The sequence below is a fragment of the Lethenteron reissneri genome, chromosome 65 (genome assembly GCF_015708825.2).
Source record: "Lethenteron reissneri isolate LAM-NWPU_2019-01 chromosome 65, ASM1570882v1, whole genome shotgun sequence".
NCBI classification, from domain to species: domain Eukaryota; kingdom Metazoa; phylum Chordata; class Hyperoartia; order Petromyzontiformes; family Petromyzontidae; genus Lethenteron; species Lethenteron reissneri.
The window spans coordinates 3,182,058-3,254,146 of NC_083843.1; the positions used below are offsets into that span (position 1 = coordinate 3,182,058).

The 72,089-nt window shown below is 51.8% G+C and overlaps 1 protein-coding gene across 1 annotated transcript; it reads right to left on the reverse strand.

Annotated features, from left to right (window-relative positions):
• Positions 1-40,563: 40,563 nt before the first annotated feature.
• LOC133359710 (E3 ubiquitin-protein ligase TRIM11-like) lies at positions 40,564-54,589 on the reverse strand. Its single transcript, XM_061578230.1, has 6 exons — positions 53,975-54,589; positions 46,892-46,987; positions 44,140-44,373; positions 43,992-44,014; positions 42,290-42,393; positions 40,564-41,111 (listed from the first exon to the last, which is right to left on the reverse strand). The coding sequence occupies exons 1-6, from the start codon at positions 54,530-54,532 to the stop codon at positions 40,564-40,566; spliced, it is 1,563 nt and encodes a 520-aa protein (XP_061434214.1). The 5' UTR covers positions 54,533-54,589.
• Between the last annotated feature and the right edge of the window lie 17,500 nt (positions 54,590-72,089).

Genomic DNA, 72,089 nt, shown 5'->3' on the forward strand with positions numbered 1-72,089 from the left:
AATATAACACTTACACGGCTTGAGCTTGAGATGGGCTGCTCGCAGTTGTTGGAACACCTCCCGTAACCTGGACCAGTGCTCAGACAGGGACCTACTGAACACTATCACGTAATCCAGGTAAATTAAATACTGTTCCCATTACAAGCCCCGCATCATCATCTCCATCAACCGCTGGAATGTGGCCGGCACGTTAGTGAGTCCGAACGGAAGCACTCGGAACTCGAACAGTCCCATCGGGGTGGTAAATGCGGTCTTTGGCCGATCCTCCTTTGCCATCTCCACCTGCCAGTACCCGGACGCTAGATCGAGGGTGGAAAAATACTGCGTCCCTGCGAGGCTGTCGAAGGTGTCATCGATGCTTGGGATGGGGAAGGCGTCGCCGAGGGTAACTGCGTTCAACTTTCGATAATCAACGCTAAACTGGGTGGACCCATCCTTTTTGTCACCAGTACCACCGGGGCAGACCAGGGGCCCACTGAGGGCTGGATTATATTATCGCGGAGCAAATCCACGACTGCTTCTTTAATCTGGGCCCGTTTGGGTGCACCCACTCGGTATGCGGGGAGTTTAATTTGGTCGGGCGGCGCCCGTGTCAATTTGGTGCTTAACGAGGTCTCTCCAGGCCCACATCTGAACCCGCGCAGCTGATCGGCCTCCCCCTTGGGTAAAGACAGTGGTATACAAACAGGACACAGAGGGTACATGTAGCGCATCAAGCAGGGGACCTCGGCTCTGGGAGTCAGGCCGACTTGCTAGGCCAGTTCCTGGTTGTCCTCAGGGCGGCAGTGGTCCTCAGCCCAGAGGGCAAACACTGAGCTGTTAGAGTGGCGAGCGTGCAGGGGGTGAACTGTGGCTTCCGCAGTGCACCATCGCAGCGCTGCTGGGGTACTGTGGGGGTTAAATACCCGCATAAACAGTCGGCCCCGTCCGCAATTACTAGCGTGGCCGACCCCACAACCCCGTACCGTGCCGCCAACTCCGGGTGAGGAGTCAGCATTACTTCACCCGATGGTCGGTGTGCGGGGTTGGTGGAGGGTGTTGCCACCGGCACCAGCATCTCCACGAGTGGGCCGACGGTGAAGGGCGACGCCAGGATAGCGGCCACGGGCTCAAAGCGGGGGCGACCCGGCTCTTGTCCCAGGAATGGATTCAGCTTCCCGCTGCTTTCCACGGTGGCGCATCGCTGGCGGGGCTGCACGTTAAGCCACAACTTTTCCAGGAAGTCGGTACCTGCAATACACTTATGGCATAACACGCTCGAGACATAGAACTCCTGGGTACACACCTGGTGTCCGAGATGGACCTCAAGGGTGACCCTCCCCAACAGTCCCATCCCAGCTTTGCTTGCAGTGTGCAGCGCGCGATCCGGGGCCTGCAGGCCACCCATGTCAACCCCGACCACGCTGCAGTGTGTGGCGCTCACGAGTGAGACCACCGCCCCCGTGTCCAGCAGAATCCGGGGACGCCGCCCGTTCACCTGCCTTTCCACCCGCGACGTGGCCCCCGTGATTCCTGGCACCAGCTCCCGCAGCCAGTTGCTCAAACTCACCGCGTTCTTGGGTGCTATTGCCGAAATCTGTGTGGGGGTCACTCGCTCGCCATTATCATTACAGTTTATTTGTGTTGGGACCACATCGATTGCACCACTCCGTGGTCCCTTCTCTAGGGAGGCCTTGGTGTCTAACCTTGGCGCTTGTCTAGCTCGGGCGATCTGGGGACAGTCTCTCATGTGATGCCCCCGTTGGTCGCATATATAGCATGCCTGGGGAAGGGTGGTGGCTCCATAGGAGGCCCCTTGCTCACTCCCCCTTCCCCTCCCAGTGCGTATTTGTTCGAGCTCTGCCTCTTATTGAGACACCTGCCCGGTTATCCCCCCTACCGTGGAGCGTAGCTCTCCCATCTCGGATTGGATTGTCTCAACTGTAGACTGCAGCTTGGTCATATTTCGGTTCGCCTCCCCGCGTACTCGGGTTACTTCCTCGCTAACTTGGGTTACCTCCCCGTGCAAATGGGTCACATGGCCGGCTATATCTCCGATGCCAGCCTGTATCCCGGCTACCCATCCCAGGGTGGTCTCATGGGGTCCTGGAGGCTCCCTTGCCTGCCCCCTTACCATCCTGGCGAGCTCTTCCTCCTCCTTTTACTCCACTGGACGAAGGCTCGCGATGGTGCGCTCCCGTCCTAGCCCTCGAAACTGCACACGCTCATTAGCGAGTCTCTCACATGCGCGTGCGCGCTCAACAAGGGCATTAATTGGGAGGCGAGCAGCTTACATCGGGCTGCCACCACGAGGTGCAAGCCAGATATCGCTGGACCTTCTCGGCGGCGAGGTCCTCAATGATTTCCGCAGCGTACCCCGGGCATGCACTCTGCGTTAGCGAGTGCACGTCCTCGGCGTAGTTGCGGAGGTTCTCGCCGAGCTCGCGGCGGCGCGCATTTCATCCTGCCATTGCCTCCTCACGGTCATACGCACAGAAGCGTTGGCCGAGGCAGTGCATTAGTTCTCCCCAATGCGCTTGCAGGTAGTGTTTCCACAAAGTCGGCTGCCTGCTCATCCAAATTAATATTTAGCTGCTGCAGCACTTGCGCGTCCGTCCAACCATTAATATCTTTTGCATACATGAGGTTGCGGGCAAACGATTTCCATGACGGTATCCCTCGCCCGGTGAATACGTATATTTCCTTAGCTTGAGGTGGGGCGCCTCTCTCCCTTGGAGGTGTGGGGGGTCGTACCACCTCTGACACCATTATGTGGGGGCTGATGCCCCCCTCCTCCTCTCCCCCCTCCTCCTCCGCCCCTTCTCGTCGGGCTGCTGCCGATCGGGTGATCGGCCTCCCCGCACCAACGTCCTCTTTGTGAAGCATGGCTAGTGGCTGGCTCCCCACCGCCTCGGGTTACCCACATACTCCCCCCGTACACCACCACTAATGCCGAGGTGGCTACTTGCACATGCGTGCCCGTGCTGGTGCACGCTGCTCACCACGCCTCGCGCTGAAAATGGCGCGGCTGCGGCATGGACGCGGGCGCAGTCAATTAGTTACTACGTCGTGCAGCCTCACACACACACACTCAAATTACACACCACGCCGACACCCTTAATGCGATCGTCGCTATGTAAACACACTGTGTAAAACGCGCTATGTAAACACGCACGCGAGCGCATGCACCGGGCACAACGACGATCGTATTGATGATAATATTCGGCCTTAATCCGCTGTGCAAACACGCACGGCGAGCGCAAGCACGCGGGCACAGACGCGGGGGCCCTTAATGAATTACTGCCCGCGTGCCTCCCACACACACTCTCGAATTACGCACCGCGCCGACACCCTCCCACACACACATAAATCACGCAGCATCGTTGCTCTGTGCTAAAGTTTTATTAATGGTGCGCCTGAAGAATAAACCCTGCGTGGCCCGGAGCAAAATTCTCAGCGAGCAGCGCCCAGTATATTCCTATTCAATCCCTAGGTGGACCCTTACGCTACTTCTCACCTCGCAGACGTACTCACGGTGTCTCATGGTCCCTGCCTGGGATCGAGCTGTAGCTGCACTCGCCAGTGTCCCTCGGATGCTCCGAGCGGCTGGGAGTCCGACCGGGTAGCTGGACGACTGGAGGAGAACTGCCCTAACGTTTTTCCCCTCCCTCCCTTTATCCCCTCCGAATTAAAAAAATCCAGGGTCACGTCCATTCCCTGCGCGGCCAATCAGGGCGCCTACCTTTCGATTTTCAACCGATGCCCTGCCCCTACCTGGCGTGTGGCTCTCCATTGCACCCTTATAAATTGTCTATGCGCCCGTCCTCCCTCCCGTACTCCGGTGGCGGTTTCGCTCCTTTTCTTTTTTTTAGTCAGTTCAGGAATTTTCCTCCCACCTGCTCTCGCGCGTTGCTGTTTAGCTCCTTTTCTTTTTTAGTCAGTTCAGGTTTTTCCCTCCCACCTGCTCTCACGCGTTGCTCGCTGGGAGCCCTGCTCCCCCAATGTCCTATTCCCCTGTGCTGAGTGTGCTCTCACTGCGGTTTGCTCGGTGAGCTCGTCGTGTACATACCATTTTAAGTTAATTCACGGGGCCACAGTGCAATTCAGCCTGGGGGTGGGGGGGGGGCAGCCAATCTCCTGGCACTGAGAAACCGTGGGACGTCCCCACGAGGGGCCCATCGGGTAAAAACCCAGGGTACCAGGTGTACGTTCGTTCGTGTGGGGGGTTGCGAGGGGATAGCAGCACTGGCAAAGTTGTTCCGTTGCTCTGGCACCACAACTTCTGTGTCTCTAGTCTGTGTGTCTCTGTGTAGTACTGTACACTACATATATACTTCTGTGTGTCTCTAGTCTGTGTGTCTCTGTGTGTAGTACTGTATATGCTTATGTGTGTCTCTAGTCTGCGTGTCTCTGTGTAATACTGTACACTATATGTATACTTCTGTGAGTCTGTATGAAGCCCTCTGTGTCCTGTCTGTATACCACTGTCCACGATTCTGTGAGTCTCGAGTGTGTGTCTCTGTGTGTAGTACTGTATATGCTTTTGTGTGTCTCTAGTCTGTGTGTCTCTGTGTAGTACTGTACACTATATGTATGCTTTTGTGTGTCTCTAGTTTGTGTGTCTCTGAGTAGTACTGTACACTATATATATGCTTCTGTGTCTCTGTATAAAGCCCTCTGTGTCCTGTCTGTACACGACCACTGTACACGGCCACCACCACCACCAGCAGCAGTGTTGGCAATGACCTGAACCGGCCCTGGGCCTCCCCTAGTTCGACTCAACATCAAATGCATCCTACCTGGTGCGGTGTGAAGTGAACAACTCTACTGGGCAGAGGCAAAGCACCCGGGTCACTGGAGTAAAGTGGACCACCGCGGGGTCCACTTTCTGCCCCCCCCTTCTCTCTCCCTCCCTGCAGCCGATCTCTCCAACGCAACCGCGGAGGTCTACTTTTCTCCAGTGACCCGGGTGCTGCCACGGGGTCCACTTTCTGCCCCGCCTCCGCCCCCCCCTTCTCTCTCCCCCCCTACTGCTGAGGCCAATATAACCTCGTGCCACGGCAGAACTCTCGCCTACTTCAGCAGTTTTTTCTTGCTGTGGTTGTCCCACCTGATCACGATCGCTTGTGTTGCGATCGAAACGTCGTGATCTATTATTTTTCTACCTACGTGATTTTACCGAAAGAACCAAAGAGTATGGATTCCTGAAGTCACGAAAGCTTCAAATCAAGATTTTGCGTAATCTGTTTGCATATAAGTCTCTCTGTATATGTACAGCCTCTGTGTCTAGTCATGTACATGATTCTGCGAGTCTGTGAGTCTCTGTGTAGGATGTGTATCTGTGTCTCTAGTCCATGTGTATCTCGGTGCAGTGTGTGTCTCTCTAGTCTTGGTATAGTAATGTATATGTTTATATGCGTTTCTAGAATGTGTTTGGGAGTAGGCTGTGTGTGTATACAAAGTGTATGGAGTAGACTCTGTGTATCGTGTGTATACAGTGTAGAGAGTAAGCTGCGTGTCTGTATAGACCGGGTGTTCAAGTGTAATATGCGGTGGATTTTGCACTGCAATACAACCGAGATGAAATTCTACTCTTTGGTTCTTTCGGTAAAGTCACGTACAGTAGGTATAAAATACGTGACTTTACCGAAAGAACCAAATTGTATGGATTCCTGCAGTCACGATAGCTTCAAATCAAGATTGAGATGAAATTAGTTCAAATCCCTTCGATGGCTCACATTCAAAGCAAGTAATATCTTAGTTTTAAATATTTTACAAATATTTAAACTGGTCCTGAACATCGCCGAGGTCAAATTAACCATAAAAACGACACCTGGTGCAGTGTGTAAGCATGAGTACTGGGAAGACCCAACACCTTGCAGTGTCCCTCACCGGCCTTCATAGGTCCTCTGCTTGCTTACAGCACTTGCCCCGCGCCTCGGTGGCTAGGAGATGTTAACTTCCTCACCTGGTATACAGGAGATCGTGGGTTTCATCCCAACCCTGACTTCTATTGTATATTTGTGGTTTATATGTTGCTTTCCCGTGGTCGCGTGGACTTTTTTCCGGGTCATATGATTTCCCCCCACATTTAGAATCAACATCATGCATTTACAGTATTTGTCTGGTAAGAATTTCCACGTGGTAAGCCACTTAGTTGTGATAACCAGGTCGCTTCTGAACAATAAGCTAATATCTCAGTGGGCTTTACCTGTTAAGATACAAAATATAGTTAAGTTTTATTTGTATTTTTTTCAAATTTATTTGTTTACTTTTCCAATATTTTGCACTCCTGTCATGTTTGTGTTTTGTGTTTGTTGTGTAACGTTCTGACCCCCGTGCCGCTACTGGACCATCTGTGACAAAAGAGCTTCATAGCTCATCGGATTCCTCCTACAGTATATATACAGATTCTGTTTTTGATGTACGGTTCAACTTCTTTCACACCGTACATAGCATACAGTGCTAATCGGAGGTGTGGGGAAAGGAACGTCCCTGTGACCCCTACAGACCAGGAGGTGAAGGACTTTTGATTCTATTTGTTTAGTGTGATACATCCTAGACTACGGCAATGGTGTGAAGGAGCAACGTCAGCAGCACGAGTTAACGTTGAGACTTCTCCACGTGGGGTCTCCTCGTGATGGGAGTGCCACGGTGTCCGTGTCTCTGCTGCGCAGGGCTGTGCTGCCACCCAGCGTGGGGAGTGGTGGCGCAGCGGTTAGCGGCGTGCTGTGCTACGAACCCGGGCCAACCGAGTTCGATTCCCGCTCACGGTCCTGGGCCTCCCCTAGGTCGACTCGGCCTCAAATATCTACCTGGTGTGGTGTGTAGTAAACATCGCCACTAGGGAGACATAGGCAGCCGGGCGTGGTGCTGGCTATCCACGCCCTCGTGTGGCACTGTGGTGGCCTTCCCAGGTGCTGCTACTTGCTAACAGCACTTTACCCAGGTCTGTTAAGGCTACACGGGGGATCTTTGTCGCTGGCTCTGCTAGTCAGGGATGTGCTATCATCGATTGATACAAAAATGATCAATCTACGTTTTTTTACCGCTTTAAATACAAACAGCTGATTAATACAGCGGCTGGTTGCTATGGACATGCACGCAATTCGGTTGCATTGGATGGAGACGTGCGTAGTGACCTCACTGCACACCAGTGACGTGGGCGTGGTGAGGGTGGTAGGGGAGCTCCTGGCCTTACCTCAATTGCGGCGCAATGTACGACTCCGAGGCAAGTTGCGTTTAGGGGCTCACGCCAAGTTTATTAAGGGCTTACGCCGAACAAAAACCCCCCTAGCCTATAACTCCTCAGGGGACAGGGTACTGTGATCCCTACAACCCCGGCTAACTCGGCTCTCCTCCCTGCCCCAGGCCGGGACTACCCCAACCTCGGCCGGTCGGGCGGAGTAGCCTCCCCTAGCCTCGTGTGAGGATCAACTACCCAAAGTCCCCACTCCTACCCTCGACGAACCCCGGTTACATCCCGGGTCCCCCTTTAAATACCCCCCGGGGGCATGACGTCACCGTTCCCAATAGTCCGCCTGATGTCACGTTCTGCGACTCCACTCTCTCCGAGGGCAAGCGTGACGTGACGTCACCCACTACTCCTCTACACCTCTACAACTTTATTTTTCTCACCATTTTTTCGGGATTTATTTTCACCAACAGGAACTGTCTTGCTTTTACACATTTGTGATCAGTTTGTTTGTTTATTTAGACTTCTTTTTTCTTTCTTTCTTCTTTTCTGTTGTTTTGCACTGTTCAGGGCGCGGCTGCGTTCTCTGCAGTGTATTTGTGTCTTTGTTTTCCACACAATCCCCCACTTTAATTTGATAGTTGATTTCATAATTAATATATTCTTTATTTTCATTTCGATTTTGAGTTACTCTGTTTCTCAAGCAACTTTTGAGTTTTGTGATTTTTTCGTGATATTGTTTTTTTTCGTCCCTTTGTCCGGTGTGCTTCCATGTGTAGTGACATAGAACGGTCACTACTGTGTCGGCCCGTACGAGGGCTGGGGACCCCAAGGGGGTGCCTGGGGGGTCACGTGGTGGAGGGATCCGGACCTTCCCAGAGGTGGGGGAAGTGAGGCGTGTCCTGGGAAGGGAGGCGTGGCCTGGAGAGAGCCAGCCACGCCTGGGCGGAGCCGGCCACGCCAAAGCAGATATAAGCGTGGTGTCAACGCAGAGCGAGGCTGTTGTAATGTACTCCGAAGTGAAGACATCATCGGTCGTCAAGTCCCGAGTCGTCGTCCTGGGCCAGGCAGGCCGTTGCCTGCCTGGTCCAGTCTGTGTCGCGTTCCAGAGTGTTAGTGAGTTGAGGAAGGTGGTCACCACCTCATGTACAGTGTTATATTACTTACCGTTTAATAAATAGTGTTGTCTCCAAGCTGCGTGTGTGTGCACCTAATTCGAACCTACTACATTTGGTGTCAGAAGTTGTGGAAATATAAATATTGCTAGGTGTTATCCTAGGGAAGTAAAATGGTCACACGAAAAACAAATACAAAACTCACCTGGACGCCTTCGTACGACGAGGATGGTGTGACGACCGTCCTTCGGACAGCCCCGGGGATGGCAGCCCCGGTGACAGAGAGAGAGAGATGGCGCTGCACGCGGAGCGGCGGGACTGGCATCGCACCGCTGCTTCGCCGCCATCGGGAACGGAGCGACGGAGCCGCGGGGAGAGGACACCGTCGTCTCTGCGGGGGCTGGCGGGGGAGGCCCGGGCATGCGGGCCACGCGATGGGGCCGCCAACTTGGCGGCTGGTCGGGGCGCGGTTCCCGCCAAAACGCCGCTCCCGCCAACTCGAGGGCTGGTCGGGGCGCGGTTCCCGCCAAAACGCCGCTCCTGCTGCCGAAATGCCTCTCCCGCCGACATCAACGCCTGCAGAGGTGGAGTTCCAGTCTTCTGCTCGAGCGTGAGAGGTGGATGGGTTCGCAAGAGCAGGCCGTGTTCACCATGAAAGATTCTTCGGGCCGTCCCAGTGCTCCACCTTGCCGCCCTCCGCTATTCACAGTTTGCCAGGCGAGTCGTGACATGACAAGCACCTGTGGGGGCCGTTGGCCCCCGGGGTCCCTCCCGCCTGCATCCCCTATTCCGTTTACGTTACCCCACCTCCCTATTACCCGCTACGGTTTCGCCGGCATTCGAACGCGACACCCCTACTATTACAGCCTCGCGCCGCGCTCCCACGCTGCGAGCATACGTGCGCACATCATCATCAATCAAACGCCGTGCTCGCAGTATAGCCCTGTGCGGCACGTTACCAATGCGCATCCGTATCCGACACGTAACGAACGTATGCGCACTCCCACACACAGCTCTGCGCGGCACTCACTCAACACTGACCACTCGCGTTAGGATTGCGCACCTGTATTATACACGTCGTGAACGTGCGCGCACACACATACAGCTCCACACGCGATACCCACTCTTGTGCCGCTCTGCGCCGCGCTGGCCGCTCACGTTATGATCGCGCACCTGGGGTACGCCGATTACGCACGCCGAGAGCTTACGCATACACCGTACCACACGCGTTCACACTTATAACACGAGATCACACGAGGCCACGATCAGCTATTAATGATTTATTGTCCGCTACCTGGAACTAGATGTTAAATCAGTGAGTCGACGAGGCTGGCCTACGCTGATACCTCTATACCTATTCCCGATTTATCTGCTATGATTCTAATTCACATTCTTACTCACTGTTCAGGGTCCACGGCGGTCCGCTGATCCTTGTGCTAACCGCGTGCCTCGGTGCGTCACACGGACGTCCGGGTCGCTGGCTGGAGCTGCGTCTGGTCGCCCGGCGCTGGAGTAAGAGAGCGATTTCCCCTCTGCGCCCCTTAATTTATCCTCCCTACCTCAAAGGGGATGCTGCGCTGAACAATGGGCTCGTGCACCTCGAGCCCGCGCACGGCGGTTCCGGGCGCTTTTGATCTGCTAATCAGTGAGCTGCGTTGGCGGCGTACATCCTAATTACTCCCTTACCCTTCCTAACAATGGGGCCTGCGCGCTCAAGCGTAATTATCCCAACCCTCCATGACTATGCGCAACAGCTCCTGCGGTCCTGCTATTCATGCTGTCCCGTCCCTCCCCTGCTTGCCCCATCGACCCGTGGGGGTGTGTGTGGGGGGACATGCGCCTCAACCGCGGTGGCCGAATGCCCCATGCCGCGACCACACCATATTAAGGCTGGTCGCAGCGCCGCGGCGCAACGTAGCACGGGGAAGGTCGTCCAATTCCCTGATCGCCGGAAACCGTGAGAGTTAACCCCGATAAGGGTTTCTCGGATAAAAACCGGTCGGCCAGGTGACCTCCCCTCGGAGCTCTATGGGGGGGGGGGGGGGGAATGCGTGCGGGTGTGTTCGTGTGAGGTGAGGTGAGGGGGACGCGGGGTTGGCTCCGTTGCTTGGTGGTGGCGAGGTCGGGGATTTGGGCGCCTGCCGAACGGCTTCGTGGCAGGGGCATCACATAGCCCCCCGAGATGCCAGTCCCCGTCCCGGGTTGACTGGAGCACCTCGCTTAGGCCGCGCCCACGAGGAAACGTTGCGGGGTCCGGGGGATCCGTCCGGACCTGGTGGCTGGCCTCGGGGCGGGTGGTTCCATCCTCTGTAGCTCCTGCGGCGGTCTCCTCCTCCACTCCAGCGGCTCTCCCCGTCCTCCGGCACCTGTGGGCTGGGGCACAAACTCAGCAGCGGAAGGGTTTAGTGGCCGTCGTCCGCGCCGTCTCCGGACTTGATCGGGGCGTCTCGGGGGTCCGGCGGGGCCCATGTAGTGTGCGAGGCCCCCCAACACGAGGGGTGCGGGTACTCCGGGATTTCGGGGCCTTCGGGTGACGGGGTTCTCTCTCGCCGGGGCCACTTTCCACGGTTTTAAGCGGCGGACATTGACCACCGTCTCTCGAGCCCTCTCCCCGCCATCAATTAGTACCGTCCAGGGGGAGATCTGTCGCACCACGGTCCAGGGTCCCCGCCAGTAGGTCGTCAGTTTCCCCACCTGCCCGGCCCCGACGCGAGGGGTGTGTAGCCACACCTTAGCGCCTGTCAGGAATAAGGGGGGTTCCATGCGGGGTCGGGTGCCCTGTTCCTGCCGCCGATGCGCGGCTTCCCCTTGCGGGTATGCTCGGCCTCGGGCTTCTCGTAGGGTCTCCAACAGGTGTTCCACGGGGCGGCTTCCCTCCTCCGGCTGGGGGGAAGGGACGCCGAATAGCAGATCTGCGGGTAAACGAGACTCACGGCCGAACATCATTAAAAACGGGGTTTGTCCCGTCGACGTGTGTACGGTGGTGGCGTAGGCGAAAAGGGCGTAGGGGAGGTGTTCATCCCAATCCTGTTGATTTGCGGCCGCCATACGTTTGAGTTTCCCCGCTAAGGTCTGATTCATGCGCTCCACCATACCGTTCGCCTGGGGGTGGTACGCTGTGGTTCGGTCCTTCTGGATTCCGAACTCTCGGCACAGTGCCTGGAACAACTCGGCCTCGAACTCGCTACCCTGGTCGGTGAGGACTCGTTCTGGGATCCCGTGCTTAAGTACGTAGTGTTCCACAAATGCCCGGGCCACCACCAAGGCCGTTTTATCAGGGATGGCCACTGCCACGGGGTAGCGGGTGAAATACTCTACTGCGACTAGGATATATCGGTTGCCTCGATGGGATCGCGGGAATGGCCCCTGTAGGTCAATCCCGACCAGCTGATTCGTGCGGCTGACGCGGAACGGCCTTAGGGGTACCTGGTATCGTGCCGGTTTCGGCCCGCACTGCTGACAGGCGCGGCAGCCCTGTACCCAGGCCGCCACGTCTTGTGCCAATTTGGGCCAGAGATACTGGCGACGCAGGGTCTCTCGAGTACGTCGTTCCCCATCGTGGCCCCCGAGTGGGTGGTCATGCACCAGCCGTAGCAGCTGGGGTCGCACCTGGGCAGGAACACAGATGCACCCCGGCTGGCCGGCCTCGGTTAACTCCCGTACCACTCCGTTCTGCACACACAACCGGGCATACAAACCGCTCCAGGGTCCTGGTAGGGCGCTCTTTTCCTCCCGCAGTGCCGCCTCCACTGCCGCCAGATCTGGATCTCGCTGCTGGGTCTGTCTCAGCTGCTCGTCGTTTAGGCCCGGGAAGGCGCAACCGACGTCCTCCTGGATCCGTCCGATCGGGTCCCGGGCTGCGGGTCCCGCGCTTGCCGGGCGGTCGACGGGATCCTCGGTGCCACCTGTGAGGGTCTCTGTGGCGCACACAGCACTCTCTCTCGCTGGGGGGGGGTCAGTGGCCGCGGCCTCTCGGGGGTCCGTTGCCTGCCGGCAGCGTCCCCCCGTGAAACACGGGCAGGCCTCCTCCGCCCTTGTCTCGGCGTACACCGTGGGCCGCCTCGACAAGGCGTCCGCGTTTGCATGCGTCCGGCCAGCCCGATACTCGATTTGCAGGTTGTACTCCTGCAACTGCGCCAACCAACGGGCCATCTGCCCCCGCGGCTCCTTGAATGTAAGAAGGAACTGAAGAGCATAATGGTCAGTGCGTACGCGACATCTCCTGCCGTACAAATACGGCCGGAACTGCTTACATGCGAAAATCACCGCGTACAATTCTTGGCGGGTCACGCAATAGTTCAGCTCGGCCCCACTCAGGGTCCGGCTGGCGTACGCGATGACTCGTTCCGTCCCATCCTGTACCTGTGACAACACCGCGCCCAGCCCACTGCTGCAGGCGTCGGTGTCCAAAATAAAATCGGTGGTAAAATCGGGGAAAGCGAGGGTGGGGGCGTGGGTGAGGTGGTCTTTGAGAGTGGTGAAGGCTGTCTGGCAGGCCCCCGTCCACTGATAGGGGTGCTTAGGGGAAGTGAGTTGGGTGAGGGGGCGTGCAATCTCGCTGAATCCCTTTACAAATCGACGATAATAGGTGGCGAGCCCCAAAAATGATCTGATCTCAGTCAGATTCCTTGGCCGTGGCCACTCCACTACGGCGCGTACCTTCTCCGGATCGGTGTGCACGCCTGCCTCGCTGACGCGATGCCCGAGTTACCCCACCTCGCGTTGTGCGATGTAACACTTACGTGGCTTGAGCTTGAGATGAGCCACTCGCAGTCGCTGGAACACCTCTCGAAGCCTGGACCAATGCTCAGACAAAGATCTACTGAACACTATCACATCGTCCAAGTAAATCAGGCACTGTTCCGATTGCAAGCCCCGCATCACCAACTCCATCAGCCGCTGGAACGTCGCAGGCGCATTGGTGAGTCCAAACGGGAGTACTCGAAACTCGAATAGCCCCATCGGGGTGGTGAATGCGGTTTTCGGCCGATCCTCCTCCGCCATCTCCACCTGCCAGTACCCGGACGCGAGATCGAGGGTGGAAAAATATCGCGCTCCGGCGAGGCTGTCGAAGGTGTCGTCGATGCGGGGTATGGGGAAGGCATCGCCGAGCGTGACTGCATTTAGTTTACTGTAATCGACGCAGAACCGGGTTGACCCATCCTTTTTCGTTACTAGTACCACTGGGGCTGACCAGGGGCTCGCCGAGGGCTGAATTATGTTATCGCGAAGCATGTCCCCAACCGCCTCTTTGATCTGGGTGCGTTCGGGTGCGCCCACTCGGTACGCAGGGAGTTTGATGGGTCGGGCTGCACCGGTGTCAATTTGGTGCTTAACAAGGTCGGTCCGACCCACGTCCGAGTCGTGTTCGCTGAACACGTCGGCATACTCCCGCAGTAACTCGCGCAGCCGATCGGCCTCTCCCTTAGGTAAGTCCGCCCATGGTACATGTAACGCGTCGAGCAGGGGAACGACCTCGGCTCGGGGAGTCGGGCCGACTAACCAGGCCAGGTCCTGCTCACCCTCAGGACGACCGGGGTCCTCAGCCCAGAGTGCGAACACCGAGTCGTTAGAGTGGCGTGCGTGCAGGGGGTGTACTGTGGCTATCGGGGTGCGCCGTCGCAGTATCGCTGGGGTATTGTGGGGGTTAAACATCCGCATAAACAATCAGTCCCCATCTGCGTTTACCAACGTGGCGGATCCCACAACCCCATACCGTTTTGCCAACTCCGGGTGAGGAGTTAGCATTACCTCCCCTGATGGTCGGAGCACGGGGTCGGTGGGGGATGTTGCCACCGGCACCAGCATCTCGGTGAGCGGGCCGATGGTGACTGCCGTCGCCAGGATAGCGGCCACAGTTGCAAAGCGGCGGCGCGTTGGTTCTCGTCCCAGGAACGGTATCCGCTCGCCGTTGCTCTCCATGGTGGCGCATCGCTGGCGGGGTTGCACGTTGAGTCCCAACCGTTCTAGGAGGTCGGTGCCTGCGATACACTCGTGACACAACGCACTCGACACGTAGAACTCCTGCGTGCACACCTGGCTGCCTATGCGGACCTCTAGGGTGGCTCTCCCCAGCAGCCCCATTCCGGCTCCGCTCGCAGTGTGCAGCGCGCGGTCCGGGGCCTGCAGGTGACGCACGTCGACCCCGATCGCGCTGCAGTGCGCTGCGCTCACGAGCGAGGCCACCACCCCCGTGTCCAGCAGGATTCGGGTACGCACTCCGTTTACCTCCCCTTCCACCAGCGACGTGGCCCCCGTGATCCCCGCCACGAGCTCCCGCAGCCAGTCGCCAGGAGTCACCGTTTCTGTGGGCGTTGTTGCTGGAACCTGTGTGGAGATCACTCGCTCGCCATTATTCTCACAGCTTGTTTGTGTCGGGGCTACGTCGATTTCACCCCCCGGTGGTCCCCTCTCTAGGGGGGCCTTAGTGTTTGACCTTAGCTCTTGTCTAGCTCGGGCGACCTGAGGACAGTCCCTCACTAGATGCCCTCGGCGATCGCACATATAACATGCCCGGGGAGGGGTGGCGGCTCCGTAGTGGGCTCTCTGCCCACTCCCTCCTCCCCCAGTGCGCTGCTGCTCATACTCTGCTTCTAGTCGCGCTATCCTTCCAGTTAGCCCTCCTACCGTGGAGTCTAGTTCCCCCATCTCGGATCGGATGGTCTCAACGGAGGATTGCAGTTTGGTCATATTTTTATTCGTTTCCTCGCGTACCTGGGTTACCCTCTCACCTACGTGGGTTACCTTACCGTCCATTCGGTCTACCCGGCCAGCAATATCTCCAATGCCGGTCTGTAACCCGGCTACCCACCCCGGGGTCGTCTCGCTGGGTCTCTGTGGCTCTCTTTCCCGGCCCCTTACCGTCCTCGCGAGCTCCTGTTCCTCCTCCTCGTCTTCCGAGAGCAGGCTCGCAATGGCGCGCTCTCGTCCCAGCCCCCGGAGCTGCGCGCGTTCGCTGTGAATTCTTTCACACTTACGTGCGCGCTCGACAAGGGCGTTAAAGGGAAGACGTGGGCAGCTCATGTCTGGCTGCCACCACGCCGTGCGAGACAGGTACCGCTGGATTTTCTCGGCTGCCAGTTCCTCAATAACATCAGATGCGTACCCCGGGCGTGCGATCTTTGTTAACTCGCGCACATCCTCGGCGTAATCACGTAAATCCTCGCCAGGTTGGCGACGGCGCACCTCTAAGGCCGATTTTGCTTCCTCCTCGTCACGCGTGCCAAAGCGCTGATCGAGTCGGCGCATCAGCTCCTCTAGCTGTGTCTGTGCGCTCGCGGGTAACGCTTCTACAAAATCGGCTGCCCGCCCATCAAGATTCAAATTAAGTTGACGTACTGCCTGCGCGTCCGTCCATCCATTAATTTCCTTGGCCCCTAAGAGATTGCGGGCGAATGCCTTCCACGTAGGGGCCCCCAGGCCGGTAAATATTAGTCTTAATTTAGCGTGAGGTAACGCGGGGGTCCATCCCACTTCTGACACCAATTTGTGGGGGCCGTTGGCCCCCGGGGTCCCTCCCGCCTGCATCCCCTATTCCGTTTACGTTACCCCACCTCCCTATTACCCGCTACGGTTTCGCCGGCATTCGAACGCGACACCCCTACTATTACAGCCTCGCGCCGCGCTCCCACGCTGCGAGCATACGTGCGCACATCATCATCAATCAAACGCCGTGCTCGCAGTATAGCCCTGTGCGGCACGTTACCAATGCGCATCCATATCCGACACGTAACGAACGTATGCGCACTCCCACACACAGCTCTGCGCGGCACTCACTCAACACTGACCACTCGCGTTAGGATCGCGCACCTGTATTATACACGTCGTGAACGTGCGCGCACACACATACAGCTCCACACGCGATACCCACTCTTGCGCCGCTCTGCGCCGCGCTGGCCGCTCACGTTATGATCGCGCACCTGGGGTACGCCGATTACGCACGCCGAGAGCTTACGCATACACCGTACCACACGCGTTCACACTTATAACACGAGATCACACGAGGCCACAATCAGCTATTAATGATTTATTATCTGCTACCTGGAACTAGATGTTAAATCAGTGAGTCGACGAGGCTGGCCTACGCTGATACCTCTATACCTATTCCCGATTTATCTGCTATGATTCTAATTCACCTTCTTACTCACTGTTCAGTGTCCACGGCGGTCCGCTGATCCTTGTGCTAACCGCGTGCCTCGGTGCATCACACGGACGTCCGGGTCGCTGGCTGGAGCTGCGTCTGGTCGCCCGGCGCTGGAGTAAGAGAGCGATTTCCCCTCTGCGCCCCTCTATTTATCCTCCCTACCTCAAAGGGGATGCTGCGCTGAACAATGGGCTCGTGCACCTCGAGCCCGCGCACGGCGGTTCTGGGCGCTTTTGATCTGCTAATCAGTGAGCTGCGTTGGCGGCGTACATCCTAATTACTCCCTTACCCTTCCTAACAATGGGGCCTGCGCGCTCAAGCGTAATTATCCCAACCCTCCATGACTATGCGCAACAGCTCCTGCGGTCCCGCTATTCATGCTGTCCCGTCCGTCCCCTGCTTGCCCCGTCGACCCGTGGGGGTGTGTGTGGGGGGACATGCGCCTCAACCGCGGTGGCCGAATGCCCCATGCCGCGACCACACCATATTAAGGCTGGTCGCAGCGCCGCGGCGCAACGTAGCACGGGGGAGGTCGTCCAATTCCCTGATCGCCGGAAACCGTGAGAGTTAACCCCGATAAGGGTTTCTCGGATAAAAACCGGTCGGCCAGGTGACCTCCCCTCGGAGCTCTATGGGGGGGGGGGGAAATGCGTGCGGGTGTGTTCGTGTGAGGTGAGGTGAGGGGGACGCGGGGTTGGCTCCGTTGCTTGGTGGTGGCGAGGTCGGGGATTTGGGCGCCTGCCGAACGGCTTTGTGGCGGCGGCATCACACACCCGGCCCTAAGAAAAATAATAATATTTTCACCCATCTTACGTGCGCCGGGTTGCGATCGCGTGTGTTTTTTTAACTCGCTGGTTTGCGGAGCGTGTTCGTCCGCTTGTGTGCGTGATAAATTGACGCGGCGTCCATGCGGGTGTCTGCTTGTAACAGTGTTGTTGTTAATTACGGCGTCGAGATCGATATCTTCAGGGTGTAGTTAATGATTAATTCGTTGTTGGGTGTCCCTAGCTCCGTTGATATCCTGTAGGTTGCCGTGTTAATGACTCGTGTTGTTACATCGTTTTGTTGCGAAATCGCCATTGTTATTGTGTATACTGTATGGAGTTTCGCTCGTGATTGTCACGTGTAACTGTCAGAAACTTTGATCGTCATTGTTGCCAAGGTACAGACCGTATGGAGCTTTGCTTGAAATTGTTAACAGTGTATGGACTGTTGGGTACTTGCTTGTAATTATTTACTATGTACGGATTGTCTGGAGTATTGATTGTGTGTGTTGCCATGCGGGGACTGGATGGAGCATTGCTCCATATGATTGACTGTACGAACTTCGTATACTGCATATACTGTATTAATCAATTCGGCGATTCTTGGGGGTTGTGTCTAGTTTTTTTGCTCTCAAAATTCGAATGCCCTGAGTCCCATGGTTAATGTTGAAGGGGATTTTGAAATGACAGGTTGAGTTTGTTTCAAACTCACTGGTTGGTTCCTGTCCGTTGTTGCACGGATGATGTTTTTTGTGCGGGAATGCCCCTTGTGTTCTACATGAATCGGGGGTGCGTTTCCGTTAATTGCCGTCAAATTGCGTTGCTCTCTCCACTCGGTTGGTACAGCTGCATGCTGCAATGCGAGTCTCGGAGATGATGTGTACGGATACGGGATGTGAGGTGTATTGTTGTGACCATTGAATATTCGGGATCGTCACAAATTGTGCGTACCTGTTCGGCATTGGATCAGTTCTGTGGGGGATCATAATTCAAATTGTATGTGGTGTGATGGTGTTAAATTGCGATGGTGACAAACTGCCAGGGATTTGGAATTTTGGTGCTGGCTGTCACTTATCTTGGGGCGCAGATCCTGACCAGGATGGCCCAGTGAGTGTTGCGTGTCTAACACGAACATTGTGGTCCCGTCATGCTATGGCTGACGGCTTGACCTGACAGCCCGGAGATTGAAACACTCCGTGGCATGTCTAGCCTAGTGAGCTGTGCGCTCACATGGCTCGGAGAGTGTGGTCCCGTCATGCAATGGCTGATGGCTTGACCTGACAGCCCGGAGATTGAAACACTCCGTGGCATGTCTAGCCTAGCGGGCTGTGCGCTCACATGGCTCAGAGAGTGTGGTCCCGTCATGCAATGGCTGACGGCTTGACCTGACAGCCCGGAGATTGAAACACTCCGTGGCATGTCTAGCCTAGTGGGCTGTGCGCTCACATGGCTCAGAGAGTGTGGTCCCGTCATGCTGTGTCTGACGGCTTGACCTGACAGCCCGGAGATCGAGACACTCTGTGGCTTGTCTTGGCTAGTGGGCTGTGCGCTCACATGGCTCAGGGAGTGTGGTCCCGTCATGCTATGGCTGACAGCTTGACCTGACGGCTCGGAGGTTGAGACCCTCCGAGTCGCGTTGAAACAGTGGGCTGGAGATTCGTAAGGTTCAGGTGGAGTTGTCCTGTTACGTTGGGACTGTATCCCTCAGTTGCTAGGGTGCATGTTGTGCAGTGAGTGAATGACGGGTCGTCTCAGCTCGGTCGGTACAGCTATATGCTGCGATGTGAGTCTTGGAGAGAGACTGGGTCGTCTCAGCTCGGTCGGTACAGCTATATGCTGCGATGCGAGTCTTGGAGAGAGACTGGGTCTCAGCTCGGTCGGTACAGCTATATGCTGCGATGCGAGTCTTGGAGAGAGACTGGGTTAAAATCCCCCCGATATGGCCGACGCGTGCTACTGGTTGTGACGCCGCGTTGGAAAGGCGGTGGGGTGGTAACATGGAAATTCCCTCCCCCCGATATGGCCGACGCGTGCTACTGGTTGTGACGCCACGTCGGAAAGGCGGGGGGGTGCTAACGGGTTACTGTCATGTCCGAAGAGCGGAGGCGAGTGTTCGTTGAGTGATGCCTCAGGAGGGTTTGGTTCTCGTCACAGGAGGCAGTATCTACCTGGCACCTTGGAGTCGCCGGTTATGCCGACCGGCTATGAACTGGGGGGGGGGAGTGGAGCATGCGTCAGCTACTCCTGCTCCTCCTGTTCTGACTCCTGGCGGGAGGGGCCGTGCCCTTTGGGCCGCTTCTGGTTCCCCAGGCCCGGCCACATGGACTCGTTGAAGACTGGCTGCTCTACATGCCTCTCAGGCTCCTTGCTCATTGCCTACGCCGTCGTTCCAATGGCCACACTCACATGTCAGTGCATGCGTGATTCTCACGGGGGGGGCTGTGCTGGAGCGTAAGTGGGTTAGCCAGTTTTCATGTATATTTGTTGTTAATTCCCCGTTTTCTATGCGGTTCCCTTTTACCCTCGTCGATTCTGTATATATTACGTGATTGTATTTCTTATCGGTCGCCGGTCATTTATTGATGTTGCTGGTTCGGAGGCACACCTTTTCGATGTTTCACAGTTGTGTTACAGCCGGGGACGGCTGTGTGTTTATACAGGGGGGGGTGATGTAGTGACATAGAACGGTCACTACTGTGTCGGCCCGTACGAGGGCTGGGGGCCCCAAGGGGGTGCCTGGGGAGTCACGTGGTAGAGAGATCCGGACCTTCCCAGAGGTGGGGGAAGTGAGGCGTGTCCTGGGAAGGGAGGCGTGGCCTGGAGAGAGCCAGCCACGCCTGGGCGGAGCCGGCCACGCCAAAGCAGATATAAGCGTGGTGTGAACGCAGAGCGAGGCTGTTGTACTGTACTCCGAAGTGAAGACATCATCGGTCGTCAAGTCCCGAGTCGTCGTCCTGGGCCAGGCAGGCCGTTGCCTGCCTGGTCCAGTCTGTGTCGCGTTCCAGAGTGTTAGTGAGTTGAGGAAGGTGGTCACCACCTCATGTACAGTGTTATATTACTTACCGTTTAATAAATAGTGTTGCCTCCAAGCTGCGTGTGTGTGCACCTAATTCGAACCTACTACACATGTGTTAAACACTGGTGTTAGCACTGTACCACACGAGTCGGTGTGAGTGCAGTGCATCTCCTTTAGACCCCCCTTGTTTTGTGCTTTGAGCGTGTTTACGTTATTTTATTTTTGTTGTGCTTATTCTACATTTTCAGTTTTTTTTATCTTTTTGTAAAATACCAACGACTTTAAATAATTTTACCCTCTCTCCAGGGGAGCGTTGAGTGAACAGCAATAATAGTAATTAAGAGAAGGTGGTCGTAACACAGGATTGACCCCCTTTTTTTCAATCATTTTCATGTAATTTGGGTTAATTTCTTCCTGGCTTTAGAAAATACAGAGGTTTGTTTTAGTAGTTGTGTGTGACATATCTCACACACGTGAAAATGTTCACCCGACCCGCAACAATGTACGCAAAAGCTACCGCACCTACGCAAGGCCAGTTTCTGGGGCCTGCAAGGTGCCCGCAGCAGCAGCAGCTGGGACCTTCACGCGAGGCTGGAATCCGCTGCCCGGCTTCCACCGATGTCCCACTCGAAGTCTACGTGGAAGCGCTGGGTGCCGTCGTGCCTGGAGCTTCGATAAAGTATGTCTCCAAGGTGAGCGGAAAGGTGGTTTTCTTCATAGAGTCCGAAAAGATGGCAAATGCTGCCATTGAGAAGGGGCTGATGGTTAACGATTAGCACCTCACCTTGGATCCACTGTCATCGCCATCGGTACGCGTAATCGTATACAACGTCCCCCCCTATATTCCCTATAAAGACATCCAAGACAACCTTACTATGTTGGGAAAACTGACCTCCATCCTACAGTGTGTGCCTTTGGGCTGCAAAAATCCCGCCTTGAGGCATGCCTTGTCTTTGAGAAGGCAGGTCTACATGCTGGTGCCCAATGGGCAGCTTGAGGAGGGCTCCTTTGTGGTCATGAATGGAAGAAGGGCCCATAGGTGGTTTTACTGCAGGGACATACTAAAAAGCAACCTATGCAAAGCAAAGGGGCATGTTAAAAAACACTGCCCACAGACGGCAAATGCCCAATCCAATAGCGAGGGAACTGTGGAAAAGGGTGATAAAGAAACACACCCAAAAAGTGACTCAGGAGAGAGTCCCTCACCACAGATCACGCGAGATGGCATTAGACCCCACTCCAAATCCAGCTACTGCCATGGAGACTGAGGCTCAGCCAGCCACCCAGCCATCATTGACAGCAGGACCTCTGAAGAGAAAATGTATGGAGGATTCATCTTCATTATCTCCAGAGTCAAGTGGGGATGAGGTCGGTCCTTTTAAAGATCTCCCAGAGTTGAAGTCGGACATCACACCCACGCCTGGGGGAGATACGGAGAGCACTGGTGGCAAAGATAGGGTCTTCGCCATGCCAGATGCCCCTCGAGGTGGGACACCCACAGGGAAGAAGCCCCGTGCAGGAACCAAGATCAAGCGCAGGACAACTGCAGAAAATCTATAGTCTGAAATAGAAGTGGAGGAAAACGCAATCTATGAAGTGGCAAAGGAAATAAGTGAAGAAGGTCGCACTTCAAACCTCGATGACGTACCCAGTGAGGTGGCCGAGGGCTCCCAGGAAACGCGAGCAGCCAAGAGCATGGAGGAGCCCAAACGGGACCCCACTTACCAAACTGCGGGCGGTGACCAAGATGAGGACAATGGAAGGCCGTCAATGGAGGGGCAAGCGGCATCACCCAATAAAGCACCGACAGAGGATACCACGACGACTGAAAATCCTAAAAGCCTCAGGGCTGAGGAGAGAAGCCAAGAAAAGGTGGAAGAAACCCTCAGCACAGGAAGTGGGGTGAGCCTGACATCTGCTGAGCTGACTGAAGTGGCACCAATATTCTCACAGTCAGAGCTATGGAACTTTTTAGATGAAGTGCATGGCTCAGAAGAAAGAGTGACCGCAGCTCTGTCAAGGTGGCGAAATGTGGAGGCAATTATAGCCTCCGTACTCCATGTTGAGCAGGACTTCAAGAGACAGGGAAAGCCATCATCTGGAAAGGAAAGGGAAAGGCTCAGGTACTTCCTGAGCCAAATAACTACGTGGAAAAAAAAACACACCTGGCGACAACTTCACTGACACATAATGCTGTGGATAGCTGCAATTAATATGAATGGGTGTAGAGGTCTACTCAAGATACACTTTGTGCTGTCTCTCGCCAAAAACACAAAGCCTCAGTGCTCTTTGTGCAGGGGACGCATCTTACAACCAGCGAGGAAAATGGATGGGAAACAGAATGGAAAGGTGATTTGTTTTTCAGTCACCTTTCTCATTATTCTTCAGGGGTGGCAACGTTATTTGCACCAGGATTTACACCCACCGGGAAGAGCCCTCGACATAACGATCAAACTTAAAAGACATTTCTGTCCACCTCATAAACATCTATACACCCATCAATGATGCGGAAAAACATAATTTTTTCAATGCGTTACAGGACTATCTCAAAAACATCCCAAATGACGAGTGTTTGAATTTGGGAGGAGATTTAAACTGGACACTCGATATCCTCGACTGCACTGGCACTGAGCAGTGCAAAAACGGTGTCCTGAACACATTGCCGCATGTGCTCCGCACATATAGTCTCTTAGATGTGTGGCGGACACAACATCCAAAGCAGCAAGGTTTCACCTTTACAAGAACTCGAGCTGACAGGACACTGTCGCAGACAAGGATTGACCGTTTTTACATCTAAAAAAACCTTGAAAATAGTGCAGTGTCATCCAGTATTCAGGCAGCACCACTGGCCGATCATCACCTATACTACTTCAAATGAAAATACGAGGAGTCCCAAGGGGATCGGCATACTGGCATTTCAATAATGCCCTTTTGCAAGACACCACCTTCACTGATTTTTTTTTGGCGTCTTCTGGGTGGAGTTGCAGGAAAAAAAGATTGGTTTAATATCCTAGCACAATGGTGGGACATAGGGAAAGTAGACGTAAAAAACTGTCAGTTGCAAGCCTCGGGAAACACAAAAAATATTGACCAAGAAATTTGTGAGCTAGAGAACAGGGTCCATAATTTAGAGCAAAGGCGGAAGATTGGGGATGATCTAAGCCTACCGCAGGAATATGTGGAGACCCTAGAATGTCTAAAAGGGTTGCAAAAAGAAAAGGCAAATAGGGCATTTGTACACTCTCGTTTTAAAGATAGCCCTTGATATGGACTCTAGCTCGACACTTTTCTTCTCATTAGGGAAGCAGAATGGTAGACGCAAAGCCATGGAGCATTTATTTGATGACAAGGGGGTCTTTGTTTCAAACAATAATCAAATAGCTACAACAATAGCACAGTATTATGGAAATTTATTCTCTCCAGAGCATATATCCACAGTGGCCCTGAATGAAATAGAGAAGAACCTGCCTACTTTGGGTGAAGAGGACAGGGACCTTCTAGAAGAAGAGGTCAAACAAAGTGACCTGGACATGGCAGTGAGTGCCCTGGCCAGGAACAAATCCCCAGGGATTGATGGGCTGACGGGGAGTTTTATCACCATTTTTGGCACTCCATACGTAAAGACTACAAAGCCGTTCTATATGAAGCAGTGGAGACCAACATGATGCCTCAGTCCTGGAGGAGAGCCGTGCTCACACTGATTCCAAAAAAGGGCGACCTCAGACACTTCAAAAATTGGCGTCCAGTATCAGTACTGAGCACAGACTATAAGATTCTCGCGAAAGCTGCGTCTGCAATGCTTAATAGGGTGTTGGCTCAGATTGTTGCCGATGACCAGGCATACACTGTTCCAGGGAGGACCATCATTGATGGGATTTTCCCTTGATCAAGAGAAAGCCTTTGACAGGGTTGATCACCAGTATCTTCTTCGCACTCTTAAAGCTTTTCGTTTTGGGACTCGCTTTGTAGGATTAATTCATTGCTGTACAACATGGCCCATTGTCTGGTTAAAGTTAATGGTGAACTAATTGCTCCTTTAGATTTCAGAAGAGGTATCAGGCAAGGCTGTCCTATGTCAGGACAAATATACACCCTCGTCGTGGAACCTTTTCTGCATCTACTCCGACGCCGACTCACCGGACTAACTCTAAAGAGCCCAGTATGAGAGTGACCCTCACAGCGTATGCCGATGATATTCTCCTCTTTTTACTAAGTTTTGACGACATCGAACGGCTGCACGAGTGCCAAGAGGTTTACTCCCGTGCATCCTCCTCCAGGATGAACTGGGGAAAGTGCAGTGGGCTGCTTGTTGGGAAGTGGGGCGAGGCCCAGTTCCCTGAGTTGGCTAAAACAATAACGTGGAGCAAAGAGTGAGAGTCTCAGCCATCTTGGCGTGCTCCTGGGACCTGGAGATAAACCATTGCAGAAAAATTGGGATTTCATGGAAGAGAAGGTGAGGAAACGACTGGAGCCTTGGGGGTACCTGCGCAAATCTCTCACGTTTAGAGGCAAACCAGTTGATTGCATCGACCTTGTGGCACCGCTTCTTTTCCCTCACTCCACCCGCATAACTGATAGCAAAACTTCAGTGACTGATAGCTGCCTTCTTCTGGTCACATTGGAAGCACCGTGTGGCTGCTGGTATATTGGCCTTGCCACTGCGGGAGGACAGGCAATATCTGGTGTGTGTACGGAGCCAACTCTCTACATTTCGTCTACAAGCCGTACAGAGGTTTTCTACACGACCTCATCACCCATGTAGTGTTCCACAGGATCTTTTTTTCTAAATAACCTCGGGGGCCTTCAGTGCAGCAAGCAGCTCTTCTTTATGAACATTACGGGAATTCCGCTCGCACATAATCCCCACATCTACAGGAGTATCCTACATACCTGGGGTTTCCTTTTCACTGCCTGACTGAATAAACCCCGGTCAGCATCAAAATTCGCTCAAGAGCCTCTGTTACGAAACCCCAACATGGGACTACCCTATCTTTTGGGCCCTGCCATGGAGAAAAGCATGGTAGACGCACGTCTCACGAGGGTAGGCGATTTGGTGAAACCAGGCATGGAGGGGCAGTGGCTTCTCCCTACCGAGATAGCTGCAATGGCCGGAATGCACTCAGTGAGACTCGCCACAAAACTTGTGAATGAAGTACGAAGGTCTTTCTAAACAGCAGTGGGGAGCGCGCCTGCTGTGAGTGTTGGTGATGAGTCAGTCGGCGGTAGCCCAGTGCCACCAACACTGAAAGTCGTCCAAGCAAGGAAGCACACTCAACTTTCTTCTTCACAGCAGCACTGGGGCACACCTCAGGGAATGACCGGGAGGGGTGCTTCTCAGATGTAGACCGAAAAAAACAGTACGCCGAAATGGTCAATTTCCACCATCAACAAATAATAACGTCACGCAAAGACTACGCTTGGAGGGACACGATGCCCTGCAGTGATCGCTTGAGACCTCATTGGGAGCTGTTTTACTCAAATCCATCATACAAGCGCCACGGTGATCTGAGCTGGAGCATTGCCCATGGGACTGTAACCTCTAACTAATTTGTGGCACTTTTAACATACACAATTCCGGAATGCATATTCTGTGGTGAGCTCGAAACAGTGGCGCATCAATATGTACATTGCAAAAGCCTAGACTCACTCAATAAGCTGTTACGGAATATTCTACTGAAATTAAATCTTCATTTATCCCCCACAATTCTTATTTTCGGATATAGGGGAACGAGGGTACCAAGGATATAGAGGGCTTGACGAACTTCATCATGAACAACTGGCTATCTATAGGGCTAGAAAATGCGCAATTGAAAGAAGCGGCTTCCCCAGCCACTGCTGCATCTTTAAGGCCCTGGTTTCTGCCAGAATTTCGGTATGCTCAGTTGACGGGGGGTTTCGCATCTTTCTTGACGCGTTGGGCTACCGAGGGTGCGTTGTGTAATGTGACGAAAGCAGGGGATCTGGTGATGGGTTTTTGAGGGTGATTTTTTCTGGTTGGTGTCTATGAACACAGTAGCAAACAATTGGATTTATGTTACACGGGAAAACCGCGTTATATCTTTGATTAAAAAAGGGGGCACATAAGCAAACAAAAAAAACCAAAAAACGACATGATGAACGAAGCAAAGTGACGAAAAATCAAGCATTTTTCTGTATCTTCTGATCGTAACAAAAAAGAGGGGGGGGAGGGGGGTAGGGGAGGACTCTATCCCACACAGACAGAATAGATCTCCATTCCGAGGGGCCGGTGGGCCGGTCTTGTGTGGGGATATTGCAAATTTGTTCAGTGATCAGAGTAAAATATGTAAATATATTGTAAATTATCTCTTAATTAAAATATTTCATCACCTCCAAATTGCAAGCTCCATTGCTTATTAACGCTCTCAGTTGCCACGAAATCCCCATTCATAAATTTGGCATCACCCAAAGATTCTGCTTCACCGCTCCCTCCCATTTGTGTTTTTTTTTTTTGGACCCGGCCCCAAGCGGTGCCAATGGAGGATCACGCAGCAACATCGCACCAGCACCACGGTGCATCACGTGGCACCGACTACCATACCACTGGTCATCGCACTACGACACATTTATTTCTAAATATATACATGTATATTTATATATATTTTCAAATATTTTGTTTATGTATTTAACCGATCGACCTCGCGCCGCGTCCATCGCCTGCGCGGGTTTTTTTTCTGCGTCAACTCGGGACGGTTTTTCCCGTGATGGCGTGAAGGAGGCCATGATCGCGGGGAGGAGGCCGTGATGGCATGGAGGAGGCCGTGATGTCGGGGAGGAGGCAGTGATGACGTGGAGGAGGTCGTGATGGTGGGGAGGAGGCCGTGATGGCGTGAAAGAGGCCGTGATGGCGGGGAGGAGGCGAGATGGCTGGGAAGAGGCCATGATGGCGTGGAGGAGGCCGTGATGGCGGGGAGGAGGCCGTGATGGTGGGGAGGATGCCGTGATACACTCACTCATCTTACAATGACTCACTCACACATAATACACTGACTCACTCACACATCATACACTGACTCACTCATCATACGCTGACTCACTCACACATCATACACTCACTCACACTACCACTGACTCACTCACACATCATTCACTGGGAGTGTCATGCTGCAAGTTTGGTCGTACATGTTATGTATATCGTTTATTGTTAAATTTGAATCACAATTCCTATGATTACTATACTCTTTGGTTCTTTCGGTAAAGTCATGTAGGTAAAAAATAAAATAAATCACGACGTTTCGGGCGCAACACAAGCGTCCGTCATCAGGTGGGAAAGCATGGCCTGCTGCTGATGGGTGTAGCCCAAGGGTTATAGAGGAGTGGCTGGGTCTATTGATGTTAATGTGAGAAATTAGCATGTAACTGGGTACGGAAGTGGCTATGTTAATGTAAGAGATGAGCATGTGTGTTAAATTGAGAAATTAGCATGTAACTAGGCACGGAAGAAGCTATGATAATGTGAGAGATTAGCATGATGTTACAGTGAGAAATTAGCATGTAACTGGGCACGGAAGTAGCTATGATAATGTGAGAGATTAGCATGATGTTAATGTGAGTAATTAGCATGTAACTGGGCATGGAAGTGGCTATGTTAAAGTGAGAGAATAGCATGAAATAACAGCTGATATAGGCAGGTAGGATGGAAACATCACAGTTAGTTAAGACTTTACCTGGTTAATAACGTCCTTCCAATGGTTGCTCAGTTAGTACCCATCATGTCGGTTGAAGTTGTGTCTGTGTTTATATATCTGGATGGCTTCATGAACAAATCTCTGATTACTTAAAGATAGCCCTTGATATGGACTCTAGCTCGACACTTTTCTTCTCATTAGGGAAGCAGAATGGTAGACGCAAAGCCATGGAGCATTTATTTGATGACAAGGGGGTCTTTGTTTCAAACAATAATCAAATAGCTACAACAATAGCACAGTATTATGGAAATTTCTTCTCTCCAGAGCATATATCCACAGTGGCCCTGAATGAAATAGAGAAGAACCTGCCTACTTTGGGTGAAGAGGACAGGGACCTTCTAGAAGAAGAGGTCAAACAAAGTGACCTGGACATGGCAGTGAGTGCCCTGGCCAGGAACAAATCCCCAGGGATTGATGGGCTGACGGGGAGTTTTATCACCATTTTTGGCACTCCATACGTAAAGACTACAAAGCCGTTCTATATGAAGCAGTGGAGACCAACATGATGCCTCAGTCCTGGAGGAGAGCCGTGCTCACACTGATTCCAAAAAGGGCGACCTCAGACACTTCAAAAATTGGCGTCCAGTATCAGTACTGAGCACAGACTATAAGATTCTCGCGAAAGCTGCGTCTGCAATGCTTAATAGGGTGTTGGCTCAGATTATTGCCGATGACCAGGCATACACTGTTCGAGGGAGGACCATCATTGATGGGATTTTCCCATGATCAAGAGAAAGCCTTTGACAGGATTGATCACCAGTATCTTCTTCGCACTCTTAAAGCTTTTCGTTTTGGGACTCGCTTTGTAGGATTAATTCATTGCTGTACAACATGGCCCATTGTCTGGTTAAAGTTAATGGTTGACTAATTGCTCCTTTAGATTTCAGAAGAGGTATCAGGCAAGGCTGTCCTTTGTCAGGACAAATATACACCCTCGTCGTGGAACCTTTTCTGCATCTACTCCGACGCCGACTCACCGGACTAACTCTAAAGAGCCCAGTATGAGAGTGACCCTCACAGCGTATGCCGATGATATTCTCCTCTTTTTACTAAGTTTTGACGACATCGAACGGCTGCATGAGTGCCAAGAGGTTTACTCCCGTGCATCCTCCTCCAGGATGAACTGGGAGAAGTGCAGTGGGCAGCTTGTTGGGAAGTGGGGCGAGGCCCAGTTCCCTGAGTTGGCTAAAACAATAACGTGGAGCAAAGAGTGAGAGTCTCAGCCATCTTGGCGTGCTCCTGGGACCTGGAGAAAAACCATTGCAGAAAAATTGGGATTTTATGGAAGAGAAGGTGAGGAAACGACTGGAGCCTTAGGGGTACCTGCGCAAATCTCTCACGTTTAGAGGTAAACCAGTTGATTGCATCGACCTTGTGGCACCGCTTCTTTTCCCTCACTCCACCCGCATACCTGATAGCAAAACTTCAGTGACTGATAGCTGCCTTCTTCTGGTCACATAGGAAGCACCGTGTGGCTGCTGGTATATTGGCCTTGCCACTGCGGGAGGACAGGCAATATCTGGTGTGTGTACGGAGCCAACTCTCTACATTTCGTCTACAAGCCGTACAGAGGTTTTTCTACACGACCTCATCACCCATGTAGTGTTCCACAGGATCTTTTTTTCTAAATAACCTCGGGGGCCTTCAGTGCAGCAAGCAGCTCTTCTATATGAACATTACGGGCATTCCACTCGCACATAATCCCCACATCTACAGGAGTATCCTACATACCTGGGGTTTCCTTTTCACTGCCTGACTGAATAAACCCCGGTCAGCATCAAAATTCGCTCACGAGCCTCTGTTACGAATCCCCAACATGGGACTACCCTATCTTTTGGGCCCTGCCATGGAGAAAAGCATGGTAGACGCACGTCTCACGAGGGTGGGCGATTTGGTGAAACCAGGCATGGAGGGGCAGTGGCTTCTCCCTACCGAGATAGCTGCAATGGCCGGAATGCACTCAGTGAGACTCGCCACAAAACTTGTGAATGAAGTACGAAGGTCTTTCTAAACAGCAGTGGGGAGCGCGCCTGCTGTGAGTGTTGGTGATGAGTCAGTCGGCGGTGGCCCAGTGCAACCAACACTGAATGTCGTCCAAGCAAGGAAGCACACTCAACTTTCTTCTTCACAGCAGCACTGGGGCACACCTCGGTGAATGACCAGGAGGTGTGCTTCTCAGATGTAGACCGAACAAAACAGTACGCCGAAATGGTCAATTTCCACCATCAACAAATAATAACGTCACGCAAAGACTACGCTTGGAGGGACACGATGCCCTGCAGTGATCGCTTGTGACCTCATTGGGAGCTGTTTTACTCAAATCCATCATACAAGCGCCACGGTGATCTGAGCTGGAGCATTGCCCATGGGACTGTAACCTCTAACTAATTTGTGGCACTTTTAACATACACAATTCCGGAATGCATATTCTGTGGTGAGCTCGAAACAGTGGCGCATCAATATGTACATTGCAAAAGCCTAGACTCACTCAATAAGCTGTTATGGAATATTCTACTGAAATTCAATCTTCATGTATCCCCCACAATTCTTATTTTCGGATATAGGGGAACGAGGGTACCAAGGATATAAGGGGCTTGACGAATTTCATCATGAACAACGCAAAACTGGCTATCTATAGGGCTAGAAAATGCGCAATTGAAAGAAGCGGCTTCCCCAGCCACTGCCGCATCTTTAAGGCCCTGGTTTCTGCCAGAATTTCGGTACGCTCAGTTGACGGGGGGTTTCGCATCTTTCTTGACGCGTTGGGCTACCGAGGGTGCGTTGTGTAATGTGACGAAAGCAGGGGATCTGGTGATGGGTTTTTGAGGGTGATTTTTTCTGGTTGGTGTCTATGAACACAGTAGCAAACAATTGGATTTATGTTACACGGGAAAACCGCGTTATATCTTTGATTAAAAAAGGGGGCACATAAGCAAACAAAAAAGACCAAAAAACGACATGATGAACGAAGCAAAGTGACGAAAAATCAAGCATTTTTCTGTATCTTCTGATCGTAACAAAAAAGAGGTGGGGAGGGGGGTAGGGGGGACTCTATCCCACACAGACAGAATAGATCTCCATTCTGAGGGGCCGGTGGGCCGGTCTTGTGTGGGGATATTGCAAATGTGTTCAGTGATCAGAGTAAAATATGTAAATATATTGTAAATTATCTCTTAATTAAAATATTTCATCACCTCCAAATTGCAATCTCCTTTGCCTTTTAACGCTCTCAGTTGCCACGAAATCCCCATTCATAAATTTGGCATCACCCAAAGATTCTGCTTCACCGCTCCCTCCCATTTGTGTTTTTTTTTTTGGACCCGGCCCCAAGCGGTGCCAATGGAGGATCACGCAGCAACATCGCACCAGCACCACGGTGCATCACGTGGCACCGTCTACCATACCGCTGGTCATCGCACTACGACACATTTATTTCTAAATATATACATGTATATTTATATATATTTTCAACTATTTTGTTTATGTATTTAACCGATCGACCTCGCGCCGCGTCCATCGCCTGCGCGGGTTTTTTTTCTGCGTCAACTCGGGACGGTTTTTCCCGTGATGGCGTGAAGGAGGCCATGATCGCGGGGAGGAGGCCGTGATGGCATGGAGGAGGCCGTGATGTCGTGGAGGAGGCAGTGATGATGTGGAGGAGGTCGTGATGGTGGGGAGGAGGCCGTGATGGCGTGAAAGAGGCAGTGATGGCGGGGAGGAGACGAGATGGCGGGGAAGAGGCCATGATGGCGTGGAGGAGGCCGTGATGGCGGGGAGGAGGCCGTGATGGTGGGGAGGATGCCGTGATACACTCACTCATCCTACAATGACTCACTCACACATAATACACTGACTCACTCACACATCATACACTGACTCACTCATCATACGCTGACTCACTCACACATCATACACTCACTCACACTACCACTGACTCACTCACACATCATACACTAACTCACTCATCATACGCTAACTCACACATCAAACACTAACTCACACTACCACTGACTCACTCACACATCATTCACTGGGAGTGTCATGCTGCAAGTTTGGTCGTACATGTTATGTATATCGTTTATTGTTAAATTTTAATCACAATTCCTATGATTACTATACTCTTTGGTTCTTTCGGTAAAGTCATGTAGGTATAAAATAAAATAAATCACGACGTTTCGAGCGCAACACAAGCGTCCGTCATCAGGTGGGAAAGCATGGCCTGCTGCTGATGGGTGTAGCCCAAGGGTTATAGAGGAGTGGCTGGGTCTATTGATGTTAATGTGAGAAATTAGCATGTAACTGGGTACGGAAGTGGCTATGTTAATGTAAGAGATGAGCATGTGTGTTAAATTGAGAAATTAGCATGTAACTAGGCACGGAAGAAGCTATGATAATGTGAGAGATTAGCATGATGTTAAAGTGAGAAATTAGCATGTAACTGGGCACGGAAGTAGCTATGATAATGTGAGAGATTAGCATGATGTTAATGTAAGTAATTAGCATGTAACTGGGCATGGAAGTGGCTATGTTAAAGTGAGAGAATAGCATGAAATAACAGCTGATATAGGCAGGTAGGATGGAAACTTCACAGTTAGTTAAGACTTTACCTGGTTAATAATGTCCTTCCAATGGTTGCTCAGTTAGTACCCATCATGTCGGTTGAAGTTGTGTCTGTGTTTATATATCTGGATGGCTTCATGAACAAATCTCTGATTACTGTTGTTACATTGTTTTTATAGTTTTATTTTGGTGATTTCGAAAACATATGGTTAAGCCATGTTTCTTGCGGAAGTGCGGAGTTGGCCTGATAACTTTAATCTAAATTGTCTTATGGTTGTATCACACTGGGATTTGCCAGTAAAAATATGATAATTGGTTCTTTACCCTTCTGAAATGAGGTCCCCATAGTGTAGATGTTTGCCCCGAGCTCTCATACTCTGATGGTTCATTGTCTTTGAGTTGTGCACCTTTTGGCGTCTTCTGGTCCAACCCATGTGAGACTAGGCTCTAAGGAAAGCTGTCTCGGGTGTGGACCAATCAACTTCAAGGACAGTGCACATTATCAGAGTTATGTCTTTTGTTTGTATTTATGACTGCAGGTATTGCGGTCTATGCAAACATGACTCCTTGTAAAAAGGTGTCAGTTTTGTTGCCAGATAGAAGGGTAAAGAACCAATTATCATATTTTTACTGGCAAATGAGGTCCCCATAGTGTAGATGTTTGCCCCGAGCTCTCATACTCTGATGGTGCATTGTCTTTGAGTTGTGCGCCTTTTGGCGTCTTCTGGTCCAACCCATGTGAGACTAGGCTCTAAGGAAAGCTGTCTCGGGTGTGGACCAATCAACTTCAAGGACAGTGCACATTATCAGAGTTATGTCTTTTGTTTGTATTTATGACTGCAGGTATTGCGGTCTATGCAAACATGACTCCTTTTAAAAAGGTGTCAGTTTTGTTGCCAGATAGAAGGGTAAAGAACCAATTATCATATTTTTACTGGCAAATGAGGTCCCCATAGTGTAGATGTTTGCCCCGAGCTCTCATACTCTGATGGTGCATTGTCTTTGAGTTGTGCGCCTTTTGGCGTCTTCTGGTCCAACCCATGTGAGACTAGGCTCTAAGGAAAGCTGTCTCGGGTGTGGACCAATCAACTTCAAGGACAGTGCACATTATCAGAGTTATGTCTTTTGTTTGTATTTATGACTGCAGGTATTGCGGTCTATGCAAACATGACTCCTTGTAAAAAGGTGTCAGTTTTGTTGCCAGATAGAAGGGTAAAGAACCAATTATCATATTTTTACTGGCAAATGAGGTCCCCATAGTGTAGATGTTTGCCCCGAGCTCTCATACTCTGATGGTGCATTGTCTTTGAGTTGTGCGCCTTTTGGCGTCTTCTGGTCCAACCCATGTGAGACTAGGCTCTAAGGAAAGCTGTCTCGGGTGTGGACCAATCAACTTCAAGGACAGTGCACATTATCAGAGTTATGTCTTTTGTTTGTATTTATGACTGCAGGTATTGCGGTCTATGCAAACATGACTCCTTGTAAAAAGGTGTCAGTTTTGTTGCCAGATAGAAGGGTAAAGAACCAATTATCATATTTTTACTGGCAAATGAGGTCCCCATAGTGTAGATGTTTGCCCCGAGCTCTCATACTCTGATGGTGCATTGTCTTTGAGTTGTGCGCCTTTTGGCGTCTTCTGGTCCAACCCATGTGAGACTAGGCTCTAAGGAAAGCTGTCTCGGGTGTGGACCAATCAACTTCAAGGACAGTGCACATTATCAGAGTTATGTCTTTTGTTTGTATTTATGACTGCAGGTATTGCGGTCTATGCAAACATGACTCCTTGTAAAGAGGTGTCAGTTTTGTTGCCAGATAGAAGGGTAAAGAACCAATTATCATGTATACAAATACTAATAGGGGTTTTCTTCTTTTTCTGGCAACAAAACTGATACCTTTTGCAAGGAATCATGTTTACATTAACCACAATACTTGCAGTCAAATGCAAAAAAAAACTCTGATAATTTATGCATTGTCTTTGAAACTGAATGGTCCACACCAGAGACAGCTTTCTTTGGAGCCTCGTCTCATATGGTGTTCGACCAGATGACGCCAAAAGGCGCACAGTTCCAAGACAACGCACTACCAGAGTAATGAGGGCTCGGGGTGAGCAGCTACATCATGGGACCTCCTTTGCCAGTACCAAAATATACGAATAGGGGTTTTCCCCTTTTTTCTGGCAACAAAACTGATACCTTTTGCAAGGAATCATGCTTACATTAACCACAATACTTGCAGTCAAATGCAAACAAAAAAAAACAATACTCTGATAATTTATGCATTGTCTTTGAAACTGAATGGTCCACACCAGAGACAGCTTTCTTTGGAGCCTCGTCTCATATGGTGTTCGACCAGATGACGCCAAAAGGCGCACAGTTCCAAGACAACGCACTACCAGAGTAATGAGGGCTCAGGGTGAGCAGCTACATCATGGGACCTCCTTTGCCAGTACCAAAATATACTAATAGGGGTTTTCCCCTTTTTCTGGCAACAAAACTGATACATTTTGCAAGGAATCATGCTTACATTAACCACAATACTTGCAGTCAAATGCAAAAAAAACAATACTCTGATAATGTATGCATTGTCTTTGAAACTGAATGGTCCACACCAGAGACAGCTTTCTTTGGAGCCTCGTCTCATATGGTGTTCGACCAGATGACGCCAAAAGGCGCACAGTTCCAAGACAACGCACTACCAGAGTAATGAGGGCTCGGGGTGAGCAGCTACATCATGGGACCTCCTTTGCCAGTACCAAAATATACTAATAGGGGTTTTCCCCTTTTTCTGGCAACAAAACTGATACCTTTTGCAAGGAATCATGCTTACATTAACCACAATACTTGCAGTCAAATGCAAAAAAAACAATACTCTGATAATGTATGCATTGTCTTTGAAACTGAATGGTCCACACCAGAGACAGCTTTCTTTGGAGCCTCGTCTCATATGGTGTTCGACCAGATGACGCCAAAAGGCGCACAGTTCCAAGACAACGCACTACCAGAGTAATGAGGGCTCGGGGTGAGCAGCTACATCATGGGACCTCCTTTGCCAGTACCAAAATATAATAATAGGGGTTTTCCCCTTTTTTCTGGCAACAAAACTGATACCTTTTGCAAGGAATCATGTTTACATTAACCACAATACTTGCAGTCAAATGTTTTTTTTGCATTTGACTGCAAGTATTGTGGTTAATGTAAGCATGATTCCTTGCAAAAGGTATCAGTTTTGTTGCCAGAAAAAAGGGGAAAACCCCTATTAGTATATTTTGGTATTGACAAAGGAGGTCCCATGATGTAGCTGCTCACCCTGAGCCCTCATGACTCTGGTAGTGCGTTGTCTTGGAACTGTGCGCCTTTTGGCGTCATCTGGTCGAACACCATATGAGACGAGGCTCCAAAGAAAGCTGTCTCTGGTGTGGACCATTCAGTTTCAAAGACATAGCATAAATTATCAGAGTATTGTTTTTTTTTTGTTTGCATTTGACTGCAAGTATTGTGGTTAATGTAAGCATGATTTCTTGCAAAAGGTATCAGTTTTGTTGCCAGAAAAAAGGGGAAAACCCCTATTAGTATATTTTGGTACTGGCAAAGGAGGTCCCATGATGTAGCTGCTCACCCCGAGCCCTAATTACTCTGGTAGTGCGTTGTCTTGGAACTGTACGCCTTTTGGCGTCATCTGGTCGAACACCATATAAGACGAGGCTCCAAAGAAAGCTGTCTCTGGTGTGGACCATTCAGTTTCAAAGACAATGCATAAACTATCAGAGTATTTTTTTTTTATTAATATTTTTTTTTTGCATTTGACTGCAAGTATTGTGGTTAATGTAAGCATGATTCCTTGCAAAAGGTATCAGTTTTGTTGCCAGAAAAAAGGGGAAAACCCCTATTAGTATATTTTGGTACTGGCAAAGGAGGTCCCATGATGTAGCTGCTCACCCCGAGCCCTCATTACTCTGGTAGTGCGTTGTCTTGGAACTGTGCGCCTTTTGGCGTCATCTGGTCGAACATCATATGAGACGAGGCTCCAAAGAAAGCTGTCTCTGGTGTGGACCATTCAGTTTCAAAGACAATGCATAAATTATTAGAGTATTGTTTTTTGTTTGTTTGCATTTGACTGCAAGTATTGTGGTTAATGTAAGCATGATTCCTTGCAAAAGGTATCAGTTTTGTTGCCAGAAAAAATGGGAAAACCCCTATTAGTATATTTTGGTACTGGCAAAGGAGGTCCCATGATGTAGCTGCTCACCCCGAGCCCTCATTACTCTGGTAGTGCGTTGTCTTGGAACTGTGCGCCTTTTGGCGTCATCTGGTCGAACACCATATGAGACGAGGCTCCAAAGAAAGCTGTCTCTGGTGTGGATCATTCAGTTTCAAAGACAATGCATAAATTATCAGAGTATTGTTTTTTTTTGTTTGCATTTGACTGCAAGTATTGTGGTTAATGTAAGCATGATTCCTTGCAAAAGGTATCAGTTTTGTTGCCAGAAAAAAGGGGAAAACCCCTATTAGTATATTTTGGTACTGGCAAAGGAGGTCCCATGATGTAGCTGCTCACCCCGAGCCCTCATTTCTCTGGTAGTGCGTTGTCTTGGAACTGTGCGCCTTTTGGCGTCATCTGGTCGAACACCATATGAGACGAGGCTCCAAAGAAATCTGTCTCTGGTGTGGACCATTCAGTTTCAAAGACAATGCATAAATTATCAGAGTATTTTTTTTTTGTTTTGCATTTGCATTTGACTGCAAGTATTGTGGTTAATGTAAGCATGATTCCTTGCAAAAGGTATCAGTTTTGTTGCCAGAAAAAATGGAAAAACCCCAATTAGTATATTTTGGTAATGGCAAAGGAGGTCCCATGATGTAGCTGCTCACCCCGAGCCCTCATTACTCTGGTAGTGCGTTGTCTTGGAACTGTGCGCTTTTTGGCGTCATCTGGTCGAACACCATATGAGACGAGGCTCCAAAGAAAGCTGTCTCTGGTGTGGACCATTCAGTTTCAAAGACAATGCATAAATTATCAGAGGTTTTTTTTTTTTTTGCATTTGACTGCAAGTATTGTGGTTAATGTAAGCATGATTCCTTGCAAAAGGTATCAGTTTTGTTGCCAGAAAAAAGGGGAAAACCCCTATTAGTATATTTTGGTACTGGCAAAGGAGGTCCCATGATGTAGCTGCTCACCCCGAGCCCTCATTACTCTGGTAGTGCGTTGTCTTGGAACTGTGCGCCTTTTGGCGTCATCTGGTCGAACACCATATGAGACGAGGCTCCAAAGAAAGCTATCTCTGGTGTGGACCATTCAGTTTCAAAGACAATGCATAAATTATCAGAGTATTGTTTTTTTTTTTTGCATTTGACTGCAAGTATTGTGGTTAATGTAAACATGATTCCTTGCAAAAGGTATCAGTTTTGTTGCCAGAAAAAAGGGGAAAACCCCTATTAGTATATTTTGGTACTGGCAAAGGAGGTCCCATGATGTAGCTGCTCACCCCGAGCCCTCATTACTCTGGTAGTGCGTTGTCTTGGAACTGTGCGCCTTTTGGCGTCATCTGGTCGAACACCATATGAGACGAGGCTCCAAAGAAAGCTGTCTCTGGTGTGGACCATTCAGTTTCAAAGACAATGCATAAATTATCAGAGTATAGTTTTTTTTTGTTTGCATTTGACTGCAAGTATTGTGGTTAATGTAAGCATGATTCCTTGCAAAAGGTATCAGTTTTGTTGCCAGAAAAAAGGGGAAAACCCCTATAAGTATATTTTGGTACTGGCAAAGGAGGTCCCATGATGTAGCTGCTCACCCCGAGCCCTCATTACTCTGGTAGTGCGTTGTCTTGGAACTGTGCGCCTTTTGGCGTCATCTGGTTGAACACCATATGAGACGAGGCTCCATAGAAAGCTGTCTCTGGTGTGGACCATTCAGTTTCAAAGACAATGCATAAATTATCAGAGTATTGTTTTTTTTTTTTTGCATTTGACTGCAAGTATTGTGGTTAATGTAAGCATGATTCCTTGCAACATGTATCAGTTTTGTTTCCAGAAAAAAGGGGAAAACCCCTATTAGTATATTTTGGTACTGGCAAAGGAGGTCCCATGATGTATACACATGTATTAATAATTTAGATAAATATTTAAACAAGTTCATATTTTGTTATATTTTTTATATAAATATATTTATATATAAATTAACATTTATAAAAAAATATAAGCACAATATACAGTGAATATGTACAAATATACAAATGTGTAGTGACATATATTGAGTCACTATTGCATCAAGCACCTGCTATTGGAAGAAGGGTGCTACTGTGCATGTTAGCGTCTCTCTAGCACCAGAGTGTGTATGGCATAGAAGTGGGCCCTAGGGGGCATGCTTCTGGTGACGGCCAGAGAGAGGGCACTTCAGGACATTCCAGTCTGGGTGAACCCGAGACGGCACGTGATCAGGAGAAGGTAGCGAGCGGGGCCAAGGGGTGGCGAGAGGGACACGTGACATAAGTCCCAGAACCTTCTAGTAAGATCTAGATGGTGGCGTGGCCTAGGGCGGAGCCAGGCCACGCTCAGGGGCATAAAAGGGAAGTCCCAAGCGCCGATCCGGGCTGTCTTCAGGAATCAACCCGCGGTGTTACGTCTCCTCGCTCTTCCGTCTTCGGTCATCATGCTCGGTATCGTAAGGCAGTACGTTACTGACCTGGCTCAGATGAGTAGTTATCCCGTTTGGGTCTGAGTTAACCGTTGAAATAACCACCTATATCGTTATGTGTTGGCGTGTAGTGATAAACGTATTGCCTCCAAGTTCAAAAGTGTGCCTCCGTGAGGAACACTACATATGTATTAGTGTATAAATATATTCATCATTCTTGCCCATAGCCGAAATTTGTGTGCGGCGTATTGACAAAAAGCCTGGGGACGATTTCTTTTAAGTTCCCGGTCCCTGTCATTCGGTGACGTTCCCGCGTTGTGGTTGTGGTGGTGGTTGTGGTGGTTGTGGTGGTGGTTGTTGTTGTGGTGGTTGTGGTGTTGGTGGTTCTGGTGGTGGTGGTTGTGGTTCTCGTGGTTGTGGTGGTGATTGTGGTAATGGTTGTTGTGGTGATTGTTGTTGTGGTGGTGAGTTTGGTGGTTGTTGTGGTGGTGGTTGTTGTTGTGGTGGTGAGTTTGGTGGTGGTTGTTGTGGTGGTTGTTGTGGTGGTAATTGTGGTGGTGGTTCTTGTTGTGGTGGTGGTTGTTGTGGTGGTGAGGCTGCAGGTTACCCCTCAGTGCTTGTTTGTTTTTGTTGTCGCCAACGTGGCGGGAATCCAAAACGTCAGAATCTGTGTTTGTTGTGCAGGAGGAATACGATGAGCTGTGAAGCTCTTTGTGTTCACAGATGGTGCAGTGGTGAGGGGAGGGCTTGGGGGAAGCGCGTGGGGGGATGGGGGAGGGGTGACGTGGTGACGTCACCGCGTTGGGCGAGCGTGCGTGGTGACGTCACCACGTCCATGACGCAGCAGATAACTTGAACAGCTCGGACACTGTGTTTGTCGCTATCTCTTTATTTGTTTATTAATTTGTAGATTTAATTTGCTTGGCAGTGGCTGTGTAGAGGATTTGGTCCTCGTGTTTATTTAATGAGCAGCGTTGCGGGATGCAGTGAGCACGAATGTCGCTGTACACAACTATATTGTTGTTGTTGTTTGTGTTCTGTATTTTTACTGTAAAATAAACGATACAAGCGTTACAACGCAACTCTCATAAGCATTTTTTTATATTATTGTTGTTCTTGCTGTATCTTTTCCACAATCCATGACACCACCGGTGTATAAACACATCCCAATTGCTAAGCACTGCACCCCTACACTACAGTCATACTCCTCTGGCAGGGTGAATACATCCATGTTGGCTTCACACACACAGAGCAGTACTTATTTTTATCAACTATGAAGGTTGTGAGGATTGTTTACACTCAACCCCTCCGTTGTGATGGAGAGCCACGCAGCCCCTAGCCACCGACAGCCACCAGCCACTCACGGGCGTGGCACTGCGCGTGACGGTGACGACGGTGGCGAGCGCCGTGCGTCGTGGCGTCTGCTCTCTAAGCTGTTCACGTTCACCTCTCTCAGGACGCACCACTCAGATCCACAATCCTTACTGAGGCACCATTATCACCCCACACCAGCATCCCAGGGTGTAGGGGCTGAGAGAATGTTTGGTAAAATGAGTGCAACAGCGCCATGGAGTCGGCGCTGTAAATCGACAGCAGCCCCACGTCCCAGTCCAGATGGACCCCGACTCTCCGCGGAGGCTCCGGCACCGACAGTGAGGTCTCTCCCCCGCCATGCTCCACTGAGAAGCTGTCGCCACGTTTCAGTAGACACCAGGAGACGTCACTCCCTCCTAGGCTGCACTCAGCACCACTCCCTCTCCGTGGGATTGTCCCGTACGCGACTCCAACCCCACACCACCTCGCGCTCCCCACGTCCACCTCCCAGTAGTGCTGACCCGACGAGAAGCTCTCAGAGCACAGGGCTTGTGGATAGACATCAAAGCGGTGTGGGTGATGGAGGCGACGCTGGGGAAAATTGCTCAGCGTCACCGTCCTGAGATCCGAGGAAATCTGGAGGCGGTCGCTGGCTGAGTTTGTGTCCAAAGTCGGCGAGCGTCCATCTGTGGTGAGGACAGCGACGACGCCCGCACTAATATTAGTTAGTATTAGTGTACACATACTAATATTCGTTAGTATTAGTGTACACATACTAATATTCGTTAGTATTAGTGTACACACACTAATATTCGTTAGTATTAGTGTACACATACTAATATTCGTTAGTATTAGTGTACACATACTAATATTCGTTAGTATTAGAGTACACACTAATATTCGTTAGTATTAGTGTTCACACACTTATATTCGTTAGTATTAGTGGACATATAATTATATAATCACCCGTGAATAATAATAATAATAATAAATAATAACAATAGTACTACGCTAACTTGACCATTTGTGTGTGGCAGTGGCAGTGACCAGTAGTGATGATGCCAGCACCACGATGTTAACGCAACTCTCACAGCGTCTCTCTACAAACACGACGCCTGTACCACAGCCACCACAGCCTCGCAAACTCTCACATCCACGCACAGACATTGTGTGTCACAGCCTCGCACACTCTCACATCCACGCACATACATTGTGTGTCACTCCGCTGCTGGATGAGCGCCTCCCCGCACTGCGCATCCTGGGGGGAGTGGTTATTTGACCATACTCCACCGCTCTCGTCGGTGCGCGTTGGCGATGGTGGGAATCGTGAACGTAGAAGCGTAGAGGTGCAGTACAACAATGGTTCATGCTGCGCTGCCCTCTGCTGGTGTGATGTGTAAACATTCGGCACGAGGGAGACAAAGGCAGCCGGGCGTGGTGCTGACCACCCACCCCCTCGTGTGCCGTGCCGGCCTTCATAGGTGCTGCTGCTCGCTAACAGCACTTGCCCCAGTACCCAACAGTAGGGTTTAGTAGAATATGTAAATTGTTAAAAACTAATTTTATGTCACCAGGTAGAGCCCACTGATCCATGTCGCTCTCTTTCAGAGTCTGAGTCTATCTCCCGGTGGTAGCGTGGATTTTTCCCTGGCTCCTCGCGTTTTTCCCACCACTGCTGCTATAAATATCCACGTGATGAGCTAATTCAAAAGAGCTCTCATTTGTGAAAGTCAGGTCGCTTCCGAAAAAAGAGCGACATGGTTCAGTGGGCTCCTTACCTAGTAAAATAAAAAGATGATGGTGGGGAGCACAGAAGTGCAGTGCAACACAGCGGGACACGCGGGTGCAAGACTGAGGAACTCACAGACAAGAGGCAGGAGTCTGCGCATGGCCCTTTCAAGGGAGCGGATCGTGGTGACGTCCAGTGAAGTGGGAGGTGGGGGTGCAGATTCCGTTGGGATCTCTCTCCTGGGACAACCACCAACAACATTACACACAGCCTCGTTTAACCACAGCATTGGAACACTCAGCATCCATAGCACACGCAGCACGTGTCTCACACACAGCCCGCGTCTCACACAGCTCGTGTCTCACACACAGGCAGTGTCTCACACACAGCCCGTGTCTCACACACAGCCAGTGTCTCACACACAGCCAGTGTCTCACACACAGCCAGTGTCTCACACACAGTCAGTATCTCACTCACAGCCCGTGTCTCACACACAGCCCGTGTCTCACACACAGTCCGTGTCTCACACACAGCCCGTGTCTCACACAGCCCGTGTCTCACACACAGGCAGTGTCTCACACACAGCCCGTGTCTCACACACAGCCCGTGTCTCACACACAGCCAGTGTCTCACACACAGTCCGTGTCTCACACACAGACCGTGTCTAACACACAGACCGTGTCTAACACACAGCCCGTGTCTCACACAGCCAGTGTATCATACACAGCTCGTGTCTCACACACAACCCGTGTCTCACACACAGTCAGTGTCTCACACACAGCCCGTGTCTCAAATACAGCCCGTGTCTCACATACAGCCCGTGTCTCACGCACGGTCAGTGTCTCACACACAGCCCGTGTCTCACACACAGCCCGTGTCTCACATACAGCCCGTGTCTCACGCACAGACCGTGTCTCACACACAGTCAATGTCTCCCACACAGCCCGTGTCTCACATACAGCCCGTGTCTCCCACACAGCCCGTGTCTCCCACACAGCCCGTCTCTCACGCACAGCCCGTGTCTCACACACAGTCAGTGTCTCACACACAGCCAGTGTCGCACACACAGTCAGTGTCTCACACACAGCCAGTGTCTCACACTCAGCCCATGTCTCACACACAGTGTCTCACACACAGCCAGTGTCTCAAACACAGTCAGTGTCTCACAAACAGCCCGTATCTCACACAGCCCGTGTCTCACACACAGCCCGTGTCTCACACACAGCCGTGTCTCACACAGTCAGTATCTCACACACAGCCCGTGTCTCACACACAGCCAGTGTCTCACACACAGCCAGTGTCTCACACAGTCAGTGTCTCACACATAGCCAGTGTTTCTCAAACAGCCAGTGTCTCACACACAGTCATTGTCTCACACACAGCCAGTGTCTCACACACAGCCCGTGTCTCACACACAGTCAGTGTCTCACACACAGCCCGTGTCTCACACACAGTCAGTGTCTCACACACAGCCCGTGTCTCACACACAGCCAGTGGCTCACACACAGCCCGTGTCTCACACACAGCCCGTGTCTCACACACAGTCAGTGTCACACACAAAGCCCGTGTCTCATACACAGCCCGTGTCTCAAACCCCAAATGGGGTTTGGCCAGGAGACATCATAGACGGCTGTCCTCCCGGGGCCTCCGGCACAAGCTTTTTAATTAGATTTTTTAAACGCGGTTTTGTGGTAATTAATTGTTTAACACACACAAATACACAGACTATGTCTAACACATACACAGCCTGTGTCTAAGACACACATACACAGCCCGTGTGGTTACCACACACAGCACAGTACTGTGTGTTTAATCATGAGACACTGAGGATATGTACCTGCGCGTCTCCTCCAGGTGCCCCTGTGGAAGAAAGAGAGAGAGCGATCATGAGTGAAGTCTCTACCCTTAGACCACGAGCCCCCCTGCCACTGCCCGCTCTGTTGTTCTGGACACCCAAACGGCGTCTCGACAGAGGAGCTCCCCACCTGCAGGAAGGCGAGCGAGTCCCTCTCATGCTGCAGGGCGCACAGGCGAGCGGCCGCCGCCTGGAGCTCGCCGATCTCCCGCTTGTGACGAGCGATGTCCTCCTCGATCCGGGACAGCAGCTCGCGCTCCTTCACGGCCACGCGATGTAGAGCCTCCCTCTCGTCCTCCTCCAGAGCCTTCTTTAGGCGGGCGAACTTGCCAGTGATCCGACCCCTGATCCCTGCCACCGATTCCTGTGGAGACGCGGGGACCACGGTTGCCCCCCTGAGCCATGAGCCACTCTGTGTGTGCGTGTGGGCGCCGCGGTGGCTAGAAGATGTTGACTCCCTCGCCTGTTATACAGTAGGTCGGGGTTTCGACCCTGACGCTGACGCCTGTATATTTGGAGTTTGTTCTCTCTGTAGTCGTATGTATTTTTCTCTGGGTCATCTGGGTTTTCTCTCCAGATTTAGAATCAATGTCGCGCGTTCAGAGTATTTGGCTGCTATCACTTTCAATATTACAATCAGCCACTTTATTGAGCTAGTATTTGTAGTAGCCAGGTTGCTTCTGAAAAATAACTACATAGCTCAGTGGGGCCTTTCCTGATAAAATAAAACATAGTTTAGTCTATGGGTCTCTATGTATCTCTATGTTTTAATTCTAGATTTGAAGCTTTCGTGACTGCAAGGATTCATACTCTTAGGTTTTTTCGGTAAAGTCACGTGACTTTACCGAAAAAACCTAAGAGTATGTATCTCTATGTGTCTCTCGGGGTCTCTGTATCTCTATTTATCTCTATGTGTCTCTATGGGTGTAGGTATCTCTAGGGGTCTGGTATGTATATTGGTATCTATGTATCGATATGGGTCTCTATGCATATTTTGCTTCAGCTATACATTTCCACGTGAAAATGATTATATCAGCCACTTGGTTGAGCTATCATTTGTGGTGTCCAGGTCGCTTCTGAAAAAAAAATACATAGCTCAGTGGGGCCTTACCTGATAAAAAAAAATTGTCTCTGGGTCTTTATCTATCTATCTATGTGTCCCTTTATATAGCTATGGATCTCCATCGGTCTCTAAGGATCTTTCTCTATCGTATGAGTCTATACTCTTTGGTTCTTTCGGTAAAGTCACGTATGTTGAAAAATAGTAGATCACGACGTTTCGATCGCAACACAAGCGACCGTCATCAGCAGGATAACTGATGTTAACCTGCTTATCTGTTCCACCTGATGACGGTCGCTTGTGTTGCGATCGAAACGTCGTGATCAATTATTTTTCAACATACGTGACTATACCGAAAGAACCAAAGAGTACTGATTCCTGCAGTCACGAAAGCTTCAAATCCTATGAGTCTCTTTGTATCTCTATGTGTCCCTATGTATCTCTATGGGTCTCTATGGGTCCCTATGTATCTAAAGGCGTTTGGATTAGTTGGCTGCTGCTATAAATTTCCATGTGATGATTATGGCAGTCATTTGGTTGATCTATCATTCGTGATTGCCAGGTCACTTCTGAAATAGAGCATCACAGCTCAGTGGGCCTTACCTGAAAAAAAAATATTCCCTAGTGGTGAATCATGCCCCAGTGACGAGGCGCCCATGGGACTGAGTGAAACCATGCCAATGGGGCAAGAGGGGTGCCGCTCTTTTCTTGTTCCTCCCCTAGGAAGGCGCTGGGGTCGTGGATGTTGAGACTCGGGCACTCGGGGTCCGGTGGGGGCCCCCTCGTGGGTCCGACGAGGTGTGGCGAGATAGTAACTACCTCGCCTGGTGTACAGGGGGTCGTGGGTTCGACCACGACCCTGATGCCTGCGTGGATTTTTCTCCGAGTCCTCCGGCTTTTCACACCACATTTAGAATCAGTGTAATTCAGGTCAGGTTTTCCCATAAGTCCGACTCGGGTTTATAATCCAAGGCATTCGTTATATGTTGTGAACAACCCACAGGGCCCAAGAGAGCGTCTCTGGGTTCAAGCAAGCGTTTAGAGTACCGTATTTAGAGTATGATGCTGCTATCAGTTTCCACCTGATAAGCCATTTTTGAGCTATCATTTGTGATATTCAGGTTCCTTCTGAAAAATAGCTACAAGGCTCAGTTGAGCCTTACCTGGTAAAATAAAAATTGTTTAGTCTATGGGTCTCCATGCATCTCTATTTGTCCCTATGTATCACTATTTGTCCCTATGTATCTCCATGGGTCTCTATGCATCTCTATGGGCCTGCTGATATATATATCCACGTGATGATAATGTCAGCCACTTTGTTTAGCTGCTACCATTTGTGACAGCCAGGGTAGTTTCTGAAAAAATCTACACAGCTCAGTGGGGCCTTACTTGGTAAAATAAATAGTTGTAGTTTAAATAGACTCCGGTGACGCAATTAGGGACGGCATGAGGTTTAGCTGTGCGATGTTCAAGCCTCTGCGTCCGTGCCAGTGCGCGACCTCCAGTGCAGTGCAACAGCTGCATCACAGCTCCACCAAGACAATCCGGTGGCACTCTCTACTTTTATTTTTTTCCACAGGAGTGGAAGACGCAATGTCGAGTAACCCGACCTTGCAGCAGATTCACTGACGCGGCTATCGAATGCCGTAAACGTGCAACCCCCTCGTAGTTAATGTTGAGTTTGAAAGTTAATGATATAGTTATAGTAAGAGGCATCAATGTTATGAAGCTGCACTAAATTCGCTTGAATGCATTTTGACCTCCACGACTTCCACACTGGGTGGAGGTCACAGGGGCAAAGAGCAAGACCCAGACACGGTACCTGCGCCTCCTTGCAAGCGGCCTCCATCCGCTTCATGGACTCCTCCGCCTCCTTCCTCTTCTCCTCCAATGCTCGTGTCTCCTCCGCTACGCGCGTCTGTAGTGAGAGACGAGACGTCACCAGAGGGAGACTCCAGGCCCTTGAGCCACCCCTCACACCACCCTTCCCTCCACACCGACCCCTCCACAGTGAATGCCCTCATCTCCAGGCTGCCTCTCTACGGCGACTGAGAGGGGGGAACGGGGAGTGGGCAAGCTGATGCCTCGTTGTAGCAGCAGCCGGTGGAACCCGTGCTGGCTTGGTGTCCGTACCGACTCAGACCCAAGAGCCCATGTGCCCACAGCTGTCTAGTTTAGAAGATACATTTGTAATGCGGGCGTAAACGGCCTCGCGGATGTGACGTCACGGGGGGAGGAGTTAGGTCACGTGGGAGAGAGGGTTCAAGTCTTAAGGGGGAGAAACCGGAAGAGCAGGGGGAGAGTTGGAGAGAGATATAGAGTGAGGCCACGCAGGGCGGAGGTTGGAGGGTGGCGAGATCGCCACACACCCAGGAGAAGACTCGGCACCGTCGGCCAGCGGTGACCGAGTACGGAGGAACGGGGAGCCGGTTGAGGCTGCAGTGAGGGCAGCTGGAGGCCTGCACGAGGAGATCAGCAGCGGAGCTGCATCAGAGTGGAGTGAGAGGCTACGGGAGCGACGGCAGCATCGAGCTGCCAAGCGGGGGAGTCTCTGAGAGAGAGCCGTGTGGGACAAGTGTAAAGAACCCGAATAAAGGACAACGAAGACAGACACAGTGATCGAGTCCTTTATTACACTGGTGTCAGAAGTGAAACGGCATGTCAAAACAACTGAAAAAAAAGAATATTCCTGCGCCATCATCTGCTACATCATCCGACGACGACGACCTTCCTCAGGCGGTGGACCTGCCTGCGATGGAGGAGGAGATCCGTGCTGGAACGAGTGCGGGTCCGGGAGTCCAAGATGTCGCCGCGTCGGTGGACTCGTCTGCACCGGAGGACGCGGACTTGCGATGGGGACAGATGGCGGCGCAGCTGGAGACACTAAAAATCGTGCTGGCGCAATTGTGTGAGCTTTTCACGCCGAGGACGGCGCTGGGGAGAGCCGATGGTGGTCCGCGGGCCGCCGCCTTGCCTTCGCTGTCGGCGCCATCGGCCACGCGGCACGAAGACGCTATCTTGGGCGTGGCAGGAGAAGAACGGCGGGAAGCCGCCATTTTGTGCTCTCCGCGGTGGGAGGCCGCCATCTTGAACACGTTGCGATGCGACGCCATTTTGAATATGCTGCCTGATGAGTCATCGGCTGAGGACGGCGCGCCAAGGAGTCGCAGTCGTCATCTTACAACTGTTAAGGAATTCTCCATCGGTGGCGATTGGAGTGCTTTCGCCTGCAGATTTTTGGCGGCGGTACGCTCTGCAAGGTGGACTGACGCTGAGGCATTGAAAGTTCTGCCGACTCTTCTCGACGACGAGTCGGTGAGATTCTTTCGTTCTATAAAGGCCGAGAAGAAGAAAACATTGAGAGGAGTTTTCGACGAGATGGCAGATGCATACGAGCCACCGGATAACGCTCATCGCCGGTTTGTTCAACGACAGCGAGCACCCGAGGAGTTGCCGGTGGCATACAGGGGTGCGGTATTGGAGTTGGCTATGGCCGCATACCCGGAGATGGAGCCTGACCTGCTCGAACCTCTCATCTTGGGTAAGATGCTCGAGCTGTCCCGGGATTTGGGGATTCCTATGCCGGTGTGTGGCCACGAAAAGCTGACATCCCGGGCGGCCGCTAAGTGTCTGGATGCCCAGTTCAACCTGCGCCGTTGGAGGCAAGTCACGGCGTGGACGGGGGGGCCCATCGTCGAAGGAGGTGCCGTGGGCTGGGATCCCAAAAAGGCGGTGTACGTGCCTGACGGGGGGGGGCCCGCAGGAGCTGACAGCCGCCTCTGCTCCGTGGTCGGGCCGCAGTGGGCCGGGGCCGCGAGCTGCGCCGCCGACACGGGCACGTCGGGACGGGGGGCCTGCGGCGCTGCGCAACGACATCGACTGCTTCCGCTGCGGGCGTAAGGGCCACCCCAGCAGGAGGCCTCGTCAACGGACGCGCCGCGGAAGGATCCTCCAGGACAGGCAAGTCGGTGCGCACCAGACACCCGGCAAGGCTTGACACCTCACTCATCACCGTTGTCGTGCGATCCGGGTGTTGTTAACAACGGGAGGCCATCGACTGGGCCATGTCGCTCGGTAACGCAGTGGCGTAAATTGGCACGGCGGGTCGTCGCGGCCGCTACGGGTTCGTCCACTGTACCTGGTTCTATACAAGGGGTGGACGTGCGTATTTTGGTGGATTCCGGAGCGTCCACGACCATTATATCGGATGTCATTTTCCATCTGTTGGGCATCCCACCAGAGGCCGTGCGTCCGGTTTACGGGTCGTGCGTTGCTGCGAATGGGGGTAGCATGGGCATTGTGGGCCAGGTGGACGCTAAAATATCTATCGGGGGAGTGTCGGCCTCGGGAATTGTGTTAATTTCGAGGTCTCTGGCAGTCCCTTGTTTGTTGGGAACCGATTTTCTGGCCAAGATGCCCATTCTGATTAGAATTAATGATAACTGCATTGAATTGCCGGGTGGCCGTAAGATTTCGTTTCTGCCGTCGCCCTGGAGGCGACCTGCTCCGGTCGCCCAGGTGCAGGCGCTGTCCGAGGTATCTGTTGACATTCCACCTGGCTCCCAGATGCTTATCCCCTTGCGATATCGGAAGCCTGTGCCTGGTCGGCAAGGTGCAATTGGGGTTTTGTTGTCGCCGTCCGCCACCATAACGGGCGGATCGGCGCTGGTTGGGGCGCAGACTATTGTCCGGCCGGACCAGCAGCCATTTTTGCAGGTGCTTAATCCGAGTACCGAAAATGTATGTGTTCCGGCTGGTACGGTTGTGGCACATGCCACTACGGCGTTTACGGCACAAGATTATCTGGGCAGCCAGGGCGTGGTTGCTGGGGTTTCAGAGCCGGGAGCTGCGGATAATCGCTGGATCGCCGAATTGTGTGGGGAAAATCCTTCCCTTTCCGGGGAACAACGTTGTGCGATTCGTAAATTGTTATTGAGTTATTCGGATGTGTTTAGCTCCGACGATTTGGATTTGGGACGCACCTCGTTGCTTTACCATCATATTGACACAGGGGACGCTGCCCCTATTCGGTTAAACTCACATCGGATGAGTCCGGCCGAGCAAGAACACGTTCGAGGGGCAGTGGATGACATGTTGGCTGCGGACATAATATCTCCATCTAACAGCCCATGGGGCGTGCCTGTTGTTTTGGTTAAGAAGAAGGACGGCAAGTTGCGATTTTGTGTAGATTTCCGGAAATTAAATAAGATATCTGTGGCAGATGCGTACCCCCTGCTGCGCATGGACGACTCCCTCGATGCCTTGTTGGGGCGAAGTTCTTTTCTACGCTAGATCTCTCTTTGGGATTCTGGCAGCTTCCCCTTGACGAGCCCTCGCGGGAGAAAACTGCTTTCCGTACGCCGCAGGGGTTATTCCAATTCAATTGTCTTCCGATGGGGTTTAATGCTGCCCCTGCCACATTTCAAAGGTTGATGGAGCTGGTATTAACGGGGTTGCAGTGGGAGACATGTCTGATATATTTAGACGATATTATCGTCTTCAGCCGCACATTTGATGAACATTTACTGCGGTTGGAGGCTGTGTTCGCCAGGATGCGTTCCGCTAATTTGAAATTTAAGCCTAAGAAATGTCACCTACTGCAACGGTCCATGCGTTACTTGGGGCATATCGTAAGTGCGGACGGGGTGGCCACGGATCCGGACAAAACAGCGTGCGTCCGTGACTGGCCAACCCCGACCACGGTGGGGGATGTGCGTCGGTTTTTGGGGTTTGCCTCATATTATCGGAGATTTGTTCCGAATTTTGTGACGATCGAGAGGCCCTTGCACCTCCTTACGGGTAAAGGACGCAAATTTGGTTGGGGACCGCCGGAAGAGGCGGCTTTTCAGGGCCTGCGCGATCTATTGGCTATGGCGCCGACGTTGGATTATCCGGATTTTGATCATCCCTTCATTCTGGATACGGACGCGAGTGACACGGGCATTGGGGTGGTGTTGTCTCAGTCCAAGGGGGTGTGGAGCGCGTGGTGGCGTACGGTAGCCGGGTTTTGTCTGCTGCAGAAACCCGTTACTGCGTCACTCGCAGGGAACTTTTGGCTGTTGTTTTTTTTCTCCGCCAATTTCGACCGTATCTCTACGGTCGATTGTTTATTGTGCGCACTGATCATGCGGCCTTGCAGTATGCTCTTAAGATGGACCAACCATCCGGCCAGTTGGCGCGTTGGTTGGACACGCTGCAAGAATTTTCCTTCCAAATTCACCATCGGAAGGGGGTGCGTCACGCCAATGCGGACGCGCTTTCTAGGTTGCCGCAGCGATCCCCTTGCGCGTGTGCGTCTGGGACGCATAGGTGTGCGCCGATTCAGCCTCCCCCTCAGCCGGTTGCGTTGGCCGTCGAGGTGCCTGATGCTCCAATGGAGCCGGGACCGGCTGATGGGGTTTTGAATCTTCCAAGGGCTGTGTGGATTCTGGAACAAATGTTGGACGATTCATTGGTGTCCTTACGGAAGCGGCCTGCGAAGGAGAGTGGGGGTCCGGGTACGGGCGGTGGGCCGGAAACCGCTCTCCGCGATGGTCTGCTCATGTGGAGGGAGGGATTACAGGAAAGCTGGCGTCTGGTTGTACCGGCGTCCTTGCGGTACGAGTTGATTAGGACTCTGCATTGCGATACGCTCTTACATCTGGGAGTGCAGAAAACCCTACTGACGTTGCAGCGAAATTACTTTTGGCACGGCATGGCGACAGATGTCGTCGGGCACGTTCGCGCGTGTCCCTATTGTGCCCGGCGAAAACCACCTAAACATCCATATGTGCCGCCGATACAGTCTATTCAGGTGTCTCGAGTTAATGAATTGGTGGCGCTAGACATTCTGGGACCCTTCCCGCCATCCGCGAAGGGTAATAAATACTTGCTGGTTGGGGTGGAGTACCTCTCCCGTTGGCCGATGGCCTGGCCGTTGCCCGACCAGTCGGCGGCGTCTATTACAGACGCCTTTCTATTTGGGTACTTTATGGACAAGGGTGCGCCGGAGAGGCTCCTCACAGACCAAGGCCGAAATTTTTCTTCTAAATTGTTGGGGGAAGTGTGTGCGGCTATTGGGACTAAGAAAATACGGACATCTCCCTACCACCCGCAAACGGATGGTATGGTCGAACGGCTTAATCGGACTTTGTCCGCCATGTTGTGCCACACGGTGAGTGAACAACAATCTGATTGGGATTTGCATATCCCTGGGGTACTTTCGGCGTACCGGATGACGCCGCATGCGGCTACAGGATATTCGCCGTTTTTCCTTATGTACGGTCGTGAAAACGTGCCGCCGATGGATGTGCAGTTGGGAACTGGAGTGAGGAGACCTGCTAAGCCTCTTCCTGATTACATTCAGGACACCGTTCGCCGTGTTACTGAGGCGCGGGAGGGGGCCCGCTTGGCTACGGCCAAAGCCCAGGCCCGGAACGAGCGGTGTGCTCGACGCTTTAAGGGGGAGTGCCCCTGGAAGGTTGGGGACCTGGCCTGGCTCCATTGCCCACAGGTGCGGCCAGGTACCTCTCCTAAATTACATAAACCATGGCAAGGGCCGGTTCGCCTCATCGAGGTTCCCAACCCACAGTCGGCGCGTGTTCGGGTTGGATCTCGGCGTTGGTTCGTTCACACGTCGCGCTTGAAGCCATATGTGGCCCCTCTACCTGATGCGTCATCTCCTGATGTTGCCTTGCCGGGGTCTGTTGCTGCCGACTCACCCTTGCCTGTGCCTGTTGATCTTGCAAGAGCGCCTGTCGTGCCTGTTACAGACAAGCCGGCCGTGACACCGCAGGGGACGAGGGGCTCTGCTCGGGGGGTGCCTGCCACGGTTGCGGGAACTCCGAGCCCCGCAGCCCTTCCGACCCCGCTGCGGACACGAGTGCGGGACACCTCCGACGCGGAGCCTTCGGGGATACGGGACCGGGACGTTGGCGGGCCTCCAATAGCGACAGGAGGACTTCATCCTGTCGCTCCTAAAACCCCGTCACGTTCCCGGTCTGCGGGAGGGCTGCCGACCGTCCGGGACGGGCCGGCGACCCGCACACGCTCGAAATCCCTTACATTTCGTTGAATTTTATTGTTGTGTTCTTGTTCTTACTGTTATATTTATTGTATGCTTCGTTGTCCTTTGATGTCTCGGCCGTGTTCGCTCGCATTACTTGTTGTCGTTATTGTTCAGCCGAGGTCGGCTGGATTTTTCTCTACGGGGGAGGGTGGTGTAATGCGGGCGTAAATGGCCTCGCGGATGTGACGTCACGGGGGGAGGAGTTAGGTCACGTGGGAGAGAGGGTTCAAGTCTTAAGGGGGAGAAACCGGAAGAGCAGGGGGAGAGTTGGAGAGAGCTATAGAGTGAGGCCATGCAGGGCGGAGGTTGGAGGGTGGCGAGATCGCCACACACCCAGGAGAAGACTCGGCACCGTCGGCCAGTGTTGACCGAGCACGGAGGAACGGGGAGCCGGTTGAGGCTGCAGTGAGGGCAGCCGGAGGCCTGCACGAGGAGATCAGCAGCGGAGCTGCATCAGAGTGGAGTGAGAGGCTACGGGAGCGACGGCAGCATCGAGCTGCCAAGCGGGGGAGTCTCTGAGAGAGAGCCGTGTGGGACAAGTGTAAAGAACCCAAATAAAGGACAACGAAGACAGACACAGTGATCGAGTCCTTTATTACACATTTAATAGAATTGTCTATCAGGTGGCTGTGATATCAGTCTCCCATCTCTATTCACTTCATTCATTTACAAGGGAATTATGTTTAGTGAGAGCCTGGCATGAAATACATCCTAAGAGATGAGCTGTACATGCAGAGACAGAGATTTCTAGAAGAGAGAGAGCATGAACACATACATACTTTTTTGAATCAGATGTTGTGAAGCCCAGTGACAGAATTGGTGAGATCGTGTTGCGGTGTCTCACTCTGAGGGCCTCACCTTCCGTGTCTCATGCTCGTTCTTTATGGTGATAACATCATGTCCTTTGTGTTCACCTGCGATTGTGCAAGTTGAGCAAACCAGCCTGCTGTCTACTGTGCAGTAGAATTTCAGCTTCTTGCTGTGCTCCCGGCACCGTCGCTCCTCCAGGTTCGCGATGGGAGCCACCAGGACGTGGTCACTAAACCTGGGATTCTCCAAGTGAGGCCTCGCGTGCCTCGCACAGAAGGACATCTCGCATCTCAGGCAGGTCTTCACTGCAGGAGTTTGGCCATCACCGCAGTTGTCACACACGACGGCCGCGGCCATCTCGTCTCGAACTCTGAGCTGCTCCGCCAGGTTGGCGAGGGCCACTTTCCTCCTCAGCTGGGGTCGCACAGGGAAGGTCGCTCGGCACTGCGGGCAGCCGAAGCTGCTCGCCGTCTCCCAGGCGGCCTCGAGGCACCGCAGGCAGAACGAGTGTCCACAGCTCAGCGTGGAGGGACAGACGAACGTGCCCAGGCAAATGGAGCAGCGCAGCTCACTATCCACACTCTCACTGGGAGTCGCGCTCGCCATGACCTATGGGCTTCGCTGAGATCGCTCGCTGTGTGGCTCAGAGAGACGCTGACCCAGGACCTCTCTCTTATAGCGACGGTGAAGGAAGTAAAATACTTAAATTATTTTCATTGTCGTCACTGACAGCACGAGACACTGCCTGGAATGTGAACCCGTGCCCCCTGGTGTGCAAACAGCAGCCTCAAGGTGAACACGAATACTGTACACACCTTGACATTTGAAGATATGAGTGCTGTTGTTAACATAAATCGGTGAGGCTCAGTTGCGGTGGCTCATTCGTGAGATGAGTGTCGAGCGATAAACTCATCCTTCTACAACAAGTTGGTGTCAAGATGTTATCTCCCTCGCTCGGTGTACAGGAGGTGGTGGGTTTGATCCCAATCCTGACGCCTGCATTATATTTAAAGTTTGCGTCTCTCTCTCTTCTCCGTGGTCGCGTGAATTTTTCTTCCGGCCCTCCGGTTTTTCCCTCCACATTTACAATCAACATCATGCGTTTAAAATAGCTGGCTGCAATACATTTCCACGTGATAAGCCATAATTTGTGGCCCGGTCGTTTCCGAAAAATATATACACAGCTCAGTGAGCCTTACCTGCTAAAATTAAAAATATGTAATATCTTGAATACGGCGGGAGACGAGTTGACGGGGCAGCACTTATTTATTAACACGATTAACACAGTAACAGATGCAGCCGAGATACAGCCGAGATACAGCCTACGCTACGCGTGCCTAACTCGGCTACGCTCTCAGGCCCTCCAGCTACGTGCTTCCTAGGGGAGGCTCTCTGACCCGTCCTAGCCAGGGTACGGGTCTCGATCCCTGGGTCACACAGCCCGGCCCTTACAAGGACGTCAGGCCGTGATCCCCAAGATCTCGCCACTGAGCCGCACAGAGTCCCGGCCCTTACAAGGGCAGCGGGGCTAGGGGTCTCAGGGCCCTATCTCTTCCTCCGTCTTCTTTCTTCACTGATTGATGACTCCCGAGCGTTGCTGCGCATCGCCTTACATAGCCCTCCGCGCCAGGGGGCGGAGCCTATGCGGACCTCGATGTGGACACCTGCCTGTGGACCGTGATGTAGACACCCAATACGCGCTGTCTCACGATCCTCCCCCCCAGCACGTACCACCTCTACATCACCCCCTTCCACATAGCTCGCAGCCGGCTCGGCTGCAAAAAAACTCTCCGCGTGTGCGCCCTGTAACAGCAAAACTAACAAACACAACACAATGAGAATCCCGCGAACCCCGCAATAAATAACCGAACCCTTAACTGTAATAACAAGAATATATGTACACACCGACGAGTAAAACCAATAAATTATATACAAGAACGACCTGTACAGCGTCCCCTTGATCCCTTGACGTGGAACATTAGAACGGACGGAAGGGGAACGCTGTGACGAGGTGACCCGGCGGGACTGCCTCCGCCCCCCCCCCCCAGTCAGGAAAAGCGGTGCGACTTAGCACGGGTCCGCCTGGCCGGCCCGTCGTACGGCACAGGACGCGTTTGACCGTCAGGCGGCTCCGGCAGTCCAGGAAGGCACGGAGCAGGCTTCGGAGATCCGCGTGTGCCTCGGAGATCCGGTTGCCGACGGTCAGCAGCCGTCAGTTCCGAGACACCTGGGAGCGGATCAGGCGGAGACATGTGAGGATCAGGGGGTGACATTTCCCTCCCCGAATCGACGGCCACATCACATGCTCGGTCATTACGACATGAAGGAAGGCCATGTGGCGCCGCGAAAGGTTTCAGCCGGGAGGGGTGAACGTACCAACGGCGTTTTCCCCACTTTATCTGAATGCACTGGGTTCGTGCAACACGCACGACTTCAACGGGTCCCTGCCATGGCCTCAGCAGTTTCGGGGACGTAGCCAACGGCGCATGCGGGCAGTGCAGCCAGGCCTTATCGCCCGGTTTCCATTCGTGCACGTACACCTTTCGTGCACGCAACCGCTCGTTAGCAATCTGGCGAGACCTCGAATGTTAAATTTGATATGGTCGGCCAATTTAGATTTAGCACGGGGTTCGGAATTCCCCAGCTGGGCATCCATGGGCGGATCGGCCTCCCGACCGTACATGAGAAAAAATGGGGAAAACCCTGTCGCCGCATGGGGGGCCATCTGGTACGCGGCGAGGACACCAGTGACCTGCAAGTACCAATCAACCTGAGCCTCGCACACCTGTTGGCATAACATGGAAGTAATCGTTCTGTGGAGCCGCTCCACCATCCCATCAGTCTGTGGGTGGTACGGGGAGGTACGCACCTTTTTGATACCCAAAAGGTCGCACACCTCTCGTAACAAAACGCCCGAAAAATTATTTCCCTGGTCGGTCAGCAAGCGTTCAGGGGCACCCTTGTCCAGGACATAGTCCTGGACAAAGGCGTCCGCCACGGCCGCCGCCGACTGGTTGGCGAGCGACCACGCCATGGGCCATCGAGTGAAGTATTCCACGCCAACCAGCAGGTACTTGTTACCCCTAGGCGATACCGGAAAGGGCCCCAAGGTATCCAGTGCAACGAGTTCGTTTATGCGCGAGACTTGAATAGACTGTAGCGGTGGATTAGCCGCAATGGGCGGCGGTTTCCGTTGGGCGCACCCCACACACCCCTTGAGTGTGTTAGCCACATCACTCCCCATACCCGGCCAATAGTAGTCCCGCTGGAGCAGGGCAAGCGTCTTATGGACCCCCAAATGCAAGAGCCGTTCGTGAGCGGCCAGAATGACCCTACCCCGCATAGCAGACGGCACGACAAGCGCATGTCGCCGGGACATACCGTCCCACCTCATAAGGAGGCCCTGTTTGACCACCGAGGAACCGACCCCCGTCTCCCCTCCCTCGGGACCCTTTGCCTTACGAAGCAACGTGAGAAGGGAGCTGTCGGCTATTTGGAGTCGGCCCCACTCAATAAGAGGCAAAGCGAGTAACGAGTCCCCGCCCGTCGGAGCAGCGGGAACATCGACCCGTGGCGCAACGACGGCGGCGAACAAATTTCCCGTGGGGACGGCGACAGGGGGTTTACAACGCCTCGATCCCAAAAGACATGCACATTCCGAGCGAGGCGACAACCGCGACAGGGCATCCGCGTTGGTGTGGCGCAATCCCTTACGGTAAGTGGTCGTGAATTGGTAGTCCTGGAGGACCTCCAACCATCGGGACAACTGACCCGATGGTTGGGCGACACGCAACGCGTATTGCAGCGCGCGTGGTCCGTACGGACAGTAAAATGACGGCCGTAAAGATACGGTCTGAATTGCTGGATAAAAAAAACGATAGCTAGTAACTCGCGACGGGTCACACAGTAGCGCTGTTCCGCCGGCGACAAAACCCTGCTACCGTAGGCGACCACACGTTCGACTCCCCCGATCACCTGTGAGAGCACCCCCCCAATACCCGTGTTACTGGCATCCGTGTCAAGCAGGAATGGTTTGGTGAAATCAGGGTAACACAAGGGTGGAGTACTCACCAAGGCATCCCGAAGGGAGCAAAACGCGGCCTCCTCCTCCGGCCCCCAGCGAAACCTCACCCCTTTCGCTGTCAAAGCATGCAGGGTTTTGGCAATGGTGGCAAAGTGCTCAACGAAGCGGCGGTGGTAGGAGGCAAATCCAATGAAACTGCGGACCTCAGAAACTGAAGTAGGCGTCGGCCATGAACTGACACAGTGTGTCTTAGCGGGATCGGTGGAGATCCCCGAACGGCCCACCATGTGCCCCAAGTACCGAACCGATTCCCGAAGTAGGTGGCATTTACCCGGTTTAAACTTTAATTTAGCAGATCGCATTCTGAGGAACACCGCCCTCAACCGTTGGAGGTGCTCCTCGAAGGTTCGACTGAAAACGATGACGTCATCAAGGTAAATTAAGCAGGTATCCCATTGGAGGCCCGACAAAACCAATTCCATTAGCCTCTGGAACGTCGCGGGAACGGAATGAAGTCCCATGGGCAACCGGTTAAACTGAAATAGGCCCACCGGTGTTCGGAAGGCGGTCTTAGGTTTCGACTCCTCATCGAGGGGCAATTGCCAGAATCCCGATAGCAGGTCTAACGTCGAAAAAAAAGTGCCCCTGCTAAGGCATCCAGGGATTCGTCCATTCTGGGGAGCGGATACGCGTCAGCCACCGAGATCTTATTAAGGCGGCAGAAATCAACACAAAACCGCAAGGATCCGTCGTGTTTCTTAACAAGCACGATGGGCGCTCCCCAAGGACTGGATGAGGACGAAATGATGTCGGCGGACAGCATGTCATTAACGGCCGATTGCACATGTTCCGTTTCGGCTGGGCTTAACCGGAAAGGATTTTGCCGAATTGGGGCCGCATCACCCGTCTCAATGTGGTGGCGTAACAGGTCAGTGCACCCAATATCATATTTATGTTTGCTGAATACGTCAGAAAATTCGAGTAGCAGGGCGCACAGCGCCCCCAATTGCACACTGGACAAGTTGCTGGAACCCGCACACAATGAGTCCAACCACTGTTGATCTTCCCCCGATTGAAGATGCGGACCCGGAGTGGAATCAACGTGCGCAATGAGCTGCTCATCCACGGGCACCGGCGCCGCGTGAGCAAGCACGGTGCCCTGTGGAATGACGGCTGGCCGCGACCCCGCGTTCAAAACCATGACGAATGCGTCCCTGTCCGCCTGTACCATCGTCTGAGCCACCGCCAAGTTCAAACCCCCAACAGCTTTGTTCGACGGTCCCAACAGCACGCCCTGCCCCGCCGTATCCCCCCCCAAGGGTTTCCGTAACCGAAGGGGTACCAGCATCTGCGATCCCGGGGGTACGCGCACTGTCTGGGTTGCTAGCGCTTGGACCGTCGCACAAACCGTGCGTAGTTTGGTAGGGCTCGATAAAAATGTTATGCAGCGACCCGATGGGAGCTCGATACACCCTTGATCGATGAGAATTTTAATCGGCATTTTAGCCAAAAAGTCTGTGCCCAATTAACATGGAACCGCCAGGGAATAAGAGACCAAAACAGGTCCCGACAATTTAATATCCCCGATGCAAATGGTCGCCCGAATCTGCCCGACAATACCCAAGGAGCCCCCGTTCGCTGCACAACATGGCACGTCTACCGGGAGCAGGGGTCGACATTGGACGGGGAGAATGTTATAAATAAGGTCGGAAATGATAGTAGCCGACGCGCCCGTGTCAACCAGCACCCGGACCTCAACTCCGTCTATAAACCCCGTAACTACGGACGACCCGGCCGACGCAGCCACTACCCTGTGGGCCAGCTCGGACCGCTCCCAGCCTCTGTACGAACCCCCCTCGCCGAACCGAACCCGCGGCCCCCATGCGCGTTCCCTCCGCCACGAAGCGGCGACCCGTGTGCGACGTGCATGTGGACCGAGCATGTGTAGTGCCGCGACTTGCCGGGGGTAGCTGGGATGACTTTAGGCCTTAGTCGTCGTCCAGACGAGGTCCCGTGGCGCGCTGACGTGGAGCCCGGCACCCGGCTGCAACGTGGCCGCGAAAGCCGCAGTTGTAACACATGACGAGAGACGTCGCAGGTTTCGGTTGCTCCAGCTTGCGGCCCGATCGCAGGGGCGAACGACCTCCAGACCTCCAGTCCCCCGGTCTCACCGTGGCGAAGGCCTCTTCCCGAGGTAGAACGACTTGGGGGTCGCCGTCCGCCGAGGTAGGTGTTGAAACCGCGGCTGAAGCACAGACGACCGTCTGCTTCCGTTTCAGGACCTCGTGTGCATGGATACTCGTGGCAACCCGCAAGGAACAAATGTCTACCTCGTCCGCCGCGTTGATAGGGACCCCCAGGTCCTGCGCCAACGCCAGCAGTTGTTCCGTCACCATCGCGTCCTTCCCCTCTTCATCCATGCGGGGAAAGGCGGCGTCCGCGAGGGCAAGCAGCGCTGTGCGGTAGGCGAGTGGAGTTTCCGTGTCACCTTTCCGTCGATTGTAGAATTGGTGGCGGCAGGCCGAGGGTGGCCCATAGACCCTGGCCATGAGGCCTAGCGCGGCTTGGAGAGTGGAGCGGCCCGATCTTGGGGTGGATCTGAAGGCGGCGAGCGCGTCGTCGTCCAGCTTCGCTGGTAACGCACACAGCGCCGTTGCGTCAGACCACCCGGACATTTCCTGATGGGCGAGGAATCTCCGCTGGTAGGCTCCCCAGTCCCCCCCTTCAGCTTTGAAGGCCGTCAACGTAGGAAGTCGTTGTTGAAACACCAGATCGTCTTCCGATAGATGATTTTCCCGCGCTGCGCCGTCGCTGTGAGAAATGGCAGCCCCGTCCATGGGTTGTTCGTGGCGACTTTTGGCGCGCGCCGATGACGCGGGCGGCGAAGAGTGGAGTCCCTCGGTCACATGGTGGTCGCGGTTCCCGCCAATCGACGGACGATCTGTAAAAATGGCGCCATTTTCAATATTCGAGGCGCGAAGCGTAGTTTGGCGGGAATCTTCGGCGTGCGGCGCGGTGCTGGGGCGAGCCTGCGCCCGGTCTCCCTCCTCCACGCTCGCCGTCATCCTCCCTCCTCCAGATGCCATGATCTCCGCCAAAATGGAAGCCGCGGCGAGTAGCAGCTCCACCAGGCGAGAGTGCGCATCCTGGAGTCCGGTGTCGGACCCGAACGGAGCGTCGGGCATCCCCGAAAGGTGCTATGGTGTCGGCAGCTCCTCCTCCTCCCGAAGCTTGCTGGCCTGACACTTCGTGGTCTTCCCGGCCTCGCTCGTGAGTACGATTAGTCTTCCTAGTATCCATACTTTGAAGACAGTTTCACTTCTGACGCCAGTTGTAATATCTTGAATACGGCGGGAGACGAGTTGACGGGGCAGCACTTATTTATTAACACGATTAACACAGTAACAGATGCAGCCGAGATACAGCCGAGATACAGCCTACGCTACGCGTGCCTAACTCGGCTACGCTCTCAGGCCCTCCAGCTACGTGCTTCCTAGGGGAGGCTCTTTGACCCGTCCTAGCCAGGGTACGGGTCTCGATCCCTGGGTCACACAGCCCGGCCCTTACAAGGACGTCAGGCCGTGATCCCCAAGATCTCGCCACTGAGCCGCACAGAGTCCCGGCCCTTAATAGGGCAGCGGGGCTAGGGGTCTCAGGGCCCTATCTCTTCCTCCGTCTTCTTTCTTCACTGGTTGATGACTCCCGAGCGCTGCTGCGCATCGCCTTACATAGCCCTCCGCGCCAGGGGGCGGGGCCTATGCGGACCTCGATGTGGGCACCTGCCTGCGGACCGTGATGTAGCCACCCACTACGCGCTGTCTCACGATCCTCCCCCCCAGCACGTACCACCTCTACAAATATATAGTAGGCATAGTTGTAGATATCTCATAATGTCCTGTAACTCCGTCTCCGTGTAATTACCCCAACTTGACGAGTTGCTTGAATGTCATCGTGGCATCAGAAACAAAATTTGCGCGTAGCCTCCCGTGACAGATCTTGGAATATTGAGCCTTTTGCTAGCAGTGTGAATTTATCACCAACTCTACCTGCCTCCATCACCCACTGCTGGCGATGTCAACGTCTCTCACTCTCACCTTGTCCGAGACTGCAGATCCCCGTGCCGTCCATTCACAGCCGCACCCACCGTTTACTTCACCTGCATTGTTTCCCATTCACACGCACGGCTACTCAACACGCATGCACACGCAGCAACACGATGCCCATCGGCGTTCACCATGATGGTAAAGAAGAAAATGCAAATAAAACTTAACTATTTTTATTTCACCAGGTGTAATGCTCAAATGATAGCTCAACAGAGTGTCTCGTCATGTTGTATATGCATAGCAGCCAAATAATCTAAATACTGCACTCTAAACGCTGCTTGAACCCGGAGACGCTCTCTTGGGCTCTGCGTGTTGTTCACAGCAGATAACGAATGCCCTGGACTCTACACCCCAGTCAGACTCGTGGGAAAACGCGAGCTGGATTCCTCTGAACACGGCCTGGATTCATCCGCTTTGCTTACTAACGGATAAAAACGCGGCACTACGTTTGAAAGCGTTCTTCTACAAGGTCACCAATGCGAGTGAAGGGGGTTCCCATGATGTCCACGGCTCATTCCTCGGTGCAGCAGTTGCAGAGACGGCTCAGTGCTCAGTGGGGCGCAGTGGCTCCAGGCCAGGCAGGCAGCTGAATCCGCCGCGGGTTTTGCAGACAAAAAATCCTCGTAGCTTCCCGGGAGAGCCGGTTAGGTGACAGCTCAGCACCCCTCGGGTGCCACGCAGCCCACACCCGGCTACGCATTAAGTTACACTCTCACACTCACTCACACACTCACTCACACTCACTCACTCACTCTCACTCACTCACTCACTCTCACTCACTCACACTCACTCACACTCTCACTCACTCACACTCTCACTCACTAACACACTCACACTAACTAACACACTCACACTCTCACTCACTCATACACACTCACACACGGGCCTATGGTCTGTCTCTCTCTTTCTCACTCACCGCTTGTATAAAGCTGTCTATGTCCCGTCTGTATACTACCGTACATGAATCTGTGTGTCTCTAGTCTGTGTCTTTAATCTGTATATCTCTATAAAAAGTCCTCTGTGTCCCGTCTGTGTTGTATATATACCGTTTAAAAAAATCTATGTTAAGAGTGATATTGGCTATTTTTAACATGAAACATTTTATCTCCATATGTCTGGATTTAGCGCATTCTAAAAAGAAACGCATAATACGAATTATGCAAATTCTCCACGACCAGAATAATATGTATCCCAGGGGTATAAGCAGAGCCTGCCCAACCGCCTTTGTCTTCCCAGTGGCTGTCATTGCATGCTTTAGCAGGAATTCAAATTAAGGATGAGTCGACCTAAAGAAGGGGAAGGCCGTTTCACAATAAACAAGGCTACAGACAGACACCACACCAGGGGCAATTAAGAGCATCTGCACTCACACAATCTTGGGATGAACTCTGGAGGGAGGGATGGGAGATTTAGAGGGGTTATGACATCAGCTATCAGGATGTCCAGGCAGCCAGTACAAAGGGGAAACTAGACTGACCAGACCAATGCAAGGGGCGTGATAGGAGGAGGAGCTTTGGGCATTTGATGTCTAATGGAAGAAGTCCCTAAATAACAACATACGAAAATCATAGAAGGCAGTCTTGCAGAGGCAAAGGCTCTGTGTTGCTAAGTGTTGAGTTCAGCGTTCACAGAATATCGCTGAAAGATGTATTCTACGTTTTTCATTATGTTTTGAGTCACTTGCAGAGTCAACGACTTGGAGAAGTTGTACTGTACTAAGCTAAGAGGTATGAGAAGCTAACAGGTGTGCGACTGCATTTTCATATAATACTGTGATCAGCTAAGACGTGTGAGAAGTTAATTGGAGATTTGAGTGATACACCAATTTCGAGTGTGCATGAAATGTTGTCCAAGCTATAGGCTGGACAAGTTATGTTGACCAAGTGACTGATACTCTGATGATAAAAGTCTTGATGAGTTCTGGAGAGAGCGAGGAGCAGTGAGAAAACGGCGCACAGCAGGAGACCTCCCGAGGGAGGGGAGGGGAAGGAGGGGAGGGGGGCACCAAGGGTGCTCGCGCGAAGCAGGCAGCTGCTGACAAGGAATGAGAAGCAGCATGGCCACAGAGCACTGCAACTGCCGATGGAGCCTGGCGTGCAGATCACCTGCAAGCCGTGCAGCGCAGCAGCTAGCGGCTGACCACGAGCGTGCCGACTCGCGAGCCCCAAGCACCCTCCAGCGTGGAGCGAGCACGATGCACAGACAACGGTGCGAAGGGGCGGCGAGCAGCAGGGCCGCGAGCGCACTGCAACTGTGGACCAAGCCTGCCGTACTGCAACTTCGTTGTGGGACTTGAGGTGTTGTTCAGAAATAAGGAGAAACATTAACTTGACACTCACTCACTATTTGTAACTGTACCTTGTACAGGTAACATTTTGATTTAAAACTTTCGTGACTGCAGGAATTCATATTTTTGGTTCTTTCGGTAAAGTCTCGTAGATAGAAAATAAAAATAAAATTAAATAAAAATAATTAAAATAAAAAATTTAAGCAAAATACAACGACGTTTCGATTGCAACAGAAGCGGTCTTCATCAGGCCTGATGAAGACTGATGAAGACTGCTTGTGTTGCGATCGAAACGTCGTGGTTTTTTTGCTTTTTTATTTAATTAATTTTTTCATTGTAATTATATTTTATATCTACGTGACTTTACCGAAAAAAACAATAATATATACTTGTACAGGTTGTAGGCCAAGAAGAATCTCAGCTTGCATGCCTCACACACCACAACAGGGGAATTGTGTATGGTCGCGTTACCATGAGACAGCCGATTGTTTTATTTTAATCACGTGATCATGAGATCCGATTGTTGATGCTTCTAACCATTTAATACACGTATTTTCGGACACGCAATCCGTACGAATATTGTGATTTAGGGTCTGCCTATTGTTTTTATCACGTGATCGTGAATATTAGCAAATGCTTGTTTTTTTGTCATTCAATACGAATTGATGAGTAGGAATATTTGCATGGTTACAGTCATTGCTATTAATTCCTGCTGATAACAGTTCTGGATATTAGAGTAAGTTGATATTAAAGTTGCTTAGATTAAAAACAGGTTTCCGAGTGCTTCTTTCCTAAACTCATGCATCATTGTCGTAATGACGAACTGTCTCCTGCGGTGAGATCTGAATCCCGATACCTGACAATTACACACGTCATTGTTAAAGCAAGAATCATAAAATCAGAGAGAGAATCATTGATATTATCACCATTGGTGAAACAAACCCCTAGACACACAAACATAATCACACGTACATACCCCTAGACAACACAATCACATACACACACACACATTAATCATACATTTGTTTAAAACACGCATTCTTTATTACACTTAGCACACAGTTTTAGTTAATCACAATAACTTGCACACGTTAACATATTTTACTAAAATTTTTGTAATTATTTTATCAACATTTAAAATATTTTTTTTACATTTAGTTTTTTAAAATCACAATACAGTATTTTCAACACGGCTCACCAGACATCTGGACCACCCCTGTACAAGACACGCAATGGGATGGCCCCCGCAATACTGACAGCAGTGGTTCTTAACCTTTACTGCAGCCTAGCACCCCTTTGGTTCTCAATCGATAAACATTGATTAATAATGTTAATAAATACCTAGGGGTTTGATAAACAAAGGAGTTGTACTTACGTGCCCGTGCTTAATTTGTGTTTCGATGGTTTACCTTCTAAAAAAGTCTGGCCACGTCTCACAGCCCCCAGAAAGGGCATCTCGCACCCCCAGGGGCTGCGTGCACGCCAGGTTAAGAACCACTGTCTACAGGGACCGATCTCCACTCGTAAACCACGAGACCCCTGAGGCCCACGGGTCGCTTCCTTCTAAGAACTCCGAGGTCAAGGCTCTGTTCGTGTGGTGATCGAGTGGGTGGGTGGGTGAGTGGAGGTGGGTGAGTGGAGGTGGGTGAGTGGAGGTGGGTGAGTGGAGGTAGGTGAGTGGGTGGGTGAGTGGGTGCGTGAGTGGGTGGGTGCGTGAGTGGGTGAGTGGGTGAATGAGTTGGTGGGTGCGTAGGTGGGTGAGTGGGTGAGTAGGTGGGTAGGTGGGTGAGTGGGTGAGTGGGTAAATTGGTGATGGGGCTGTTGCCTGCACTGTGCAGCTCCCAAGACTGAAACAACGCTTTGTCTTTTATCTCGGCCTCGCTGTGCGCTGCGTTGCACCGCTAGTCGAGTAGATAACCTTGCGTTCAATAAACCCTCGGAGCCAGGATGAACGTCCAACTCCAATCGTCATTTATTGATTGTGACAAGGTAAAACTGGTGAGAAAACACAGATACAGCATCTGTTATAATCCGGAAACACCAACACAATGAACACCACAGCATCAGAACATTGTCTTAGATAACAATAGATCCTGGACGGACCAGGCCCCTACATTACCACTGAACAACTAGACAAAGCACAAGCCGGTGCGTTGCCTACAAGCACATCGTGTATTTATCCCACTGCACCCCAAATGAACAGCATTACACGTAACACTAAATTGTGGATGAGATATTTCGTCGTCCTTGCTCTCAGGATCGCAATATAGTTACTTGGGTACAAGTTTGACTCGACTTATTAAATTACAAGTAACATTCAATATAAGGAAAGTAGCAGGCTTCGTTGTTAACTAGGCCTCGTATTTATCATAACAATTTAACAGCATTATAAGGGCATTTACATCATTTTAACGGTCATTCTAACATTATAATAGCATTACCAATATTATAAGAACATAAACGAACTTACAGACAATGCTTATTAAAGTCCCACAATGAACAATTGCGGCTGGCTTCACTGGGACGCGATGTGTGTCGCCATATTGAATTATGTTTGTAATGGCCGACGCCCGTGTGGTTGAGCGGGAATCTTAAATCGCAACTTCCTGGTCACGTGTCCAAAATTAGCATCAAAAACAGGAAATTCCTGTGTACATACGCCCCCCCATCTGCCGTGAGGCAAAACCCCTGCCGTGAGGCAGAACAAGTGTAGATAATAGAGTGGCAGTGCACTAATTAATCAGCAGACAGCAGGCCACAGGACAGACTGGCACTCCACCGTCACAGCGTAAAAAAAATACAGGAAGAAAAGGGAATATTTAGCAACGTCAACATGAAAAATAAGTTTTCTGCACACAAACATTATTATTGTAATATTTGCCATAGTATTTGCTTCATGAAAGTAATCAATGAACATGAGTTGTTACGTGCACACAAACATTATTGTAATATTTGCCAACTTATTTGCTTCATAATAGTAAACATCAAACCTGAGTTATTATCGGCACACAAACATTATTATAGTAATATCTGACAACTTATTTGTTTAATAATAGTAAACAATGAGAAGCTGAGTTCTTAGCAAAATATAGAATAAAATAGTACTATACATTGCCGTGGTGAGGCCTAGTCCCATGCAGAGCCCGCGGCCTCGCCTAGATTGCCAGGCTGGGGGCTGGGGCGCTACCTCCCCCCCCCCCCACCAGCCCCCCGCCCACTCTAAAATAATACTATGTAAGCGCTATCATATTAGTATGTACCGAGCCTATAGTAGTAAGTGCACACATTGGGGTGGGGGGGAGAGAAGAGGACATGACACTTTGATCAATTTACCTGAGTGTTGTGTGTATTTTTGTTGCATTTTGAACGCGAAGGAGAAATCCCCCCCACCCTCCACTGATGACACGCCTGCATTGCTAGGGGCAACACCCGTGCAGCTAATTAACTAATTTAAAGGTGACGGACGTGAAAAAGAAATAGCCTATTGCCACCGCGGGGCTTGGGGCGTGCTGGCTGTCAATTTTTTTTCTACGTTAACCCCGCCGTTTGAGAGCCAAATCCCTCGAAAGCGTGCGCAAACTCTTTTTTTATATATAAAAGTCTCCGCGCGCGCTTGCGGGGGATTTGGCTATCGGACGGTGTGGTTTAAGACCGAAATAATTTGCCAGCCGGCACGTCCCAAGCCCCGTGGTGGGAATAGGTTATTCCGTTTTCACGTCCGTAAATTTTAAAGTCGTTTAATTAACGATTTTGTCGCATTCTTATTTTAATTATTTACTTATTGCGTGACATCGACCGTACCAAAACACGACAATTGCCTGGGGGGGCGGACCCTGCCAAGTGATGCGCTTTCGCTCCGGCTCACAGGGGACATTTAATTTTACGCGTTTAACATGGAATTAATATACACATCACGCTACCGATTTCTCTTCACAGTGTGATGTCCTCTTCCCCCCCCCACCCCAATGCGTGCAGTTACTGCTATAAAGTCCTTAGATCAGTGGTTCTTAACTGGGGTTCGATCGAACCCCAGGGGTTCGGTGAGTCAGTCTCACACCCGACTCATATGATTCGTGATAACACGTCCGGCTTGGCCATCATTGGCTGCAAGTCATCACGCTACATCGCTTGGCCTATCTGTACTGCAGGGAATTTGGTGCGCTCGGTAGTCGACTTGTGACTGTCGTGATGGTACGACGTGTGATTTCTTTGTTAATATTTGAATCCCTTCATACTTACTATGTCGAGCAAAAAAAGAAAGTGGTCGGACGAATATGTACAATATGTTAATTTTGGAGCTTTCGTGACTGCAGGAATTATTCTTTGGTTCTTTCGGTAAAGTCACGTATAAAGATAAAATAATAAATTAAATAATAGCATACGACGTGATGATGATTGCTTGTGTTGCAATCGAAACGTCGTATGCTATTATTTAATTTATTATTTTATCTTTATACGTGACTTTACCGAAAGAACCAAAGAATAATTCCTGCAGTCACGAAAGCTCCAAAATTAAGATTGAACCACTTCTACGGGGAAGTTCTGAGTTTGCCTTTTTCTCTCTCTCTGGGTTTTTTGTTCTCTCTCTCTGCCTGTATATTTGGTGTGATTTTTTCTGTCTACACTCGTTTTTTGTCGTTCTTGTGTTCTGCTCTGTCTGTGTGTCTCCGTTCCTCTTGTTTTTATGTTTTGTCTTTCTTTGGAATTTTCACACTTAAATTCTAAATTAGCAATCTTTGAAATACGTAATCGACCAGGCTATGCGTTAATTGTGTGTTGACCGACTCTCTGTGTCGTTTTACATAACATTTCGATACTTTGCTAGGTTGTTTAATTTAGTGTGTTCTTTCTCCCTCTAAGTCTGCGTACTTTACTACGCGTCTCTTCGTACTCATTGACATGTAAATTTTTTTCTCTAACCCCTCCCTCTCTCTGCCTCCGCCCCCGTCTGTCTATTTAAGGCCACCCCACAGAGACGATCACCCCTCTCTGTACCTGTGTTGCTCTCTCTGTGTATCTTGGTGATATCTGTCTGCTTATATGTCTGTCTGTGGTTTTCTGGTTAGATTTTGTGTCGCTATTTCATTATACCTGATGATGATTGCTTGTGTTGCAATCGAAACGTCGTATGCTATTATTTAATTTATTATTTTATCTTTATACGTGACTTTACCGAAAGAACCAAAGAATAATGTACAATATGGATTCACATGTATAACGTAACGTGATGGGAGTCAGCGTCTTAACTGCATGATTTGCAATGCCAAGTTGAGCAATTCTAGTCTAGCACCGGCAAAACTAAAGGAACACTTCCTTCAGCTGCATGGAGATGGGGAATACAAGAACCCAACGCTCGCTGAATTCATGGTGAAGAGAGCCAGATTCGATAAAATGGCTACTCTGCCTGTTCTCGGCTTTGTACCCATCAACAAACCGATCCTCAGCATCGTACGAAGTTGCTTACCTGATCGCAAAGCAGGGCAAACCACACACCATTGGTGAAACACTCATAAAACCAGCTGTGTTGAAGATGGCGAATATCATGCTGAGAAAAGCGGCTGAAGTTAAGTTATCCCAAATTCCTCTTTCAAATGACACCATCAGCGACAGAATAGAGGACATGAGCAAATACATCTTGGCTCAAGTAGTTGCAGATCTGATTTCAAGCCCGGCAAAATTCAGCCTGCAACTCGACGAGACCACATACGTTTCCAATCTAAGCCAGCTTGCTGTATTCGTGCGCTATGTGAAAGACGACGTGATAAAGGAAGATTTTTTTATTTTGTAAGCCTCTTACAACACCAACTAAGGCAGCCGATGTGAAGAAACTTGTGGATGACTTCTTCAAAGACAACAATCTTTCGTGGGATATGGTTTCTGCAGTTTGTTCGGACGGAGCTCCAGTCATGCTGGTGTAATGCGGGCGCGGGCGACCTCCCGGATGTGACGTCACGGAGAGGTGGAGTTAGGTGACGTGGGAGCAAGGTTAAGGTTCTTAAGGGATGAGACCGGAAGAGGAGGGGAGGAGAGTGAGAGTCTGGACAAGAGTAAGGCCACGTTGGGCGAAGCCAGGAAGAGTGGCACCGGCGGCCAGCGGTGGCCAGCTAAGGGAGCAGCCAGCGGAGCTGCGAGAGAAGACAGCAGTGTGGCTGCTGGAGAGAGGGTAGTTGAGGAGCTGCGGTGAACACAGCCGGCGAGGCTGTGTGTGAGAGGCTACGAGAGCGACGAGAAGAGAAACAGCAGCGAGTGCAGCCAGTGGGGGCTGCGTGAGGGTAACAGCGGCGAGGCTGCTGGAAGGTTACGAGAACAACGGGAGACCAACAGAGGAGCTGTTGGCGTGACGGGGTAAACAGCAGTATCAGTATCAGTGTGGAAGGCGTATAGAAGGACAGCCGTGTGGGTTGCGAGGAAGAACCGAATAAAGGACACCAAGCCAGACTTCGTGGTCGAGTCCTTTATTACATTGGTGTCGGAAGTGCAACGGCATGTCGAAACAAGTGAGAAAGAAAAATGTTCCAGCGCCAGCATCGGCTTCTTCGTCCGAAGACGACGACTTCCCGCCAAACATGGATCCTGCCGGGGTGGTGGAGGAGAGCCCTGCTGAAACGAGTGCGGGGACTGGGGTTGAAGATGTAGCCGCAGTGTCAGGGCCGCCGACAACATCAGACGCTGATCTGCGATGGCTGCAGGTGGCGGAGCAACTGGAGACGCTCAAGGACGTCCTGGGTCAATTGTGTCATCTCGTCACCCCAAGGACGGCGACGGAGAGGGCGGAGGATGCTCCACAGGCCGCCACGGTATCTTCGCTCCCGGCGCCATCGGCCACGCGGCAGGAGGCCGCCATCTTGCGCGTTCCGCGGCGGGAAACCGCCATCTTGACCACGCCGCGGTTCGACGCCATTTTGAATTTGCCACCGGAGGAGCCATCGGCGGAGAGTGGAGTAAAGAGAAGTCGGAGTCGCCATCTCACCACGGTCAAAGAATTCGCCATTGGGGGCGACTGGAGCGCTTTCGCCTGCAGATTTTTGGCGGCGGTCCGTTCTGCGAGATGGACCGATGCTGAGGCCTTAGAAGTGTTGCCGACTCTTCTGGACGACGAATCTGTTCGATTTTTTCGTTCCATTAAGGCCGAAAAGAAGAAGACATTATATGGAGTTTTTCAAGAAATGGCCGACGCCTACGAGCCTCCTGACGACGCGCATCGGCGATTTGCTCAACGACAACGAGCGCCCGAGGAATCGCCCGTGGCATACAGGGGTGCGGTGCTTGATTTGGCTATGGCCGCGTATCCAGAAACAACACCTGACCTGCTCGAGCCTCTCATCTTGGGCAAGATGCTCGAGCTGTCGCGGGATCTTGGGATTCCCATGCCGGTGTGTGGGCATGAGAAGCGCAAAATGTCTGGATGCACAATTCAACCTCCGACGGTGGAAACAAGTCGCGGCGTGGACAGGGGGGCCCGTCGCAGAGGTTGGCGCTCTGGGTTGGGACCCTACGAAGTCGGTATACGTGCCGGATGGGGGGGGCCCTCAGGAGCTGACGGCCGCCTCTGGGCCATGGTCAGGCCGCGGTGGGCCGGCCTCTCGCGCTACACCACCGGTACGGGGCCGGCGGGATGCAAGGCCTGCGCTTCGGCGCAACGACGCCGATTGTTTCCGCTGCGGACGGAGGGGCCACTACGCGAAGGACTGCTGGGCCCGCATCCCGGGTCCGCCGCAACAGGAGGCCTCATCAACGGCCAAGCCGACC

Coding starts and splice junctions, on each gene's coding strand:
- LOC133359710 (XM_061578230.1), bottom strand. CDS start 54,532: ATGGCGAGCGCGACTCCCAGTGAGAGTGTGGATAGTGAGCTGCGCTGC. Junction 44,374..46,891: donor CCGCTTGCAAGGAGGCGCAG/GTACCGTGTCTG, acceptor GCGTCTCCACAG/GAATCGGTGGCAGGGATCAG. Junction 44,015..44,139: donor ACTCGCTCGCCTTCCTGCAG/GTGGGGAGCTCC, acceptor TTTCTTCCACAG/GGGCACCTGGAGGAGACGCG.